The sequence below is a fragment of the Benincasa hispida genome, chromosome 7 (assembly GCF_027475165.1).
Source record: "Benincasa hispida cultivar pf3 chromosome 7, pf3_genome.v1.1, whole genome shotgun sequence".
NCBI classification, from domain to species: domain Eukaryota; kingdom Viridiplantae; phylum Streptophyta; class Magnoliopsida; order Cucurbitales; family Cucurbitaceae; genus Benincasa; species Benincasa hispida.
In genome coordinates, this window is record NC_143484.1 from 48,641,484 (window position 1) to 48,713,572 (window position 72,089).

The 72,089-nt window shown below is 34.1% G+C and overlaps 4 protein-coding genes across 7 annotated transcripts; 2 read left to right on the forward strand and 2 right to left on the reverse strand.

Moving 5' to 3' along the window:
- The first annotated feature begins 17,030 nt into the window (after positions 1-17,030).
- Positions 17,031-24,029, forward strand: LOC120080799 (uncharacterized). Of its 3 annotated transcripts, none has more exons than XM_090315685.1 (13): positions 17,031-17,421; positions 18,226-18,335; positions 18,416-18,526; positions 18,626-18,683; positions 19,752-19,841; positions 20,105-20,199; positions 20,321-20,374; positions 21,045-21,182; positions 22,101-22,158; positions 22,300-22,414; positions 23,045-23,114; positions 23,280-23,351; positions 23,546-24,029. In XM_090315685.1, the coding sequence occupies exons 1-13, from the start codon at positions 17,256-17,258 to the stop codon at positions 23,741-23,743; spliced, it is 1,335 nt and encodes a 444-aa protein (XP_090171811.1). In that variant the 5' UTR covers positions 17,031-17,255; the 3' UTR covers positions 23,744-24,029. The 3 variants fall into 3 exon arrangements, with proteins under 3 accessions (XP_090171811.1, XP_038891369.1, XP_090171812.1); XM_039035441.2 differs by having other exon boundaries at positions 23,565-24,029; XM_090315686.1 differs by lacking the exon at positions 17,031-17,421 and adding an exon at positions 17,938-18,078.
- Positions 24,030-25,064: 1,035 nt separating this feature from the next.
- On the forward strand, positions 25,065-27,707 carry LOC120081332 (FAM133-like protein). Of its 2 annotated transcripts, none has more exons than XM_039036086.2 (3): positions 25,065-25,300; positions 25,917-25,989; positions 26,545-27,707. In XM_039036086.2, exon 3 carries the CDS (start codon positions 26,604-26,606, stop codon positions 27,477-27,479), a length of 876 nt encoding a protein of 291 aa, XP_038892014.2. In that variant the 5' UTR covers positions 25,065-25,300; positions 25,917-25,989; positions 26,545-26,603; the 3' UTR covers positions 27,480-27,707. The 2 variants fall into 2 exon arrangements, with proteins under 2 accessions (XP_038892014.2, XP_038892015.2); XM_039036087.2 differs by having other exon boundaries at positions 25,101-25,300; positions 26,579-27,707.
- Positions 27,708-28,403: 696 nt separating this feature from the next.
- Positions 28,404-32,501, reverse strand: LOC120081331 (FAD/NAD(P)-binding oxidoreductase). Its single transcript, XM_039036084.2, has 5 exons — positions 31,628-32,501; positions 29,782-29,881; positions 29,601-29,696; positions 29,405-29,485; positions 28,404-28,802 (listed from the first exon to the last, which is right to left on the reverse strand). Exons 1-5 carry the CDS (start codon positions 32,206-32,208, stop codon positions 28,740-28,742), a joined length of 921 nt encoding a protein of 306 aa, XP_038892012.1. The 5' UTR covers positions 32,209-32,501; the 3' UTR covers positions 28,404-28,739.
- A 6,210-nt stretch (positions 32,502-38,711) lies between these two features.
- LOC120081727 (ATP synthase subunit beta, mitochondrial) lies at positions 38,712-42,602 on the reverse strand. Its single transcript, XM_039036826.2, has 9 exons — positions 42,021-42,602; positions 41,245-41,320; positions 41,065-41,153; positions 40,847-40,964; positions 40,660-40,763; positions 40,388-40,546; positions 40,027-40,251; positions 39,641-39,952; positions 38,712-39,170 (listed from the first exon to the last, which is right to left on the reverse strand). The coding sequence occupies exons 1-9, from the start codon at positions 42,498-42,500 to the stop codon at positions 39,057-39,059; spliced, it is 1,677 nt and encodes a 558-aa protein (XP_038892754.2). The 5' UTR covers positions 42,501-42,602; the 3' UTR covers positions 38,712-39,056.
- Positions 42,603-72,089: the final 29,487 nt, after the last annotated feature.

Consider the following 72,089-nt stretch of genomic DNA (forward strand, 5'->3'; position numbering starts at 1 on the left):
ATTTCTAATTTTAAATAATTCAAAATTAACTAAAATCTTATTTAATTATTTCAAAATTAATTAAATTCAAAATTTCAAAAACCAATTTCTTAAATTGAATTAAAATAGAAAATTAATTTGATTTCAATTAATTAAATAATAATTTAATATCAAATATTAAATTAATCACACACCTAATTTTAAGCATGAATCATATTCATGTAATTAATATTTAAATATTATAAACTCTCCAATTTCGTTTAATTTCAATAAATTAAATGTTAATTAATTATATCAAATATAATTATACAAACCCTAATTTGAATTTGAACTATTCAAATTCAAACCCCAAATTCAATTTGAACACTTTAAATTGATATCATTTCAAATTCATTCAATTTACTAATTCAAGATGTTCATGTTTTACGAGTTAGTAGAGTGACCTTATGAACCTACAGATCATGAGCTCCAACGATTTAAGATTAATTGGCTAAAACTCTTTAGACCGAATTAATCAATATTTGTTAACTATCGAGTCACACCGCTATAGCTCGATAGTTGTACTCTTCTCACTGCAGATATATTTGTATCCACTTGATTTAACCATAATCAATAAGTCGACCCTTCACAGGTTGTTCGTAATAACGGCTGGGTCGAATGTTGTTTTACCCCAGAAATGACGTCTTGCTCCTTAAGTTCCATTGATCCTCTAATGAACAATTGGTTTGTGATCCAATCACTAAACTAGATCCCTCTCAGGTCAATGAGAAGGTGGGCCCACTTTTTCAAGACCTGAATTCAGCACTTAAAAGAATAACCTTCCTCCTATCCCTAAATCAGGTAGGCGTGAATTCTATTTTACACCCTATCCCCCCAGCTATCTACTCGGTCTTATCCCAAAATATGAGGTTTATTGAGCAGTGTTGTTGGAATATTCTTATCTATGCAGATCAAAGGATAATCCCAAATAAACAGGAGTTCATAGTTAGCTCAGGATTAAGATCTAGTTACTAAGGTTATCTAAGCGAAATAGTCAATCTTAAACAGTAAACAACATTATAATGTAAGAGTGACTTATTTCTTGGTCCGATCTTACGCAAACTCCTTGCATAGGATGCTCCACTCCTCATGTCAATACATGAACGAATCAAGATCACTTCGTTTGTAGCACCTTACAATAAATTGTAACAACTACAAAGTGGGCCACATCCAATAGTGTTACCAGAATAAGACACCCAATCTTATCTGTATACTATAGATCATTTTGACTATTTACTCAAACTTGATCCACTTTTATGTCTCCCATAAAGTTTAAGTACTCATATAATAGTCATGAATCTTTTATTTTATTTGATTTATTGTAAAACAAAATAAGCAATTCATAAATACAATAACAACTTTATTGAATCAAACTTCAACAATAACTTTACTGAATTTCAGAATAAGTTTATTGTTTACAGACCACGAGTTTTAGGATATAAAACCCAACAGATTTGTTACTTGCATGCAAGTTTGATTAAATTTTATCAAAGAGTTTAATAGACCTCAATAAAAAACGTTTAACTATCCATATACAAATGTTGTTTTTGGGAAAATTAAACAAGCACTTAGTTAAAATCAATAGCTAGATTTTCCTAAGTTAATTAACCCTAGGTAAAATACTCAATAGGAGGAAATGGGATATATGATACTTCATTTTATCCTTTTGACCTTTCTCCTTAAAATTCACACCGTGAAATCTATACTCGACCTTGAGGCACCATGGGTGTCCCCCTATGAGTGGCATTTGTATAGATCAATGTCAAGGTGAATGGAGAAAGTGTTTATAGTAAGTGGGAGTAGGACGTGTGACAATACATCCCTCGGTCTCTCTCATTAGGTTGAAATAAAGTTTCGTGTATGGCCTCGTGGCACCGTGGGTGTCCCCTTAAAGGATGGCATTTTTGCATGACGTTTACGATCTCCAAAAATGGATAGGGTTGTGTTAGTTTCATTCCAAAACTGTTTTTCCTTACGGTTGGCTCATTGAGGCGGAACTCTAGAACCTAAAAATGAGAGGTTACACTTACAAGAATTGTTAAGTAAGTTAACAAATTCTGGACCAAATAATGGTGACTGTTAGTTACAGTGACAAGGTATTGTTTTTGTCTAATGGTTGAGAATGTCTCATTTCAGTGAAGGGGCACTTCTTCACCCTACGGTGACTTTTGTCCTGCCTCACTGAAACATCATTGCAAATTAGATGTCATTTAGGGTACATTCGACTGTTTTGCTAAAACAGATTGGTTGTCTTAGTGGTTTAATGCAAACAAACTAGTTATAAATAATTTGTATGTTTTAGCAATTTTGTTTCAATGGCTACCACGACTTTGAATTTGCTCGCTGCTGATAAATTAACTGACGAAAATTACATATCATGGAAAACATGATCAACACAATTTTAATAATTGATGACCTTCGTTTCGTCCTGATGGAGGACTCTCCTCCCATTCCAACTCCCAAGCTCGAAACGTTTGAGAAGCATACGAGCGATGGACACAGGCAAACAAAAAGGCCCAAGCGTACATCTTGGCTAGTCTTTCTGAAGTCTTGGCCAAAAAGTATGAGCCCATGCTCATAACCGTGAGATCATGGAGTTCCTGAAGGGAATGTTTGGACAACCATCCGCACACTCAGGTATGACGCTCTCAAACACATCTTCAATGCTTATATGCAAGAATGGGCATCTGTTCGAGAACATGTTCTCAACATGATGGTCCACTTCAACGTGGCAGAGATGAATGAGTAATAAAAAGTAGTAGAAGAAGAAATGTGGAAAGGGGAAAGCTAACACACCAGTCACTGCTTAAAAGAAAGCCAAGGCTGCAAAAGGAATAAGTTTCCATTGTAACTAAGATGGGCATTGGAAGATGAACTACCCCAAATACTTGGCATAAAAGAAGAAAGACAAACAAGGTAAATTTGATTTGCTTATACTGGAAACATGTTTAGTGAAGAATGATGATTTAGCCTGGATTATAGATTTTGGCGCCACTAACCACGTTTGTTCTTCATTTCAGGGAATTAGTTCCTGACGGAAACTAAATGCTGGTGAGATGACGATACGGGTTGGAACTGGACACGTCGTCTCGACTGTGGCAGTGGAAGGTCTCCAGTTGACTTTACAGAATAAATTCATTTTACTAGAAAATGTATATGTAGTTCTTGGTTTAAAGAGGAACTTAATTTTTGTAATGTGTTTGCTAGAACAATCGTATTGTACTAATTTTCTTGTCAATAAAATGCTTATTTCTAAGAATGGTGTCAATATTTGTTCACTTAAACTGGAAAATAATTTATATGTGCTAAGGCCATTATCTATTAAAGCCCCTATAACACTGAGATGTTTAAAATTGTGGTAACTAAACATAAAAGACTTAAAATTTCTCTTAAAGAAAATACCCAACTTTGGCACCTAAGACTAGGACACATCAATCTCAATAGAATTGAGAGGTTGGTGAAGAATAGGCTTCTAAGCGAGTTAAAAGAAATTTTTTTACTTGTGCAATTCATGCCTTGAAGGCAAAATGACCAAAAGACCCTTTACTGGAAAAGGTCACAGGGCTAAAGAACCTCTGGAGCTGGTACATTTAGACCTTTGTGATCCGATGAATGTAAAAGCTAGGGGAGATTATGAATATTTCATCACTTTTACTGATGATTATTCAAGATGTAGGTACGTTTATTTAATGCAACATAAGTTTGGATCTTTTGAAAAGTTCAAAGAATTCAAGACTGAAGTTGAAAATGCATTGAGTAAGACAATAAAGACATTTCGATCTATGTCTAATGAGGTGGAGAGTTTATGGACCTGACATTCCAAAACTATTTGATAAAACATGGAATTGTCTTCCAACTCTCAGCACCTGGTACACCTCAAGAGAATGGTGTATCAGAAAGGAGAAATCGAACCTTGTTGGACATGGTTCGGTCTATGATGAGATATGCTTCCTTACCTGACTCATTTTGGGGTTATGTAGTATAGACTACAACATATATTTTGAACTATGTTACTAGAACATCTTTGGAGTTATGAAATAGTCATAAAACTAGTTTATACCATTTCAGAATCTAAGGTTGCCTAACACATGTTCTTGAGGCTAATCATAAGAAATTGTAATCTCGTTAAAAATTGTGCCTATTTGTAGGTTACACCAAAGGAACAAAAGGTGGTTACTTCTTTGATCTAAAATAAAACAAAGTATTTGTATCGACAAATGCTACTTTTCTTGAATAAGACCACATAAGGGCACACAAACCTCGCAGTAAGATTATGTTGAACAAACTTTCCAAAAAAAAACTATTGAATCTTCAACAAGAGTTGTTGAAGAATCCAACGCCTCAACAAAAGTTGTTGAAGTTGGATCGTCTAGTAGTTCAAATCCACCTCAAATGTTGATGGAACCTCGACGCAATGGGAGAGTTGAGAACCCACCTGTTCATTACATGGGTTTAACTGAAATCCTTACTATGGTAGCTGATGGAGATGTGGAGGATCCACTATCTTACAAAAAGGCAAGGAGGATGTTGACAAAGATGAGTGGATCAAAGTTATGGATCCCAAAATGGAGTCAATGTACTTCAATTCAGTATGGGATCTTATGGATCGACCAAATGGGGTAAGACCTATAGGTTGCAAATGGATCTACAGGAGAAAACGGGGTGTTGAAGGGAATGTGTAAACCTTCAATGCTAGATTGATGGCAAAGGTTATACCCAAGTTGAGAGAGTCGACTATGAGGAGACTTTCTCAACTGTTGCCATGCTGAAGTCTATCCGGATCCTCCTATCCATTGCCTTATATTATGACTATGAGATTTGGTAATGGACGTCAAGACTACCTTTCTGAATAGTAATCTTGAGGAGACCATTTATATGGAGCAGCCCGATGGATTCATAACCTAAGGCCAAAAGCAAAAGGTTTGCAGGCTTAATCGGTCCATTTATGGACTGAAAGAGCTTTTCGATCTTGGAACATAAGGTTTGATACTGCGATCAAATCTTATATGGCTTTGATAAAAATGTTGATGAACCTTGTGTATACAAGAGGATTATCAACAGTTCAGTAGCTTTCTCAGTATTATATGTAGATGATATCCTACTCATTGGGAATGACTGACTGAAGTTAAGAACTGACTAGCGACCTAATTCCAAATGAAAGATTTGGAAGAGACTCAGTTTGTTCTAGGAATTCAGATCTTTATAGATCAAAAGAACAAAACACTAGCTCTATCTCAAGCATTGTATATTGACAAGATGTTTGTCAAGTATTTGATGCAAAACTCCAAGAGAGGTTTACTGCCTTTCATGCATGGAGTGATATTGTCTAAGGAACAGTGTCCTAAGATATCTCAAGAGGTTGAGGAAATGAGATGGATCCCCTATGCATCAGCTGTTAGCAGCTTGATGTATGTGATGTTATGTACTATACCTGACATCTGCTATGCAGCAGAGAAAGTTAGTAGATATCAATCTAATCTAGAATTTGATCACTGAACTGCCGTTAAGAATATCCTCAACTATCTACGGAGAACGAAGGACTACATACTCGTGTATGGTTCTAAGGATTTAATCCTTACTAGATACACGGACTCTGACTTTTAGACTGATAAGGTTCTAGAAAATCTACATTAGGATCAATATTCACTCTTAATGGAGGGGCAGTAGTCTAGAGTGAAGAAACTCTTATCAAAGAGTACCTATGAGCAGAAGCAAGATCGTTCCAAATTCATTGTGACAGAAATACCGCATTCACAATCAAACATACAAGTTATGCAGTTAACAACAAATAAAAACATGCTTTGAAACTTAAACAACAAAGGACGAGAGATATACCAGTTGAAGAACTTTTCTTCTTTGAATTCTCGCTCTTGACAATCTAGTAAACCTCGCTGTCGCTAAGATCGTCAAGGTTGTCATCCACCAAATCTCGTTGTCGTCTACCATCGAACAGACTTCTCACGAACAGGTAGAAGAAGAACACAACCAATCGAAACCTTGTTATTCTCGGAGTGAGAATCCAGGAGGTGTGGGCTCTGTTGGATTTGGTAGAGGGAAGGAGGAAGGAACGATCTGTCGCAACCCCTTCCTAGATTACCCTTTTAATCTGGAAGAGGATATGACGGTGGTAGTTACTAGCCCTACTGCCAGCACTGCCACCTTAGCCTTCTAGCCTAAATACCTACCTGTTAAACATTATTAATGTACACATACAACATGCCTTCATAAGGTTCTACATAAGATTATATAATCACATGCAAACAGTCATGACATAACATCTACGGGTAAAATATTTACAATTGGGCCCAAACATCACTAACAAAGCCCTAGTCCCTCTCAACATGTGTACATAGACAGACTATCAACCTAAGTTCTTCTTATCAAGCCGGGCCTTTCAGTGGCAAGCAGCAGCAGGATCAACCTTGAGGAATCTGACCGCTACCTAGAAAAGGAAAACATAGAAAATCTGTGAGCTAGTAGCCCAGTGAGTGACTATAGAATCATATTACACCATGCATTATAACACTATAAACATGTAAATATACCGATGAGCATCTCAAGCAACTTCCTCTAAACATAAACATTGATAACCATTCTTAAACATCATTAAACATTATTATTCCTTAGTTGAGAACGAGCCTACATCGCTCTAGCTCCCAACATCTGTTACTTGCCAAGCGGCCCATACTTCGGCCTCCCTTTACTGATATATGGACTAGGAGACCCACACTTTAGCCTCTCATTCAGAACTACCTACGTGTACGTGGAGTTTTCTAAGTACTGTCAACACCTTAGGTACTATTACCCAGATACCTTCTCCGTGTCCTTCAGTACCGGGTTATTTCCTAGCGTCAAATTAAGTTTCATTGCATGCCATTTACACAAAGACTCATTCTATCGTAGCCTTCCTCCAGAACACATGCTTTAACATAGGAACTTAACTTTTGTAATGAATTCACAACATACCTTGGCATGCGTTAAAACATATACAAGCTAGAGGAGGTATGCTAAGCTATTCATTAAACATTTGTTGCTTGAGGAAATATAAATTCATCATCAACATCACTGTAACTTACATGGTCTTTTATGCATAAGTATTGAAAGCATTAAGTTCATTTTAGTCACTTACAGGTCCTTCAAGTTTACTTCCTTAAGGCTTGATAAGATTTTCCGGTGGGAGTTGAACCTACACATATAAGCATACTACTTAGTGTTTACATTAGTCTTCCTTTTAGTCTACTAAATAAATCATGCTCACATGCCAAACCATCACATTGTGCCTCCTACTATTCACCTTGAGGGTCGGACACTTAGCCAATTTGGAGGGATTGAATGTCAAAAGAATGCACCCTTTGATCGCCCACACTTCCCACACTTAGAAAAATTTTGGAGCTTCATACTGCAGATTCAATTCCAACAATTCATAACTAAATTTCTAGAATTGATCTCAAGGAAATTCCTTCTACAAACTTGCTTAGAATCAAGTTAGAAACATTACCTTAAAATTTCAGCTTGAAATTCCTCGTTGTTTTATCTGGAGATTCAAAAATTCATCATTGGCCCCAATTCAAGCAGCTGTCTGCTTGTTCAACAATTTACAGTTCAAATTTCATAAATATATAACTCGATTTCCAGGCCTCATCTTAAAAAATTTCATTCTACAAAGTTATTTATAACTGAGTAACAATATTACCTCAGAAGTTTAGCTCAAAAATTTTCTTGATTCGTCCTTGAGCTTCAATTCTTCACCGATGGCCTAGATTCACCCGAGAAACAAACCCTTCGACTTTATTTTGTTCCTTCGGCCTTATTCCGGTGAGTATTCCTTCCAGCAGCACAGCCACAGAGAATAGACACACAGAGCTTTCGAATGCCCCTGGAATTACACGAGCAATTTATTACTTACCCCTGCATTGGGGAAGAAGTGAATCCCGTCTTGTGAAGTTGAGTTTCCAGCTCCCCAATCAGACGAATCCCCAAAATGGTAGGTTTGTTGAGTTGAAAATTTGGCCACTCTCACCCATACAAATCAAAGGATCGTCTTCATGAGCAGGAGTTCACAACTCACTCAGGATTCAGGTCATGTCACCTATGGTCATCCTAGTGAAATGTAAGTCTCTATTATAAACAGTGTTGATGGAATACACAAGCATGAAACAGAAGCAAACAAAATTAATAAGCACTCTAATTACATTTAATTTGAATTCTAAAAGCATGCTTTTGCAAGAAAAACACAAGAGGGTTTCTATTCACATACCTTTGATGAATTCTCCCTTATCTAAACTGCTTTTCACGTTAATTCAGCTCCAAATCGATAGTGAACCACCAAGAGATCTTCTCTACTATTCTCAACCTTGAATTTGAGTGGTGGAATTTGAGTAAATTAGGTGAAGGTATTTCTGGATTTGAGAGGGAGAAGAAGATGAACCAGTAAAACTAATTTTTCCAACTCTATCCCTCTCTTCTTCTTTATCATTCAGTGTTCTTAATCATTGAATACATGTAAGCAACTTCAGCAACTTCATTGCCAGCAACTGCTTCAATAATTGAAGTGGGATTTTTGAATGCTTGTAGAAAGAATACCTCCTACTTGAGGTGTTTGTGGGAAAAACCCACTTAATCCAATTTTTCCCATTTTTCATTAATTCAAAAATTAATTAAAAATGATTTAATTAATTCATAATTAATCAAATCCAAAATATCAAAATTCAATTTCTTAAATTGAATTTAAAATTGAAATTTAATTTGATTTTTAATTAATTAAATATATTTAATTTAATATCAAATTAATCACACACTTAATTTTAAACATGAATCCTATTCATGCAATTAATATTTAAATCAATATTTAAATATTATAAACTTTCCATTTTCGTTTAATTTCAATAAATTAAACGTTAATTATATCTAATATAATTAAACAAACCCTAATTAGATTTTGAACTTATTCAAATTCAAACCCTAATTTAATTTGAACAATTCAAATTGATATCATTCCAAATTCACTCATTTTAATAATTCAAGGTGTTCATGTTTTATGAGCTAGTAGAGGGACCTTATGGACCTACAGATCATGAGCTCCAACGATTAAGGTTAATTGGCTAAACTCTTTAGACCGAATTAATCAGTACTCGTTAACGATCAAGTCATACCACTATAGATCGATAGTTGCACTCTCTTCACTGTAGATATATTTGTGTCCACATGATATAACATAATCAATAAGTCGACCCTTCACAGGTTGTTTATAATATCTTGGGTCAATATGTTGTTTTACCCCCAATATTACGTCTTGCTCCTTAAGATCCTATAGATCATCTAATGAACAATTGGTTTATGATTCAATCATTAAATCAGATCCCTCTCGAGCTAGTGAGAGGGTAGGGCCCCTTGGTCAAGACCTGGATTCAGTACTTAAGAGAACAATCTTTTTCCTATCCCTAAATCGGGTAAGCGTGAATTCCATCTTGCACCCTATGTCCCCAGCTATCTACCCAGTCTTACCCCTAAAATGGGAGGCTTATTGAGCCGACGCTGTTGAGCCAACCCTCACCCATGCAAATCTAAGGATAATCCCAAATAAACAGGAGTTCATAGTTAACTCATGATTAAGATCGAGCTACTAGGTCATCTAAGCAAAATAGTCAGTCTTTAAATAGTAAACAACGTTATAAAGTAAGAGTGACTTATTTCTTGGTCCAATCTTATGCAAACTCATTGCATAGGATACCCTCACTCCTCGTGTCAATACATGAACGAATCTGGATCACTTCGTTTGTAGTATCTTTACCAACAACTTGTAACAGCTACATAGTAGGTCGCATCCAATAGTGTTACCAGAATAAGGTACCTAATCTTAATCATATACTATAGACTGTTTTGGCTATTTACTCGTACTTAATCCATTTTGATGTCTCTACATAAATTTCAAGTATTTATATAATAGTCATGGATCTTAGTTTATTGGATTTAGACTTTATGAATGCAATTATTAGATTCAATAACAACTTTATTGAAGAAATGTTAAATAACATCTTTATTGATAAGGGAATATGTTCAACTTCACAAACTGCGAGTTTTAAGACATACAACCCAACAAGTGTTATATAAAGAGACTAATCATTTCGTGGTCCAGTCTTATACAAACTCTTTGTATAGGATACCTCCACTCGCATGTCTCTACATGAATGATCAGGATCAGATCATTTATAGCACTTTACAACACTTGTAATATCTACAAAGCGGGTCGTATCCGTAGTGCCACCAGGATAAGGTACCCAACCTTATCCATCTTCTATAGACCATTTAGGTTATTATTTAAACAATATCCACATGTATGTCTCTACATACTTGTTTAAATTGACATAAAATAACCTCGGATCTTAGTTTACTGGATTGAGTAAATGCTTATAAAATAACACTTATTTTATTAATAACAATATGTTTATACAGAGTTTACAAACTACGAGATTACAAGGAGATTTAGGACACCATTCCCAATTGTAGTGGCTTGTGAAGCTACTAAGGAAGTTGTTTGGCTCAAGAAATTCTTGACGGATTTAGAAGTTGTTCCAGAAATGTCAAAGGCCATCACACTTTATTGTGATAATAGTGGTGTTGTGGCTAATTCCAGAGAGCTTAGGAGTCATAAGCGCGACAAACACATCGAGCGAAAGTATCATCTCATCCGAGAGATTGTGCATCAAGGAGACATGATCGTCACGCAGATAGCTTCGGAGCATAACGTAGCTTATCCGTTTTCAAAGGCCCCTTACAACTAAGGTGTTTGAGGGTCACCTGCAGAGTATGGGTCTATGGGATAGACCACATATAGACTAGGGCAAATAAGAGATTTGTACTGGGCACATGTTATGCCCTAGTTTATTACTTTGTGTACTTTGTATTATAGTTTGACTTTTACACTATATACCCCACTCTCTTTAGGACAAGTGAGAGATTATTGGGGTTGATGCCTTAAATCTCGTAGGGTTCTATAATTTGTAATTGTAATGTACAAACATTTTATTTATGTAATAAAATATTTGATGTTTTATTTCAAAATTAGTTACATTAACCACGAACTAATAAATTAACATCTAAGGTTATCTTATAGCTTAAACATGTATGTAGAGACACGGATGGATCATGTTCTAAGTGATAACCTAAATGGTCTGTAGTAGATGGATAAGACTGGATACCTTACCCTGGTGACACTACGAGTATGGCCCGCTTTATAGGTGTTACAATTGTTGTAAGGTGCTATAAATGATCTGATCCTGATCATTCATGTGGAGACATGTGAGCGGGGATATTCAATATAAAGGAGTTTGTATAAAACCGGACTACGAAATGTTTAGTCTCATTATATAACATCGTTCATAATAGAGACTTAAATTTCACCAAGATGATCATAGGTAACACGACCTGAATCCTGAGTGGTTGTGAACTCTTGCCTATGAAAGGCGGTTCTTTGATTTATATGGGTGAGAGTGACCAGATCGTCGACTCAACAAGCTTACCATTTTGGGGATTCGTCTTATTGGGAAGTTGGGAACACAGCTACATAAGAAGGAATTCACTCCTTTCCCAATGTTGGGACAAGTAGATAAATTACTCTCTTAAAGGCTAATTCTGGGGCTTAAACAATGTTGCGCCACACCTTCTCCTAGCCAGATAGGGATTTGATCATAGTTGGACTATGATTTATTATTCATTAGAGAGATCAGTGGTACACAAGAAGTTAGATATAATTGTAGGGGAAAAACGATAATTTTGGTCCAACTGTACTTACGAGCAATTTGTGAAGTGTCTTCATACTATTGATTGGTTATATCCAATGGACACATAAATATATATGTAGCGTGAAGAGTGCAACTGTCAATCTAGTGCCCGAAAGTTAACGGATGATGAATAATTTAATTAAAGAGTTTCATTAATTATTCACATACTGTTGGAGCTTCAAGCTACAGGTTCATGAGGTCCCCTCGGTAGCTCAACGAGATTTAATGAGACTCAATTTTTGGATTTGAATTATTCAAATTAATTAAGGGAATTGATTAGATATGATATAATTAAGCTGAATTAATTATATATGATATAATTGTTATAATGTATTTGATACATTATAATATAAAGTTTATTTTGAGAGGAAATAAATATTTGAATATGATTCGAATATTAACTATATGAATTGAATTCATATTATTAACTTTAATATAAATGTGATTTATATTAAATGTCATTAGTGAGAGAAAATAAACTATAGGTTATATTGTATATGATATAATATTAAAACTATAGGTTATATGTTATATTTGATATAACATATAGTTTAATATATATTATATTTTAAGGTGGCTATCATATTGATATATATTAAATTATTTATTTAATCAAATTAAGTTAATTAATGGGAGTTCAACTCTCTCCCCCTTTTTTCTCTCCATTTTCACGTAAGTGGGAATTGGGTTTTCTAATTTAGTTAATCTTCCTCCTGCAAGAACGTAAAAAAGAATATACAGTGGCGTGTTCAAGATTTTTCAAGCTTTTGTATTCCTCTCAATTATTCCTCTCCATCCCTTAAACCTCCAAAATAGCCAAAGTATTCACTCCTCCTGGGTTCTCTACCTAAGGATACTAAGGTCGTCATTCGTGGTGGTGTTTGAAGGATTCATTGAAGTTCATCTTCAAAGGTAAGGGTTTATAAAACCTTATACTTTTTATTTATTTTTATAGCATGTTGTATATTTGTCATTTAAATGCATAATTTTTCTTTTTCTTTGTAAAAATTGTGATTTTGTGAAGAATTGGGATTTGGGAGATCCGTTTTTGCTAAAGGGTCCCTTTAATGTGAATCCTTCACAGTCAATAGTGCGATGACCCTTCATAGATTGCTCGTAAGTATAGCTAGGCCAAAATTATTATTTTGTCCTTGTAGTTACATCTAACTCCTTAAGTATTACTGATCATTCTAATGAACAATAAGTCATAGTTCCATTATAAGTAAACCCCTTTCGAGCCAAGAGAGAGTGTGGCACCATATTGTTCAAGCCTTGGAATTAGCACTTAAGGGGGCAATTTATTTACTTACCCAGACATTAAGGAATGAGTGAATTCCGTCTTATGTAGTCTTGTTCTCAGCTCTCCTATTAGATGAATCTCCAAAATGGTAGGTTTATTGAGTTGGCGATCTGGCTATTCTCACCTATAAAAATCAAAGAACCGCCTTCATAGGCAAGAGTTCATAATTCACTTAGAATTCAGGTCATGTCACATATGGTTATCATGGTGAAATGTAAGTCTCTATTATTAACGACGTTATGTAACGAGACTAGTCATTTCGTGATCCGATCTTATACAAACTCCTTTGTATAAAACACCCCCGCTCACATGTCTCTACATGAATGATCAGAATCAGATCATTTATAGCACTTTGCAATAATTGTAACATCTACAAAGCGGGTCGTATTCATAGTGTCACCAGGATAAAGTACCCATCCGTATCCATTTACTACAGACCATTTAGATTATCACTTAAACATGATCTACCTATATGTTTTTACTTACATGTTTAAGCTATAGATGATAATTAGTTTATTGGTTTGTGGGTTAATACTACTAAATGTCAAATAAAACACCTCATATTAAGATGTTTGTACATTACAATTACAAACTACAGAACCCACGAGATTTAGGGCATCAACCCCAATAATTTTCCACTTGTTCTAAATCTAATGGGGTGTACAACACAAAAGTCACACTAATATAAAAATACACATAAAACAATAAACTATGGTATAATACGCACCCAATACAAAATCTTTCACTTGCCCTAGACTAGATGTGGTCTGTCCCATAGGTCCATGCTCTACAGGTGACCCTCAAACACCTTAACCATGAGGGCCTTTGTAAATGAATCAGCAACGTTAAGCTTCGAAGCTATCTACGTAACGATCACATCCTCTCGATGCACAATCTCTCGGATAAGAAGATAGTTTCGCTCTATGTGATTCTCACGCTTGTGACTCCTAGGCTTTCGGGAATTAGCCACAATACTACTATTATCACAATAAAGGGTGATGGTATTAGACATGTCTGGAACCACTTCCAGATTAGTCAGAAATTTCTTGAGTCACATAGCTTCCTTAGTTGCTTCACAAGCTGCGACGTACTTAGCCTCCATAGTAGAGTTAGCAATACACCCCTATTTGGTGCTCCTCCAGACTACTTCCCCTCTATTAAGAGTGAACATTGATCCTGGTGTGGATTTCTTAGAATCCTTATCAATCTGAAAATCAGAGTTCGTGTAACTTGTAAAGATCATATCCTTAAAACCATACACGAGCATGTAGCCCCTTGTTCTCCTTAGATACCTAAGGATGTTCTTAACGACGGTCTAGTGATCAAATCCTGGATTGGACTGACATCTACTGATTATCCCCACTGCATAGCAGATGTCAGGTCTAATACATAACATTGCATACATCACACTACCAACAGCTGAGGCATAGAGGATCCATCTTATTTCCTCAATTTCTTGAGGTGTTTTAGGACACTATTCCTTAAACAATATAACTCTATGCCTAAAAGGGAGTAAACCTCTCTTGGAGTTCTGCATCGAAAACGTGACAAGCATCTTGAATGCCCAAAACAAATTGCTCCTCTCCTAAATCTTTCATTTGGAATTAGATCGCTAGCCAGTTCTTAATTTCAATTAGCAGGCCTACATCATTCCCAATGAGTATGATATCGTCTACATACAACACTGGAAAAACTACTAAACTATCAATGATTCTCTTGTAAACACAAGGCTCATCAACATTTTGATCAAAGCCATAAGATTTGATTGCAGTATCAAATCTTATATTCCAAGATCGAGAAGCTTGCTTCAATCTATAAATGGAGCGATTAAGCTTGCAAACCTTTTGCTCTTGACCTTGGGTTATGGATCCCTCAGGTTGCTCCATATAAATGGTCTCTTCAAGATTGCCATTCAGAAAAGCAGGCTTGATGTCTATTTGTCAAATCTCATAGTCATATTATGAGGCAATGGACATAAATATCCGGATAGACTTCAACATGGTAACAGGTGAGAAAGTCTTCTCATAGTCGACTTCCTCAACTTGATTATAACCCTTTGCCACAAGCCTAGCCTTAAAGGTTTGCACCTTCCCATTAGTACATGTTTTCTCTTGTAGATCTATTTACAACCTATAAGTTTAACCCCATTAGGTTGATCTACAAGATTCCAAACTGAATTGAAAGTACATAGAATCCATCTCGAGATCCATAACTTTGATCCACTCATCTTTGTCAACATCCTCCATCACTTTATTGTAAAACAATGGATCCTTAACATCTCTATCAGCTACGATAGCTAGAGTTTCTATTAAACCCATATAACGAATAGGTGGGTTCACAATCCTCCTACTATGTTGAGGCTCCCTCAACACTTGAGGTAGATTTGACCTACTAGATGATTCAACTTCAATAACTCTTGTTGAAGTATTGAGTTCTTCAACAACTCTTTTTGAAGGTTCAGTAGTTTCATTGGAAAGTTCACTCAACACAATCTTACTGTGGGGTTTATGCTCCCTTATGTGATCCTCTTCTAAAAAGGTAGCCTTTGTTGACACAAACACCTTATTATCCTTATTTGGGTTGGGTTGAGTTCAAATAAATATTTTTTTTATTAGGCTAGTTCAAGGGTTCACCTAAAATAACTCAAACTCATTATTTACTTTAATATATATATATATATATATATATATATATATATATTACTTATGATACAATTATACATACATATACATATTTATTTTTGTTTTGTTTAATTTTATTATTTTTTAGATAATTTATTCTCTAACTCATAAAAATAGTTTCATAGCATTTTGGAAAGAAAAATATGCATTATATAAACTGAAATGAAGTTGCTATTCTTAATTCAATATATAAAAATAATTAAATCAAATTCCTACGTATTAATATTCTACTAATTTTTAGAACAAAAAGTTAAATAAATTATCCGAGCAACCTGAACCAACCCAACCCAAATATTTCATGATTGGGTTGAGTTGAATTCATTTTTTAATAAGGATTATTTGGGTTGAAGAAATTTACAATCCGAATAATTGGGTTGAATCTAAAAGTTCTTCAGCCCAACCCAACCCAACCCACGAACACCCTAATTTAGATATATTTTTGCAAACTTGATCATTAATGAATACTTGTATATATGTTGTCCAAGCTACACACGTCTTTTGCAGCCCACTTGCATATTTAGAAAAAAGAGAGAAATTTATCATGTGATAAATTGTGGTTGAGACGCAGAAGTTGTATATAGGACGAGTGTAATTCAAATAAAAATTAAAATATCAATGCCAATATTGATATCGAGATCTTAATTTTATGAATATGTCGATATTAATGGTATTTCAGTAAATTAATAAATCTACACAAATTATTTAAATTAATAATTGAGTTGTTTTTTTTTACAAAATTTGATACGTTTCTATGTGTATGTATAAGAAGTATAATTGTAGATATCGATTGATCGTTAATATTAATATCAACCCATCCAATTTATGAATATTTGACTTATGGACGATATATCAAAGCTTTAGTTAAAAAGATAAATTCTTTAGGTTAAAAAAAATATTTTCAATCCCTAAACTTTCATGAAAATATCAATTTGATCCTTGAACTTTAATTGATAAAAATTCAGTCCTTGTACTTTCAAATTTGTAGCAATTTAGTTAAAAAACTTTAATAAGTAACAATTTAGTTAATGTATTTTATGATTTGTAACGATTTAGTCCCCATCTAAAAAATATTAGTATGTTTTAAAGAAATTTTTACACAACAGATTGATAAATGAATCAGAAATTGAATCTATTTATATATTATAGAGACTAAGTAGCTATATAATAAAAATTCATACTTAATCTTGATGAAAAATTTCATGATAGTGACTAAATCGTTATAATAAACTAAATTGTTAATCGTTAAAGTTCATGGATAGAATATTTACAAATTCAATTGTGTAGGGACTAAATCCTGATTAAAATTCAGGACTAAATCGTTTATTTTCACATAACATATATTTTTTTAAACCCATTCTTCATAATAAAAGTGGCGTCGTTTTGTTGCTTAACGATCTGCCAACACTGTATTTGCCTGCCTCCCATCTGGTGGGCTCTGCTCCGAGAGTTGTAGCCGTCGGCCGATTGACGGAGGAGATGTGCAGCGAAGCTAAGGAAGACACATTTGACAAAGCCACAGCGGCGGTCGAAGAGCTATACCATATCAGAGACACCTTTTTTCCTGTAAATCCCGATGACAAAACCTCCAAATTTCGGGAGCTATCGGATCTTGCTCTCAAGATCCTCGATTCCATTCCTCCAGGTCGATTCTGCTTCCATTTCTCTTACGACGTTCATTTCAACTTCTTCGAATTTGCTTATTGCAATAGCTCGGCTTGGGTTTTTATCCTTCTCTTTTGGTATTGGAGAAAAATGGTGGGAAAAAGAGTAATAACGGAAATGAAACTTGGGACTGCGCTTGCTTTGATGTTTGGTTTCTGAATATCTTGGATTTTTAGATGATTCTTTATGTATAATAGGCTTTCATTAGCTATTGAAGTTATTACGCTGTTGCTTGGTGTCTAGTGTTTGGTAATAACGTGAGTGCGTCTTTAAGTAACCTGAAGTTATATTGCTGTTGATGGTAACTGTAACATATACAATTATCAAAACGGTGTCATTTCTTAAAAGTTCTGTGGAACGTGAAAGTGAACGGGGTATTATGAGATCTGGCCTTTGTGCTTGTCTTTATTTCTTTACTATTCTGAAATAGACAGAATTGGCATTGATGATACATATGGAGGCAGACAAGTATTTATGATACTAGTTCCTAATGAACTGCTTTCCATGAAATTTAGGTGGTTTATTTCTGTAACGTTGAAGTTGTGAATTCGATGGATAAAAACATGGACTTGTTATTTTTCATTTTCCACAATGGTTCAACACCTTAAGCTGTGGAGGGCATCGAAAACTTCCTTACGTATTTTTTTGTTTCTGTACCACATATGCTTTCAATTCTGAGACTAGTTATTTTATTTTATGCTCTTTTTTACCAGGGTTTTATTTTACATTATCTTGGATCTAGCTAGAAATTATGGTTCTTACTAGTTAAGTTTTCTTGGGGCAGAACAAAGGAAACCACCTTTGCAGCGTGCTATGTATGAATACCTAAGAGGAAAAGTTTTAGATGTATTTCCAGAATATAGAAAAGAAGCAGAGGATCATCTCTCCAAAGCTGTAAGCGTCTTAAATTATCAAGATTTTGTAGTTTGTTTACTTTCGTTTGGAGTAGTTGATTTGACTGTTTCAAGCTCCAGGTTAAGTTGAATCCCTCTCTCGCCGATGCCTGGCTATGTTTAGGCAACTGCATTTGGAAAAAGGGAGATCTATCTTCAGCAAAGAACTGCTTTACTTTAGCATTAAACAAGGTTCCAACTGACAGTACATTTCCTTGGTTTCTTTTCATCATGTATCCCCATCTTTATTTGAGTCAATTACATTAATGTATGATACTTTAATTATTACAGCACCCTGAGAAAAAGTTACTTTGTCAGTTATCAATGCTTGAAAGGAAAATGGCTCAAGGCAAGTGTTGTGCTTCTTCATCATCTCCTTACATTGTAACCTTTAATCGTAGAGTACCCTGTCAATTTCTCGATAACTTTCCTAGAGAATTTTTTCCCCTGTAAAGGATTATTTCTGTATGGACAAAGAAAAATTACTCAGAAGTTCATTGTGATAGATTAGGGAAGGAAAAGATTTGATGTGCATGCTTTGATGCAGCTTATTTGTTGCTTTCAAGAGAGTATCAGTTAATTAGAAAATCTTACTAGAAACAGACAAGCATCATGACCAGTGAGGTCAGGTTAATTTTCATTTTTAAACTAATCAATTATTAAAGAATCTTAGATTTCTTTGATATTGGAAAGCCAAATAGAAGTACTGTGGCACTCTACCCCAAATGTTTTTGAACTCCTGATCTATATCCTCCAAAACTTTCCTACTTACATTTCAAGCTCCTCAAATACTTGCAAATGTTATGCACCAGCAAATGATATTGAACTGGTTTTATACACTAGTCTGGGTATTTAGACTTCTTTGGGGCTGGTTTTATATACTAGTCTGGGTATTTAAACTTCTTTGAGGCTGGTTTTATATACTAGTCTGGACAATTTAAAAGCAATTGTATGAGAGGAGAAAAGCCTTGTTTATACAAATGAGATATAATCTGCTTTCTTTATTTTTATTCTATTTGATCATCATCATCATCATTTGTGTTGATGAAAATATACTACCATCAAAATTGAGTTTTCTTTTTCTTTGATACTGAATGGTGTTAATTTGTTTAAATAAAATTTGAGCGAACTTTTCTGATGAACACTGATATTAGCTTGTCTTGGAAACAGTGCATCTCTCTCTCTCTCTCACTCTCACTCTGCATGTCATGATATATAGGTTAGCAAAACAAGCCATTTTTAGACTTTACAGTGTAGTAGACCCAGTTTTCTTCTGCCCTCCCAATGAATAGAATTTTTCATATCACTAACTTTTTTTTTTTTTGGTTACAATTTCTGAGTAACCATGATAATGAACATATGTATGTCACTGTCAGCTCATATCATTTGTTTATCCAAAATTTTGTTCCTTTTATAGGTACTGAGAATGAGGCAAAGCTTGTAGAGGAAAGCATTCAACATGCAAAAGAAGCAGTTACTTTGGATGTGAAGGATGGAAACTCTTGGTGTAAGATTGCACATCAAAGCTTGAGTAACATTATGTTTATTTGTAATTACGACTTGCATGGGTTTGTTATGCCATAGTTTTGCTAAGTGCCAAACTTACTCAACTTGTTTGTAGGTTCTATAATAATTTGGATAACTTTCTTATAATATGCTCAGAACTGAAATGTTTTTTGATGTGCATGTTCATTCCGAATACTGTCTTCCTATACCTTCTAGCTCACTCCTGCAATTTTCGTAACATATCCACGCTAATTTGTCTTGCAGATAACCTAGGAAATGCATGCCTTACAAGTTTTTTTGTTACTGGAGCGTGGGATCATAGTAAGCTTCTGCAATCTTTGAAGGCATATCAAAATGCGGTGGGTGTCTATAGTAATAGCAGTGTCTCGTTTCATTCTAAATCCCATAACTTGATAAATTAACTCTTTAATTGAGTTTTAGGTTTATTTTAAAGTTTTAAAATTTGCTGATCTTTTACAGGAAAAAGATGAAAAAATGTTGTCAAATCCAGACTTGTATTTTAATTGTGCAACTGTAAGTTAAATTTATCTTTCCTTTTCAGTTTGATTTGGCCTCTAATGTGATTGCTTGCTTTCTATAAGTTTATGAAGTAGTTATATTTAAAACCATCTTAAAATGTATAATATTCTACCATTTTGGTTATTGTCATTCAGTCAACGAATGAAGTCTGTTTCAGCTTGACAAAGATTTCTTATGTAATGGACAAAAATTGGTCACAATAAGCTTTGTCAACTTGTTTAGTCAATTGATGAATGGCAATTCAGTGTCTTGTCAATCAGTGTAGGAAGAGATTTGTGAGGGTTGATAAGGATAGTTACAGAGTAGAATGTGGTTGCACACGTACTGACATACAGTATTTGAGAATGTGCTAAATTCTTTCTATGCACTAGTTGAGGTGAACACTGATATTTGGTTGTCCCATGAGTTTAGTCGAGTGCGTGTAAGCTGGCCCAAACACATACTGATACAAAAAAAATGGTGGCAATCAGAGGAAAGACTGACCTAATTTTGTGGTAGAGGTAGAGAGCTTTTGTTTATGAGTCGACAAATCAAATAATATTAGAGGAATTTTTACTTTATTCCTTTACATGTTACTACCTTTTGTATATCTTGTTGTTGTGGAGAGTCAAACTCATTCAGTAATTTCTCTTAAACGTTCACATTTTCTGACTCATTCTTTTAGGTTAACAAATATCTGGAGAACTATGACAGGGCCCTAAGTGGATTTGAGGCTGCTGCTTTGAAGGATCCTAGTCTTAGTGCAATTAGGGAGGTCCAGAAGATGGTGAATCTTCTTGACAAATTGGACAACATGTTGAAGGTATACTCACATCTTTGCGGATCAATAAGATAAAACATTGCACTTCTATTGACTAGGTGTTCACTTTTCCCCCCTTCACAACGTCTCGTTGTTTTCGAGTACATTCATACGTGCATATAGTTGTTTATCTTCTCTGTGTTTGATTTGCGGCCTGGTTCTTAAATGTGACTTCCATGTGATTAGTGGTCGTGGCAATAAGAAGTGAAAAACCTTATTTTTGTAGTTTATTTATATATTTTAAATTTTTTTAGTGGTCTTAGAAGAGCAAGGAAAGGTTTGAAATGGTTGGATAAGTATGGCAGAGGTACCATCGAAATACCAAGTTATAAAAAATTCTCTCCAATCGATTGGATATTTAGGGAAAAAAAAAAAAAAAAAGAGAGAGAGAGATTACAAATCTCTTCTGGTAAAAGAGCTCCAACTAGACATAAGAAAGGAGTGCAAACCAAGAAAGCTCTCTTTGCGAAAAATTTGCCTACTTCTTTCCATCCAAAGCTTCTCATGAAGTAGCAAGTTGCATCCTTAGTCCTCGACTCTGAAAGCCACTGAAATATTTAGCAAGAAGTCTTCAATTGAATGAGGAAGAGGCATGTGCAAATGAAACCTATTGCAAAATCTCAAACCAGAATCTCCTGGAGTAAGCACAGGCCAAAGTGAGATGATTCCATCTTCCCTACTGTCCTTGCAGTGAGTGAACTAAGAAAGGAGAAAGACCTTGAATCGTAGTTTCTCATTAGGTTCATGCATTTCTTTCATTTCCAAAATACAAAATACGTATGTTAAACAGACCTCATATCCAATCTCTGCTTCATTAATTTGTAGAAAAATAGGAAAATGATAACATGACTGAGTAAATGTATGAAGATTTTCCTAAGGCGCGTAGTATACGGATGATGTTCATATTATTTTGTCTTCTAGGCACATACTAAGACACGAAGAGGTGCGTCTTTGCCGTCATCAGTGGATGCCCTTAGTTGTAAGTTACCAGACCTTTTGCATATTAATCTCTTCTGCAATGATATGCAATTTACTAAGCATCAAAATTTGGCATGTTTTTTTAACCTCCTTTTTAATTCAATATTTACTGATTGTTACATGTTTGTTTTAACTTTTTAAGCAAACTTCTCATACAAGAGAGCCACTGTAGACCTTCTGTCAGAGGGTCTGAACAAAACAGTTGCAGTAACTGGGAAGGTGTTGTTCTTCATTAAGCATGATAGCCTTGCCCCACTGTAAGTTCCCCCATGTGAATCAACTCTGATGAAACTAATTTCCTTGTTAGCTAGTTATTCCAGACACTTCTTTCATTTGTCCTTATGAAAGTTTGGTTTCTATCGACAAAAGCCAGGCACTTCTTAAGCATGTTTTAGCTATTACAGCAGCTATCCTATATTGTTTCTCTTCTTCTCCTCTAAGGTCCTGGAATTTTTGTTTATGTACTTTTATGCTGTACTTACATTATTTCAAATGGGGCAAGAGTTTGAAGGAGAGAGGAAAGGAAGAGGTCGATCATATTCTACAAGTTTCTTATGTCCCATTTGAGAACCATTTGGTTTTTGAAAATTGTCCTTGTTTTCTTACACATTTTCCATGCTTTTCATCTTTCTAAGTAAACATTTGTATTTTTAGCGAAATTCAAAAACAATACAAGTTTATTATTTTTTTTAATTTCAAGATTTTGCTTGGCTTTTGAAAATACTTCTAAAAATAGATAACAAAACAAAGAAATCAATAAGTGGAAGTAGTGCTTATAAGCTTAATTTTTAAAAATAAAAAATCAAAAGAACCTTAGAGTTCTTAATTTTTGCATTTGTGTCTATTTCCTAGATAACATCACATAACTTAATCATTTGGTTTTGCAGATATTATTTGGTGTGTGATTCAAACCAAACATGCTTTATTTTATCGTTGTATGGTATGCGGAATGATACGGTAAGATACGGCAATATTATAGGTTCTATGTTTCAATGTTATTGATTGTCGATACTGATCTATTAATGCACTCTGCAACAAAATTCCAACGTTATTGATTGTCAATATGATCTCATGTTTAGATTGCTTGTCTATTAATGCACTCTGCAACAAAATTCCTCCCAGGTTAAGGAAGGAGATCAGATAACACTACTGGAACCGTATTATCGCAACCTTGATTTCTCTTGGAAGGGAAAGGTATCTATCTCAAATATTTAAACTTTTATCTTTCTGTCCAAATTAACTCAAATGCTTCATTGTCAAGTTATCGTATCAGTTGTTTTACAAGGTCTCGTGATATGTTTAATAAGCACATTACTGAACTAAAAGTAACATATAATTTGTACATTTATCCACAAAATAACATGGAAATAAATGTCTTATGAGATTAGTTTGAATATGTTGAACCAGCATTACCAGTTCAAATCAACCCGTGTCGATTTCTTAGAACAACTTATTGTCAATGGAAAAGCTCCCTCTGCTCAGCAGGCAGTCCAGGCATCAATATATGCCCAACACAAACCGTGAAAAGCTGTTGCAAATGGAATTTTTTTAAAGCTGTTGGAGCTGTATATTCCATGTCTTTTTGATGGTCGTCTGTGTGTTCGCTGTAAATAGATTTGGAATGTGAATGAAAGATGTGTGGAAATTTTGAAAAATCAACATCAAGAGGAAGTTTGCATTTTGTTGGTTGTGAGTTGTAGTTGCTGGCTGTTGTGATTTGAATTGAATCTTTTTACTGAGTGATGTATTTAATATTGTTTTTTACCCCTACATATAACTTACACTCCTAGAATTGTAAATTTCTCACCAAAATGGCTTTGTATAGAGTGCGAATCTTGTTAATGATCATCAACAGTTGATTTTATTGTACTCTATGGACCTTCCATTTACAGTTCTATTTAAATTCAAGTTTGCTAACTTTTAATGTAAATTCCAGAAGTAGAGTGAACAGCATCCTTTCAGAAGTATCATGATTCAAATCTTCATTCATACTCATACATGCGTGTATTTTAGTCTTCATCTTAATTTTTCTGTCAAATTATAAGTTTAGTTCTTGAGCTTCAAAATTTTTATCTATTTGGTCCTTGAATTTTAAAAAATATCTTATAAATTTTTTAACTTTCAATTTTATACAATAGATTTGTGAACTTTAAAAAGAAAGCCTCAACTTTTAATTTTGGGGTTATTGACATTATTGAATATATAATTGAATTTTATGTCTAATAGAATTCAGATTTGTGAAATTTAAAAAAAAAAATTACATAAATTAAAAATTTATAAGACATCAAATTAAAAATTCAAGTATCTTTTGGAAACATAAATTAAAAATTTTGATAATGTTTGGTAATTATTTGGTTTTTGATTTTTGAAGATTAAATTTATAAACATTTAGCTAAGAATTGACTCTTTTACTTTCGAGAAGAAATACACTTAATTTTCAAAAACCCAAAACTAATCTATAAGACAATTTTTAGAATTTTTTTAAAATTTAGGGACTCAAAAATACTTTTTTTTCCCTTTTATTTTTCTTTTTAAAATAAGTATACTTTTAATTCAATTTCCCCAAATTATAATGTCTACCTTTATCATTTTTCGCGTCCTGAAATTAATTTAGAATAAAACAAATCAATTTACCATTAAACTCCCGATTCAAATGTTTGTAATCCTACAAACAAGGTTAAAAAAATTTATTAAAATTCTAGAGACTAATATAAATATTCTAATTTTTTAGAACAAAACTTAACATCTAAGGACTAAAACTATATTTCAAATAAATAATCATCACAATGAAACATTATCTAAATTTAAAATTTGTTCGAAAACCCTCATACAAAAAAGGAAAAGAAAAAAAAAAGAAAAAGAAAAAAAGGGAAAAAGGAAAAAGCAAAGCACGAGGTTGATGGAGGCAGTAAAATGCATACATAAAAGACGCATTTGCTCCCCAATTTGGCCATCCACCACTGGAACTTTCTGAAAAGGTTGAAGTCGGAGTCGACACAAAGTCAAAGAAAAGCCCAAACCACTTTCTTCTTCTTCTTCTTCTTCTTCTTCTTCTTCTTCTTCTTCTTCTAGGGCTTCTTACTCCCATTCTTCCATCTTCCTTCTTTTCTCGCAATCTTGTTTCCCCTCTCCTTCAGATTCAGGTATGTATTGTTTTCAATCCCCTAATCAGGCCATTTGATCATGAGACCTAGCGATTCTATTTTGTTTTTCCCTTATTTCTTGGATAGATCTGAGTTCTATGGTTGGTTAATTTATGTAGCGGTGGTTGATTTTTTTACTTGTTTAGAGCTCTTCTGAAACAGAACCCCTTTTGTCTACGGTTCTGGGTTTCTTTTGTTTTGTGGGTTTGTGTGAATTTTGCTGCTTACGTTTTTAACGTAAGTGTTTTTGTCTAATATAGAACAGTTTTTGTAATTTCATAAGGATTACCGCAGAAGTTTCTTTCTTGTCAGAATAATACGAGGTTATGTTATGATGAGATTTGGGTATCAACTTGGTCTTGTTTCAACTTAGTACATCAATGATCGTAGTGGCTGGGTTGTAGGGTTTGTTTAAATCATGGGGTAGATTAGTTGAAGATTCATTATAATAGAACCAAGTTTTAATCTGGGTAATTTGTAGCTTTGCGTTACAGTTTTTCTAACCCCATCGACGTTGGGTTGTGTCTGAAATCTGAGGTACTTAAAGCATTTTAAATTTTATCTTCTTCATAGTCAATGATCTGTGGATTTTTCTGTGCATGTGTTTTGTTTTTAGTGAGGAGGCCTGAAGTTGGCTGTGGGGAGCTAAATCTTTGTCCAGAAAGCTGAACTTATTTGCTGCAGATAAGGTAAGAAAATGAACTACTTTTGGATGAATTTTTCTTCTAGTGAATTATTGAGGCTCGTCATGTTTTGTAGTTTTATCTCTCTGTAGTGGTGTGTGCATCCTTGATCACATTTGGGTCTATGTTCATGGTTTGTCTATGTTAACGAACGTGCCTTTTGAGGGGAAGGGTCGTTTTCAATGGCTTGTGGAGGTCTGAGCAATTGGAATGGTAGGGTGTTCAGGAGAGTGGAAATGTATCTCAGGAGATTTGGCCCCTCGTTTACTTTCGATTCTTTGTGGGCTTTGATTTCGAAGATTTTTTTGCAATTATTCTATAGGCACCATTTCACATAGTTGGAGCCCCTTTTCTGTAGAGGGAGAGTTTTGTCTACCTCAATCATTTCCGATCTTCCTTGTTATGTGTGTCTTTAATGGAAGAATGAGAAAGCAGTATCCCGTATGATCTTTATTTATTTATTTATTTTGTGGAATTGGATATAGTTTCAGTTTAGCATATGCTATTCAAGTGGGTGTACTTTGATGGGAAGAACTAACAGTGTTTTTTCTCTTTTGTGAGATGCACTTCCGGTCATCATCATGCCAAAATGCAGATATTGAGCTGGTTTTTATATCTGAATGGACACCAAGAAGTTCATCCAATTGGTTGAGGAGAAGAAGAAGAGGGCTTTGGAGAAGAAAGAAGCCCCATTGAAATGGGAACAGAAACTTGAAGCTGCTGCCAAGGCAAAGGCTGATGCTGAAGCCAAAGCCAGGAAGATCAAGGCTTCCAAGCATAAAAGAAGATCACTATCAGACTCTGATACTGATTCCGAAAGTGATAGCCATGAGGGAGGAAGGAAAGCAGGTAAGAGAAGTCATAAGAAGCACAGGAAACATAGCTACTCTGATTCAGGTGACAGTGAGAAGAGAAAAGAGAGAAAATCTAAGCAAAAACTGAAACGACGTCGCTCATCTCACGATGACAGCAGTGATGAATCCGATGACCACTCTGGTGAAGATAGGAGGAAGAAGAGAAGCCATAGAAGACATGCACATGACAACTCAAGTTCTGATGAAAGTTACTCCAGTTCTAGTGATGATGATGTTGAGAGAACAAAACGAAGTCATTCCAGGCGTCATAGACATCATAGGCGAATTGACTGTTCATCATCTGATGATTCTAACAGTGAGGATAATAGTTCTTTGCAAAGGAAAAAACGTGTCAGACACCACAAGTCCCACCATCGACACGGGCGGTCCCATCGATCATGTAGTATTGATTCATTAAACCGTAATTACTGGATGCGTGATGCTAGAAGCCAGTCCTCAGGGAAGTCATCTGACGATAATCATGAAGAATCAGCGTTATTACAATCTAGGCATAAGAGTAGCCACCATAACAAATACCGGCACCATCATTCAGGTGTCGATGGTTCGACCCAGATCGATGAAAAACATGCTGACAAGAACTCTGATGAAAATGACCATGATCGTGCTAAGGATTCTCATTAACCAACCCCAAATACTACTACTAGATGGGGGATACTACTTGTGATTCTTACGGATATTGGTTTATTGTTCCTGCTACGTGTTCGTTTTATGTGGAGGATTGCTTATGTATCATTGTTAAGACACTTTTGGGATTTAGGGTTTACATCTGTATCACTTTATCCAGGCCGCATGACTTTTGGCTGTAATTCTGATACTATTATATTATTATAACTATAGCCTTCTGCTCAAGTTTTATTAGCCAAAGTTGGATGTGGTTGAATACTTTAAGATGCAAACAAATCGTTTTCTTCATCCCTGCCTAACTCATGATAGTGAATTTATTTTTCCCTTTAGATAAATGGATTTGAATCTACACAACATAAAGAACACTAATGTCTCTGCAAATGTTGCAAGTAGTAGCTGAAATGTGGCTTATTTAATGTTCAAATTTGACATCATTTGTCAATTACAATGAATATGATGTGTTCTACCATTTCTCGTGTTTCTCTACTAGTTGCTTTACAAGCATTATTGACACACCGGCTGATTTTAGTGTAGAAAACATTCAAAAAATAAAAACATCCTCTCGAACTTCTCAAGCATTTAAGAATATATCATACGTGTCAAAACCGTTCCTCGTGAGAATTTTTAATACTATGATAATATGGAAAAAATTTCATACTACATTCATTACTGGCTAAAAAATAATATTTCTTAAATGTTCATAAAATAAAAGAATAATAAATTTATAAATCATTTAATGTCAAATAATGAATAGGAATAGTATGAACTACTACGATGATAATAGAATTTCCTCATTTTCAATCTTCAAATATCCTCTATGCCTACTGGTGTCCTATAACCTGTGCCTATTTAATGAGTTTCAGATGTTTGGCAAACAAATATCATAAAAACGTAGCAATATGACCAGAAAAATCATGCAAATTTGATCATCAACATGAAGCGTTTTCTGACTGTATTCTAAATTTATAGGGTTCATCAAATATGAAAGTTTTCAATTTGCCAATATATAAAGTTCCAAGAAATTTCTAAACGTACATGTGAACCAGACCTCCAGATTAGAACAGATGGGAGGTAGGAGTCCTATAACTTAGCCGCGTCAGTCCTGAAAAATTTGGACAAAAATAGTGTTTTCTAGTCTCCAAAATACATTTATTGTGTTGTCCGAGCTGAGGTGCTTACCCTCAGCAGTAGGATGAAAAAATGATTATAAACATCTCTGACCAAATTGATGATACAACAATACTATTCTCTGTTTGTTCAAAAATTCTTTAGTATCTTCTCACTAGAGACTCCATCTGCTACAAGAATCGACGTAATTTCCTGCAAAACAGATATGGAAAATGAAACATTTGATTTACAGATAATCGTTTTAGTCAGGATATAACACAAAACTACTCATCAATTATTTTCTCAACTAAATGATTTCACTAGGGTGTTCATTAACAACCAATAGCAGATGCAGTTACCATGAAAATATAACATACAAGCAGAACAAATGGTGATTTCAAGAATCTAGTGCTCGAGTAATCAAATCATATAGTAGCACTACAGCTAGCATGTTAGCATGTCCAAATTTTCAGATTTCGATAAGCATCAAAGGTTGAAATTTGTGGATAAATGATGCGGGTATGAGTTTCTAGCATGATTCACAAATAACATCAAATTTTTAGAGAGGGTTGAGACGTAGGTAGGTTTAATGCTTCCCTTTCGGACTTCAGTAGCTAGGTTTGCAATTATGATATTGGTTTTGTTCTTTTGGATTGGAGTTCACTTTTATAATTTGTTTTGGGCTCCTTTTATTCAGAATTGTTTTATGTATGACTGTATTCTTCTAATTTTCAATCTAACCAAAACAATAATAATAATAATAAAATAACAGCGAACTAAGAAATTAGTTATAATAACCATGGCATAGAGAGTACCTCGGTCATCTGTTTCTGACCACAGAGTATAGCACCTGTCGAAAGAGGGTCAAAAGCTTTCTTTGCTTTACTGAAGGTAGCCTATAAGAGAGAGCAAAAAAAAAAAAAAAAAAAAAATGCCGGGTCTATTAACTCAAATTCCTACAATTTCAACAAAATTAGATAAGGGGAGAGAGACGTCTAAGATCAGACCTACCTGGACATAGCCACTTTCACCAGTCCAATCACTCCCAGGTTGTGACAATACTGGCACAACCTCAACACCAGATGATTCCCACTCATCAAATCTATCCTATAAAAGGAATAAACAAATGAATTTCACAGTTCTTGTTCTGTAGATGGCAAGCCACAATGCAACAAGCAAAGACTAACTAGACCTGATAAGCCATTCTTTTGAGGTTTCTTGCCCCATAATATAGCCTCACATCAGACCTCTTACTGGCACCAAAGCCTGACTCAATCAGAGATCGTATCGGACTACACAAAAAAAGGCAAATAAACAGTCAGACCAGCAAATCAAACGGACAGTGAAAAGACTGAAAGTTATTTCTACTGTGTATGGCCAATTTGGTTCACAATGAAGTATACCAAGTTCTTTGACCTTGGGACAACTGGACACATTGAGCAGCAAAGTAGCAACACTCTAATGTATAATTGTGTGGCTGTGTACTTGAAAACATTCAAATAAATTATGAAATAAGAGAAGTAGATTTTAGAGGCAGGAGAGAGAACAGTTCAATATGAATCTGTTACAAATCAAATCAAATCAAACGCTACAATTGTAACACTTCCATATCCTATGGCTAAGGAATACCCAGAATCAAACACTTCATTGATAAAAAGTTCTCATCATCACACGCCAGCATACTATCCATTTTTTTTTTTCAAGGCAAATACCCAGAATACAGAGCCTATAAAGCAAATGAAAAACAAGACCTATAACTAACACATCCTACACATAAGGAGAGCAAAGGGTAAAATATGTTCCATATAATAAGCCAATGACCAATTATGAACAACAAAAATATCAAATGTTAAGCTAATATTAACCATTTGAACAACAAAAATAAGGTTATGAACTGACACAAACTCCTCCTAGGGGATTGGAGGGGCAGACAGGTATCAACCCACATTTCATTACACTTATCGCACTATCTATTGATACACAACCAACTGGGAACAACGCCCCAGGGGAGGGGGGCCTTATTTAAGACTGATATACAACCAACCACGAACCACAAAAATATAAAATGCTTTGAACTTCAAAAGGAAACATATTCTAACTTAAAACATTTTAATGAAGATTCAATTGTTAATCACAAATGTAGAAAATGCTCTAAGCAACTAGCAACTACCAACTAATCAAACCTGCATTCTAAATGAAAAACGTGAAGTTCAATTTTCACCTGATTGTGAATTGAAGTAGCAACTTTGAATCGAGTTACAAAAAAAGGGAAGAAAAAAAAAAGGCTTAACAACTTTGGACTTGAGCAAGCACACTTTAGCAAAAAATTCTCGAAATTTCAGAGAACAGAGACGATGATTTAATATTCGGTTGAGTGAACTCTGCACAGAAGCTAAGTTCAGACACGTCAAAACTATTTAATTTGAATAATTCCTCAGACAATATTGGTTTCAACAACTTTCTGTTTGCTCAGAAGTATGCTTGCAACGGTAGGATTACAATAATGATCTTGATATCATCTCAAACATATACTCCATTTTTCCAAAAAACTCTAATTGGCATTAATGTCTTTAGAGTTTATCCACTGTTTGGGCACTTCAGACATATAGAAGATGCAAAATGTGAACCAACACTTCCATTTTTGTGATAGTTTCTTCTAGGGACCTGATCAACATCTGAATTCCATGCAAAGAAAATCCAGTTACAAACTGTCTCAAAGGTGTCCAACTGAAAGCGCTCTGCCCTGACCTTAACAAGCAACTCAAAATTACCACTTTTTCCTTTCCATTTTCTACACAAGGAGCTAAAGCTAAAGAAAACCAGATCAATATGTAGCCTTGCGGAGCTTACAAATATTAACCACAAATCGAGGTTCAAAATCTTCTGATTTTAATTCGTTCTTTGATTGTTCGAGACGACAAATCCATGAGTCCGAAGAAAATTAACAAAGAACATAAAACTAGAAAACAAAGCATGCCGGGATACGTTAAGCTAAAGGAGAATGAACTTTTCTTCTAAAACGAGAAAGAGGGGCGCACCTGATTCCGGATCCAGTAGCAAAAATCAAAACGGTAGGGTAATCTTGAGGCGGCGCGATTTGATCGACATCGAATCCCCTCCCCATGACCTGACTGAGTTGCACGACATCTCCTTTCTTCAATCCACAGAGAAGCTCAGCGATTGAGCCCTCCACGCTCTTCACCAAGAACTGGAACACGCCTTCCGCAGACGCAAGTAACGGAGGAGACGCAATGGCAAGGAACGTCGGTTTCTCCACGTCGGGGACACGAAGCTGCAGGTACTGACCAGCACGCGTGTGAGAAGCAGCGAGGTCCGGCGCGTCGGACACGTCTATGGAAACGTGGAAGAGAGACTCGGCGGCAGGCTCGATTTCGGCGAGAGGAGCTTGAGTCCAAGCAGCGGTGTCCTGGCGTACGGCAGCAGCAGCAGCGGTAGCGAATCGGGGGGCGTGCTGTCGGAGGTTGAATCTAAGATGGCCGGGGCTCAGGCGGCGGAAGAGAGACATGGAAGAGGGAGGAGGGGGAAAGAGGGCATGGGGATGGGGAGGGGGAGGGGGAAGGGAGAGAGAAGAATTAGGGAAGGAAATGGAGATAGACATGGAGATGGGAGCTCTGTTATATTTCGGAGTTTTGTGTTGATGGTGGAGAAAGGAACGAAATGCGGCCGGCGGCTTCGGCGAGAAGGTAGGTTGCGATTTGATAGGACGCGCCGCTAAAACCAAATAATCGGAGCAAGTTTAATTGGATCTCCACGTGGCGTTCTTACAGACGATTCTTGGATGCTGGGGATAACTGGATCGATCGCCTTTGTTTGGAGCATTCTCACGAAAAATGATCAGTAGTAGCACGATTAAGTTTTCAATTTACAAAATTAGCATTTTTTTTTTAATGTTTTGAGTATATAATCTTTTCAAATCTTATATTATTTTCAAATGTTCTCCAAATTTAGTTATACTTATTAAATATTATATCAAATTATTACGTAATTTTTTAAATTTTTAACATAATTTATGTTTTCACAAGGGTGAGATATGAATTTCTAAAATTTCAAATGGATCTTCTAGTTATCAAAATAGATTTTTTCAAATTGATTCAACATTTTAAAATTTTGGAAAGATCAAATTTTACAAAAAAAATTGGATAAGATTTGGGATATACCTAGAATCTCGATGTTAATCTTACCTAGGATTCCATCGAGAAAGCTCAAATATATGAATTTTGATGCTACTTATGTCTGACATTTAACCAAGAAAGCTCAAATATATAGAATCTTGGTGTTACTTTATCAAGGATTAACGAGATGCACATAATCTCGACGTATAATCTGGTTAAATCTATTGAGAAAACTCCAAACAATCAAAAAGTTGAAAATTTTTTATTTTTTAACTAAAATTTCATGGTCGATCTCACCTGAGATAGACCAAGAAAAACTAATTTTACGAGTTTTTTTTTAAAAAAAATGCTAGTTTGTAAGGTAAAAAACTTAAATGTATTGTTTTTGACAATTTTCCATTCTCATTCGTTAGATTTTATTTTTTTTTTTTAATCGCAGGGTTCATTTGAAATTCGACTGTAGAATTTTTGTAGAGGATTTTAAAAATAGATTTAAAAAAAAAAAAGGAAAATATTTACACGAAATAATCAAATTTAATCATCTTCTCACTTCTCCCTCTTCCACCTTCTCTGTCTTCCTTGCCTCTCCATCTCCTTTGGATTCAAAGCCTCCATTCCTCCCTCCAAAACTTGCAAACTAGTCCTCACCTCAACTTGTTTCAGACTCTCCATTCCTCTCTCCAAAACCTTTATAGCCACATTTCTTCATTTATCCCCAATTTCTTTAATCCATTTCAACTCCTCATCAATGACATAAATGCCTGCAAGGTCAAACTCATTGCAAAGGCTCAAGATCTCGCAATGCACCTGGGCGGCCTTAGCAAGATCTAGCTGCTCCGGCTCATCAGCAGATGCAAAATCAAGGTCCCTAAGCTTTTTCGACAAACAAAGGGCACAGATCGTATGCTGAAGAAACTCAGTTTGATGAAGATTGGAGAATTGAATAGTCTTGGTAGAAACAACATTTCTAGGTTTAGAAAGCTCGATCGAACATGACGAACGATGAATTGGAGGGAGGAGACAACAGATCGAACAGAGTGGAGAGGGCATTCTTAGTGTGCTTGAGAAATGAGGGTTGAGAAAGTAGATCATTGTGGTAGGAGAAGACCTCACTACAAAGCTGATTTGAGGAGACAGATGACCTTCTGAAGCTTATCGGCAGTGGAGGTTAGTGAGCTAGAAAAGAGAGTAGCGAAGGAGAATGAATGGATAGAAGTCTATCAGTGTCTATCAGTAATAGAAAACTGATAGAAGTCTATCATTGATAGACACTGATAAAAGTCTATCAGTATCTATCAATGATCAAAACTAATAGAAGTCTATCATTGATACTACCAGTAATATAAACTAATATAAGTTTATTATTGCTAGAGGTTGATAGAAGTCTATCAGTGTCTATCAATGATAGAAACTGACAAAAATCTATCACTGATAGAAATCGATACAAGTCTATCATTGATAGAGGCTGTAGAAGTCTATCAATGTCTATCTGTGATTGAAATTGACAAAAATCTATCATTGATAGAAATTGATACAAGTCTATCATTGATAAACGTTGGTAAAAATCTATCAGTGTCTACCAGTGATAGAAACTTATAGAAGTCCATCACTGATAAACGTTGGTAAAAATCTATCAGTGTCTACCAGTGATAGAAACTAATAGAAGTCTATCATAGATATTATCAGCGATTGAAATTGATATAAGTCTGATAAACGCTGATAAAAATCTATCAGAGTCTATCAGTTTTTTTTTTTTTTCTTATTTCTGTAAATAGTTTGACATTTTTCTAAATTGATACAATTATTAATTAGGATTTAAACTGATAGAACCTCCAAAGTCCAAGGGTATAAATTGATATTTCTTCAAAAAGAAAAAATATTTAGTTTAACGACAAAGAATTGTGCAAATTACATTTTTTTTCTCTAAGGTTTAATGTTGAATTATATTGGGTCATTGAGGTCTTAAAAGTTACGTTTTTTGTTCCAAGGTTTGAAAAATAATTCTAATTTGTCACTTAGTACAAATTGACCGTTAGTTGACTAACTTCTAAGCACATTTTAAGTACATTTTCTAGTATATATATATGAGAGTGTTCTCTTAAAAATTTGTTATAACTACAATGAATCCTTAAAATAGGTGGAAATTTTCTAATCAATATTGTTAGTGCCTTTTGAAAAAGTCAAAAACGGCATAATTCAACTGACATAAAGAACGTACTATCAACTTCAACGTTAAATATTTTATCTCCCTTTCTATATTGTAAAAACTAAACGTATGTTTAAAAGAGTTGGCTTGAGTTTATAAGTAAAAATGTCCATGAAAATATTTGTATTTTAAGTTTCTAGTAGTCATTATTAAGTGATATTTTAAAGTAAACATTGTGATTTGAACAAATTCTTTAATATCCATGCGTGGAGCATGAAGATAAAAGTCAGATTAAAAAAATATGATAAATTATGACATTAAATAGCAATTATGAATCAATTTGAGCATATAAAGTATTGATTATTATTTTAAAAGGTCTCTGAATCAATCCTCCATCATATAATAATTATTTTTTTAGTACACACCATATAATTATTGAACTTAAGAAAAAGATAGCATTTATGTTTCCTCGAAGTACAAATAGGGATTAAATTTCGTTTTGGGATTTTTCTTTTCCAAACAAATATACTAATCAAATTCAAAATATTAGTAGATAAAATATAATATAAAAAACTTACCAATATGATAAATAGAGATGTCCATTTATTAGACCCAAAAAAAGACGAAAAATACCCAATTGAACGAAAAATTGGAGAAAGAGTAAGGAGTATTTTCTCTCCGTTCTAAACGAAGATGGGAACAGAGAATACATTCTCCGTCCCGCTCCACTATTTTTTTCTTATATATAGTATATACATATATATTATTTTTTATATACGTATTTTCTTCTTGTAATAATATATATATATATATATGAACTTGCATTACGTGAGTTTAAACTCAGTGAATTTATTTTTATTAGTTTTTTCTAATAGTTTTAATGAGTTACTTTTAAATACTTCAATAATTATGTCTAATTTGCATCTCAATGTTTTGTTTATATACTTCAATATATATATATATGTATATATATTGGTGGAGTCAGAAATTCTATATAGGAGGCACTATATGTACAAATCTAACGGAAAAAAACTCTAAATGAATATAAAAAAAAAGCGTTCATAACTCTACAAATTAACTAATTTGATACATTACAATTGTCATGTACGAGTTTTCATGTTTTGAAATCGATCCATGATAACTTCAGTATCTAACTTATCAAATAAATCCTTTTCAATATAGGTCATAAGACAATCATTCATCCATTGACCTCCCATTCATTACGCAATCAAGTCTTCACAATATGCATAGCAGAAAATGTTCTCTCTACAATAGTTATGGCAACATGTAAAATCAACGTCAATGCGAGTAATTTGTAAACTAATGGATAAACCTTGTCTTATTTGTCATGACCATTTTTACTGCAAGATCATATATGTTTTTTAGCTCAACAAACTCAATATTCGAACGCATATCAATAATTTTGAAGTTTATCCTCAAGCATAAAGAGTTCAATAGCTGAAAAGCTTTTTTGAGTAAAATTGAGTAAGTTAACTAAGTTTTTTTTTCATCTAAAGAAACAAATGAATTACTCAGATTTAGACATATTACATAAAGAAGTAATTCGGTATTTGTTTCAATAAAATGATTATGCAACTCTTGAAGTTGCATATCAATGATGGCATAGAAAACTTCAACACGATACGTCCTTGAATTAGAAACAGGTCATCCATTTTAAGGACTTCAATATCATGACTATAAAAGAAATAAAAAACCATACTCAATAACGAATTGCAATCAGATTCTCTTGTTTTATGCAGTATTTTTTTTATATAAAACTTGACTAAATTTATTTCATTTATAATATCTTAGACCAAGATCTACTAGTAGTTCTTCTAGATTTATTTATGTATAAGATTGATAAGAATCTAAAACATTTTTCTTCTTTGAAGGTGATACCTCTACCGTCTCTATTGTTGTTTTTCTTTTATAATATCTCTCCAATTTTGAATTAAATCTACAAAAGTATTAATAATAAGAATATTACATTCTATTATATAGATTTAAAATAATAAAAACTTAAAATCTAAGAATATTTTAAAACTTACAAGTAATGTGAATGTAAGAATAACATAGAAACAAACAAAAATATATATAACGTAATGTGAATATAAAAATTATGTAAAAAAATGAACGAAACCATTTTAATAGAATGTTCTTGAGAGTTGAGATTGAAAAAGTGAATTTTGAAAAGAAGAAAAAAGTTTATAAACTGCCCAACTTTATTATCGATAAAAATAATATTGTTTGACTATTTATTTATTAAAAAAAAAAAACACATTATATTTTAAAACACACATTTTTTATTAACTTTCCTTTATTAGGATTTACATGAGTTGTACTTTAAAAGCCCATTAGAGAAAAAATCTGGGTAAAAAGTCATTTAAAAATCAAAATAAAAAATTGATATGCTATAGGATTTGAACCCTTGTGATTTACAAAAACATACAACACTTCACACTAACAAACTAGCACCAATAACATTATTTAAATTGAACTTTTATATATATATATATCACTTTATAATTTATATAAATTGAGGGGAGACACGTGCTCCTACGTAGTTCCACCCATGTATGTTATATATATATATATAAACTTTATTATTTTAAGACCTAAATGTTGTAATATTTAAGTGGAAGTTTTTTGACAAAATATTTAAAATCCAAGGTTGAGAATATATAAGTTTTGATTTATAATATTTAAAATGACTCATTTAATATATAAATTTTTCTAAGGTTGAGAATAATAATTTACAAAATAAATAATTTAAAAATCCAAATGGGTAAATTTTTTCCCACAAGGAACCCAATTCTCCATGGGAATCCTCAGGAATTTCGGGGGAATGAGAATTGAAATAGGAGGGCAAAGATAGGGACGGGAAAACCTTCTCCGTTTCCACCCCGTGGACATCTCTAATTACAAGGTTTAGATAGTTTATCATCATATCGATAGTAAGAGTCTATTAGCGTAGTTCATATCACTCGAGTTTATCATCAATGATAGAAGTCCATCGCTAGAAGACTTTGCTACATTTATAAATTTTTTTAAAGTGTTGTTATACACTTGGTTTTTATCCCTACATATACTACCAATTGCAATTACACTTTCAAGCCTTCGTCCCCTCTATAATATAATGACTTTTCTTGATCTTGCATATCTTCTTGAGCTAAAAAAAAAAAAACTATTTATTATTAAGATAAAATACTTTTTGATCCCTAGGTTTTGAGTGTAATTTCTACTTGATCCCTACCTTTTCAAATGTTACATATTTGATTTTTAAATTCAGTTTTATTTTAACTTAATCCCTAAATTTCAAAACCTTTAAGATATAGGTTTCGTTTCAAATTGGTCCAAGTTTCAAGATTCTATATTTTTAACCTCAAATTTTCATTGAATATTCACTTCCAATCATTAAAGTTCATTTCTATTCATTAATTAAATTTTAAATTTAATTTTAAAAATGATAAAAAATAGTAAAACTTAATTAATCATAATTCTTTTAATGATTTTAAATTTATTAAAATATAGTAATACTAAAATCGAAAAATGAAAAACCTAAGGACTATATTAAAATCAAACTCAAAACTTAAAAGACTAAATATGTAACATTTTAAAACTTAAAAATTAAATAGAAACGATACCCAAAAACTAGAGACCAAAAGATATTTTTCCCTTGAAAGAAATTCCAAAACCTATATTCCACACCAGTAAACGACATGATAACAAATTTAAAAATTTTAAAAGATCTAACAAGTCTACTTTCTAAAGTTCATGAGAGAAAAACAAAGGAATCAATTTTCTCTACTTAGAAAAAGAAAAATAAAATGAGGAATTTCATCATTATAATAACAAGGGTTTTGATTATGTGGGTAAAAAAGTTCTCAAAAGGGAAAAATTGTACAAGTCCGACCTGCTGTTTCCTCCCCTTATTAAAAGAAGAAAGACAAGAAGAAAAGGCCTAAAGGAGCAGAAGAGGGAGAAGCCGAAGGCGGGTGAAAAACTCTCTTTCAGATTCTGCAAAATAAACTAAAACAAAGCAGAAGGATCTCTGGTTCCGTTGCATCTGAAAAAAATAATTATGAAAAGCCTGTTGCTGGCATCGCCAGCACATCACCTAAAATTATTAATTTTCATAATTATCAAGATGATGAACAAGAAATGAAAAAGGAAAAAAAAAAGAGTAAACTATGCAGCAGATTCCTTGGCGATCTTCTCTGCCTTGGCAATCACTTCCTCAATACCTCCGACCATGTAAAATGATTGTTCTGGAAGATCATCGTACTTCCCATCCAACACCCCCTATTCATACAACAAAACAAGAACAAACCCATTAGTTTGAGGCTTCGTTAGATAACTCTTTGATTTTTAGTTTTGAGTTTTTAAAATTAAGGTTTATACACACACACTCTTCTACAAAAGTCAAGTAGATTTTTTTTTTGGTATGTGACTATGAATTCAAATGTTTTTAAGAAAGATGAAATCCGATGTAAAGGATGGTGAAGAAACAAGTACAATTTTCAAAAACCAAACTATTATCGAGGCCTGCAACAATTTATAATCTGTCTTTCGAGGCATCTACACAAGCATGTTGGTCGCATCGGGCATATCCCCAACTAAAGTGTTTTAGTGTGTCTAAGAGGTTTTAGGGACGTTTCTTGTTCATACTATGGAAAAATTAAATGAAAATTGCCACCTACAAGAAAACTAAATTGACATATGAGTCTAAGACAGACAATATATATCTGCATGTAAATGATTCTAAAAAATACCTGGAAGCTGGTAATGCTCTCTTTCAACTCGACGTATTTTCCGGGAGCACCCGTGAACACTTCTGCGACATGGAAAGGCTGACTCAAGAACCTTTGGATCTTACGAGCACGTGCAACCGTCAACTTGTCATCTTCACTAAGCTCATCCATACCCAAAATGGCAATAATATCTTGCAAGTTCTTGTAATTTTGAAGGACCTTCTGTACCCCACGAGCAGTATTATAGTGATCCTCTCCCAAAATATGAGGAGAAAGCATTCGAGATGTAGAGTCCAATGGATCGACAGCAGGATAGATACCAAGCTCAGAGATCTGTTTACAGTAAAAGAATCAGATAGAGTAGAATATAACATATGCAACCATCTCAGAAATAAAACTGATTGCACCTGTCGAGACAACACAGTTGTTGCATCCAAGTGAGCAAATGTGGTAGCAGGGGCAGGATCTGTCAAGTCATCAGCAGGCACGTAGATAGCTTGAACTGAAGTGATAGAACCTTTCTTTGTGGTTGTGATACGCTCTTGAAGGCCTCCAAGATCAGTAGCAAGGGTTGGTTGGTAACCGACAGCAGATGGGATACGACCAAGCAAAGCAGACACTTCTGAGTTAGCCTGCGAGTCAAATGAAGATGATAAGTTGTAATAACACAAGCTGTTAATCGGGATCTCAACACGACATTGCCACACCAAGATCTTTGACAAAACAACGCATTTATAACTTATAAGAACCTCAGAGCACAAGTTTTACCTGGGTAAAACGGAAAATGTTGTCAATGAAGAGAAGCACATCTTGCCCTTCAGCATCACGGAAGTGCTCAGCCACAGTTAGTCCAGTAAGACCAACACGAGCACGAGCACCCGGGGGCTCATTCATTTGACCATAGACAAGGGCACATTTGCTATCAGCCTAATAAAGAAAAAGCACAGTAACTCACTTTGGTAAGAAATGGAGATGAAATAGAATTTCATTATATAAAGCCAGAGGTATTAAAGAAGAAAAAAGAAAAATGTTTCTGGTACCTGTTTGTCACCTAGCTTGATGACACCACTTTCAATCATTTCCCTGTACAAGTCATTGCCTTCGCGCGTCCGTTCCCCAACACCAGCAAACACGGAAAATCCACCTGTTAAAGGGAGAAAGTTAAGATTTAAATACAGTAATAATTGTAGCAGAAAACCCCTTTTAGAATTATTTCATAAAACCCACCATGAGCTTTGGCTACATTGTTAATAAGTTCCATAATCAGAACAGTCTTTCCTACACCAGCACCACCAAACAGCCCAATCTTTCCTCCTCTTTGGTATGGTGCAAGAAGGTCAACAACCTATAGCCAAAAAAGCAGTATGTGTGACTTACATTACACATGTGCCACAGTTCATCTCATCTGAGTATAAAACAGAGTCATTCTGGATTCCTTATTGTACCTTGATACCAGTGACAAGAATTTGCTGTTCCGTTGCCTGCTCAACAAATGCTGGAGCTTCTCTATGAATTGGTAGGAAGTGGTCCGTCTCTGTTAAACACGACATAGTTATAAATCATCTATGCCAAACCCAAATTAACAGTTAAAATTGCATTGCTTGCGGGATTTCAAGATTTCTTACTAAGATCGCCTCTCTCATCAATGGGTTCTCCAATAACATTTATGATACGGCCAAGTGTAGCCCTACCGACAGGCACCTGTCAATTTTTAAAAAAATTAAACAACTCTCATGAAATATGCTAAATAAGGTTGGGTAAAAAGATAGATAACCAAGAAACAAATTGTCCAAAAGGCAAATCAAACGTAATATATGATAAAGAAATAGGAGCTAAACATAATAAAACGCATGATGTCTTAATCAGTGGAAGAACCAATCAAGCTCAAAAACGTGCATCAGCTGCAGCAGTCAACAGGGACATACAGGAGTAGATGATCACACTACACAATACCAATTCACCATTTAATAAAAGATGGTAAACGGGAGCACGAGATTTAGTATAAACTAACCAATATTCAAATCTCATCTATTAAGCATTAGCCTGTTTTAAAACTAAAATATTTCACGCAGGAACAGGTCAAGAGAAGACTTCCTTTATACTGACGTTATCATAACAAGGGGAAATCAGCCGATCACATATTAGTCATAAGTTAATTACTAATTTTATAACTCCCTAAAACAGACGCCCACATCCATTCATCCTGCTAAAATTTCCCGCATAAATCTTACACTGCGTATAAAATTAAAGGCAACAAAAGTAACAATAACAAAGGGATCTAAGGATATCACTGATCACCATCTTCACGACAACACAACCAAAAGCCAAAACGTAAATAAACAACAAAAAAATCATTTGACCTAATCAAATCGATAGTGAGAAAGCAAATACGAAAACTTACAGTGATAGGAGAACCAGTATTGAGCACACGCTGTCCTCTAACAAGCCCTTCAGTCCCATCCATAGCAATAGTCCTAACCATGTTCTCCCCCAAATGCTGAGCAACCTCGAGCACTAAACGGATCGAATGGTCAAGCACCTCAAGAGCCGTCAAGATAGGCGGCAATCCTTCATCGAATCTCACATCGACAACAGCACCGATCACCTGACAGACCTGTCCGACCGCACCAGCACCAGTAAACTCATCAGTGATCTTCCCTCCTTTTCCAGCGTCCTTGGCCGGAGGCGGTGGTGATGGAGGCGCAGCCGCCGCAGCAGAAGTCGCATACTCAGCTACGCGAGAGAGAATATACCCATAAGGAGAAGCGCGTGAGGTTGTAGTGGGAGAAATCCTTGGATTGGGATTGGAAAGAGGAGATCTGGAGGAAGCTCTTCGGGCGGAGGATCTGAGAAGAGAGTAGAGAAGTCTACGTGAAGCCATCGCTAGGGCTTCAGAGAGTTGAGGAGTGAGAAAGGAAAACGGGAGAGAAAGAGAGTTCCAAAGGCTTTGATCGACTCCCTGGCTTTATGCTATTACGCTACAATAGGGAATATTAATTATTATTTATTATTTAGTTTTTTTTCAATTATTTTTTTACTTTTTACTTTTTCTTTTTCGCGTTAAAATTGCCTCTTTACATGAATCAGCCTTTTACCAGGAAAATTGTGACAATATATAAAACGGTGTCGTTTCAGCTGTTCTGTGTGTTTTTTTTTCCTTTTTATTATTATTTTTTTCCATCTTTCCTTTTATTTCGCTTTTTCCCTTTTGAATTGGGTTTACGTTTACAGGATGGCTTCGTTGGTCGCTCCACTTAACTAGGAAACAAAAGTCAAAATTCTTACTGGACTGCATTTTTAGCCCAATGGGCTATGGATTTACTCTTTTGCCCCAGTCGGCTTTGGTTTTTACCCAAATATAGAACCACTTTCATGGTCAAAACTAACGTGGGCTTTTATTTGTTGGGATTTCTACATAGAAAATCTAAAAATAAGGACTAATCAATGTCTATACATTTCATTTTTTTTATAAGTAATGCCCATTGAACTTTATTTTTTCACTAATATTAGTAGTTATTTATAATTTTGGCATTACCCTACACACACTTATATATATAATTCTCTCTTTTATATATAATTCTCTCTCCCCTTTGCATATATTCTCTCTCCCTAATAATACATGTCATATATTATTTCCCTCATGATTCATGCTCATTTCTTCCTCATTGATCTCTCTCCTTCTTCCCCTCCTTCTCTTTTCTCCTTCTGACAGTGGAGTTTCAGATGAAAAACGATGGTGTGGGGCGAGCAAATTCGATGACGAGAGACAACCGACGTGGGGCGAATTGACGACGCAACACGAGACGACACGAACAACTTTGGACGAATTGACGACACAGACGATGTGGGACGAATCGACCACGACGAAGTGAGCATATTTGGTCAACGGCACGACGAGGCGCACAAATTCGATCAACGACATCTCATCCTTTCAATTTTCAATTGCATGGCCTAATTTCAACTAAATGAGCTTGATTTTGATCTCTTCTTTCATGCAATCCCAATTAACCAGCAAAAGACACCACCTACTTGGAGAATCTTAGTGAATTTGAAGGTGTTTTGCAAGTGGAATTATCCCACTTAGTGGGTTTTTCCAAAAACAATTTTCCTATTTTAATTTTGAAATTATTTTCAAAATTAATGTCAAATTTCAATGTTTAATTATATAATTAAACTGAAATTTTATTAATTTTACAAAAATTAATTCAATTAATTAATTTTTTAAATAAAAGTAATAATTAACTAAATAATTTTATTAATTTAATATCAAATATCAAATTAATTAAACATCAATTCAACTACCGTGAATCCCTATTCATGTAATTTGATATTTAAATCAAATTTAAATATCAACTAGTTCTCCAATTTCATTTAATTCAGTAATTAAACGTGTGATTATATCGCATATAATTGCAAATTTTTTTAATTCGTATTTTAATGTTTCAAATTCACTCATCACACTATTCTAAGGTTTGTTCTATTTACGAGCTAGTAAGGGGACCTATTGGACATACAGATCATGAGCTCCAACGATCCAAGATTAACAGGCTAAACTCTTTAACCTAATTAACCAACATTCATTAGTTACCGGGTCACTCCACTAAAGTCCACTAGTTGCACTCCTCTCACTGTAGATATATTGTGTCTACTCGATATAACCATTATTAGTAAGTTAACCATTCACAGATTGTTCATAATAACGGCTGGATCAATAACTATTTTACCCCTAAGATTACTTCTTGATTCTTAAGTCCTACTTATCCTTTAATGAACTATTGGTTTGAGATCCAATCATCAAATCGCGTCCTTCTCGGGCCAATGAGAGGGTAGGGCCCCTTGTTCAAGACCCGGAGTCAGCTCTTAAGGGAACAACCTCTCACTATCCCTAAAAGTGAGTAAGAGTGAATTCCATCTTGCACCTTATGTCCCCAACTATCTACCCGGTCTTACCCCTTAAATGGTAGGCTTATTGAGCCAGTGCTGTTGAGCCAACCCTCACCCATGTAAATATAAAGATAATCCTGAATAAACAGGAGTTCATAGTTAGCTCAAGATTAAGGTTAAGTTACCTAGGTCATCACTTTGAAATAATCAGTCTTAAATAATAAACAACGTTATAAAGTAAGAGTGTGTTATTTCTTAGTCTGATCTTATGCAGACTCTTTACATATGATCCCCCCATCCTTCGTGTCTCCACATGAATGAATCAGGATCACTTTGTTTATAGCACTTTACAACATTTGTCACATCTACAAAATGGACCACATTTGTTAGTGTCCCCATAATAAGGTACCCGACCTAATCCGTATACTATAGACCACTTTGGCTACTTACTCAAACTTGATCTATTTTTATGTCTCCACATAAAGTTCAAGATTCATGTGTTAGCCATAGATCTTTAATTTATTGGATTTATTTACAAAACGAAATGAGCAATTCATATATTCAATAACTACTTTATTGAATCAAGCTTCAATAACTTTTTTTTATTAATTAACAGAATAAGTTTATTGTTTACAAACTATGAGTTTTAAGACATAACACCCAACAAAGGGAACATTGTTCAAAATGTGAACTATAGTCTCTATTGCATACCCCTAAAACGAGTTAGGTAATTGAACATAACTCATCATAGAACGAACCATATCTAATAAGGTTCTATTTATCCTCTTTGATACACCATTCTGCTGAGGTGTACCAGATGTTGAAAGCTGTGATTGAATTCCATGTTCTATCATATAGTTTTGGAATTCTAAATTCATGTACCCTCCACTCGATCAGATCGAAGTGTTTTAATCGTTTTACCTAATAGGTTTCAACTTTAGCCTTATACTTTTTGAACTTTTCATAGGCTTCATATTCAAATCCCATTAGGTATAAGTAACCATACCTTGAATAATCATCTATGAAAAATGAAGTATTCATATCCTCATCTAGCCTTTACATTCATTGGACCACAAATATCTGAATGTATGAGCTCTAGGACTCTTTGGCTCTATAACTTTTTTCACTAAAATGTCTTTTAGTCATTTTTCCTTCAAGATAGGATTCATACGGAGGTAATGAATCATCTTCTAACTTGTTTAGAAGTCTATTCTTTACCAGTCTCCCGATCTTATCGAGATTTACGTGACCTAATCTCAAATGCCAAAGATACGTATCATTGTTACTTGGGAAAATTCTTTGCCTTTTTGTTTGATTTCGCAATTTTAACATTTCATGATTTAAAAGTGCTTTTGATTCATTTGATTTTAACACATACAAGTTGTCTTCTAGTTTAGCTGAACAGATAGTCACACCATTTTTCACAATGAATGCTTCATTAGATAAAAAAAGAAACAAAGTACGATTGTTCAATTAAACAGGAAATAGAAACAAGGTTCCTCTTCATTTTAGGAACAATGCATAAATTTTCTAAAAACAAAAATCTATTTCCAAAAAACAACTTAGCAGCTCCCATTACACTGAAGGAACTCTTAACAAAGAGCATCCATGAGCGCATTCAAATCTTTCCGATTTCATTGTGACTAAAATACAACACATACATTCTAACAGATAGTTATGCAAATTAACACTAATTAATGACATGCTATGGTAAATAAAATACAAGGGAAATAGTTCTCATACCAGTTGAAGACCCTCTTTAAAAATCAAACTCAATGCAGCGGAAGAACCTCTACACGTTCTATCGGCCAACAAATCAGTCGGTTGCGGCAGCACGATCATCTACACGAATGGCAGCAACACGAACAAGCACGAACAATTAAGAAGCAGGGACGACACCACTAGTTCGAGCCCTTGGAATTCTTGGAGTGAGAATCCAAAGTGTGGTCTTTGGTGAATTTGGTAAAGGTAGGAGAAAAGACAGATCGTGTAGACAATAAGCAAGTGGGAGAGAAAGAGTTATCGTATAGCAGGGATGCTTATCGTTTAGACAAAGCTACACGATCGTGTAGGTTTTACTAAGCGATCGTCTAGTAAAAGGTATACGATCGTTTAGAAAATGCGGCACGCAAGGCGATCGTTTAGGAAAGCTAAGCGATCGTTTAGGGAAAGGTGTGCGATCGTTTAGACAATGAGACTCTATCGTACAGGCTCTCAAGCTAGGCGATCGTTTACGTTTCTACACCGATTGCGAATTTTCGAACTTTTTGCAATGAAAATAATTTTCATTTTATTCATCAATTACCATAACCGAATGCGGCTGCTCCCACTAACGCACGATTGAGGAGAATAATACAGCCATTTATCTCATAATTAACCAATTTAATAATAAATGAATATAATCATATATATTCCTACCCTATAGGGTGATATCACATATCTACTATAGTAATTTTTCCTCCACTAGATATAAATCATATTTATATCTAATTTCCTCCAAAATAATGTACCTCATACATTTAGCCAATTATATCATATATAATTAACCAGTTCAATTATATCATATATAATCGATATAATTGAACATTTAAAACTGACCAAAATACTGATTCTCGACTTTATCCAAGCTACCTAGGGGACGTAGTGAATCTGTGGCTCGAAGCTCCAACAGTCCGTGAATAGCTGACTAAACGCTTTAGCCACAAGATCCACCATCCGTTAATTGCTAGACATTCCACTAAAGACCAACAACTGAACTCTTCTTACCACAGATATATTTCTGTGTCCATCGGATATAATCAATCATGAGTACTATGACCCTTCACAAATGCTCGTAAGTACAGCTGGTCCAATTTATTGTTTTGCCCCTGTAGTTACATCTCACTTCTTAAGTATCACTGATTCCTCTAATGAATAATACAACATAGTCAAACTATATGTGAACACCTCTCGGGCCAAGAGAAGGTGTGTGGTGCCACATCGTTTAAGCCCTGGAATCAGCCCTTAAGAGAGTTATCTATCTACTTGCCCCTGCTTCGGGGAATGAGTGAATTCCATCTTGCGTAGCTAAGTTCCCAGCTCCTAAATTAGACGAATCCCCAAAATGGTAGGTTTGAATCGGCGACTTGTCACTCACACCCATACAAATCAAAGAACCACCCTCAATGGCAAGAGTTCCCAACTCATTTAGGATTGAGGTCATGTTACCTATGGTCATCCTAATGAAGTGAAGTCTCTGTCATGAACGGTGTTATATAATAAGACGTTAACACTTCGTGGTTAGGTCTTATACAAACTATTTGTATAGGATGCCCCCGCTCGCATGTCCCCTACACGAATGATCAAGATCAGACCATCTGTGACAAGTCACAACACTTATGACCATTCCACAAAGCGGACCGCCTCCGTAGTGTTACCAGGATAGGGTTTCTCTCCTATATTCATATACTACAGACCATTTTGGTCATCATTTAAGACATGATCCACTTGTATGTCACCACATACATGCTTAAGTTACATACAGATAACCATGGATTTTACATTTATTGGTTTGTGGTAAAGCAAATAAAACATACAACTGAATAAAATCAAGATGTGAAGTAAATATCATATATTATACAATACAAGCATTCGTACAAACTGTTTACGAACTACAGGACACGAGACTTTAGGGCATCAACCTCAACATACACGAGCTAAAATGGCATCTCATGTTCCAACTTTGAGCGTTATTTCACCCTCATCGAGTTGCTAAAAGAAACTAATTCCCTATAAAAAAGAACAAACATGATTAGTGGCTCTCGAATCAAGTATCCACTAAACAAGTTTCCAAAACCAGTAAATCATATTTACCTTCCTTCTCTTTCTCTTCTTAACAATGTACTTGGGGCAATTACATTTCCAGTGACCATCCATATTACAGTGAAAACACTTGCCCTTGTTAGTCACTTGGCCCTAACTTTGCCTTTTCCAGTAGTGAGGGTCTTTCTTGTGTTTTATACCGTAAAACTCGTAGATAGTAAATGTTATTGATTGATCGTCATCAATAAAGAGTTATAGATGTTAATTCAATAAATGTTATTATTTGTGTTGTTTGTCTATTTTTGTCTTAATAACCCTAAATCCAATAAACTAACATCCAAAGTTGCCTTATGAGCCTGAACTGTATGTGGAGACATACAGAGATTAATGTTCAAGATACAGCCTAAAGGGTTTATAGTATAAGGATAAGGTTGGGTACCTTATCTTGGTAACACTATGGATACAACCCATTTTGTATTTAATATAAACACAATGATCCAACACATTCGTGTAGTTGACATGTGAATGAGGATATCTTACGCAATGAGTTTGCATAAGACTGGACTGTGAAATAGTAACCACAAGTTGTAACATCGTTAACTAGTTAGGTTCTTATTTCAATAGGATGACTTAGGCTACTTAGTCTCAATCATGAGTATATTATGAACTCCTGTTCACGAAGGATTATCCTTTCATTTGTATGGGTGAGGGTGGCCAGTTCGCGAGACCTAATATGCCTACCATTTTTGGGACATGACCAAGTGGGGAGCTGGGAATATAATAATACAAGATGGAATTCACTCATTTCCACCTTAAGGGTAAGTAGATGAGTGTTCCTTTAAATGGTGTCTCTGGGACTTTGAACAAAGGTTCGTACCCTCTCATTAGCCCAAGAGGGGTTTCTGTTTATTGGTTGGACCATAAACAGGTTGTTCATTAGAGGAGCACCGGTACTTAATGAGTCAGACGTAACCCAAGGGAAAAATGGTAATTTGACCCAATTGGAGATACGAACACTCGTAAATGACTAACTTGTTGTTATTGGTCTACATCCTTGGACACAAAAATATATTTGTAGCGAGAAGAGTGCAATTGTGGGTCCTTAGTGGAGTGTACCTACAATTAACGAATATTAATTAACTTGGTTAATGAGTTTAGTCAGTTAATCTTATATCGTTGGAGTTTCTGATCTACAGGTCCACCAGGTCTCTTTGTTAGCTCATTAGAGGATATTTAATAGGGTTGATTTGAATTGTTCAAATTAATTTGAAGAAATCGTACATTAATGTGATTAATATATAATTGATTATGGATATGATCTATAATTCAAATTAAATTGGAAAGTAATATTTGAATAAGATTCAATTAATTAATTAAAGTGAATTATATTCATAGAGAATTAATTAATAGAGAGGTATTGCACACATATATATACGATGTTTATGATAATTAAACATATATATATTAAATTAGATTTAATGTATAAATAGTTATTTAATTAATGTGCAAATTAAATTAAATAAGTGTTATTTGATTGTGCTAATTGATTAAATAAGCGTTATTTAATTCATTTGGCTAATTAATTAAATAAGTGTTATTTAATTACTTAATTGTGGAAAAGGAAGACAAGAAAATGATCAGGAAAAGGGTTTGACCCTTCTTTATACAAAGACCTCCCAATGGCCCCTTTGGGATACACAGACACTAACAAAACAGAACACACAAGTGTTTAGTGAAAAAATTTCCCTAAGCCACAGAGAAAATCCTCTTTACTCTCCAAAACCTTTTTCTCCTCTCTCTTTCCCAATAGTTGGATACCAACTATCCCTATATTGGAATCCTAGAGAATAACGAGGTTAATCTCGTGGTAGTGTTCAAGATTGTTCAAGAAATCATTCGTGTTAAGATTGTTGGAGGATTCGTTCGTTGGAACTTAAAGAGGATTCGTTCATTGGAACTTAAAGAGGATTGTTCGTGAAGCTTGGGAATCTATAAAGGTGAGAATGGTTCTAATCTTTTTCCCTAAACCATGCTATATTACATGTTTATATTATGTTTTAATATACCAAATTTGTTTATGCAAAACTCGAATATCGGAATGCAAGGCGTTCTTATGAAACGCTTCTACTGTAGGATCTAATCCCTTTAGCATTCCCCTTCCCTCATTTTTTTTTCTGGATCTTCTTAGAATTAGAGGATGAAGGAACATACTTGGTTCCCAAGGATGAACCCTTGTAGAACTTATTGGAATGGGCAATATTTGCCTCTCATTCTATTGGTCCCTTACCTTTCATAAGGGGCTGATAAGTCTATAACTCAATAAGAAGGGTAGTTATGATGTACTATATTTTGTTCATAACCCATTGCTACAGAATTGAAGGAAACTCTTCGGAAGAGATTTCAATATAAATGACACCTGACTCTACTCGTTGATAACCGCACCATTTGTTTCGACAACATTGAACTGGATCATCAGGTCGAGAACATGTTCTCTCACTGATTGTTCTTCCTTCATGCGCAAATTACAAACGTATTTAAGGGCCTCGTATCGAATCTGAATGGACGGTTGTCTAAACATCTCATGGTGGGACTTCCATGATCTGACGCGCAAACATCATGGCCTCATGCTTCTTGATAAGAACATCAGACGGATTTGCCAAGATGTAGACACAGACCTTGTCATTGGCCTTGGTTCAACGATCATAAGCATTCTTCAATGCTTGGGATGCATTGCGAGCGGGGACTGGAGAACATTCCTCTATCAAGACGAATGACAGATCATCAATAACTAGAATCATATTCAGGTTAGATTTTCACGCGACATAGTTTTCATTGGTTAATTTTTCATTTTTAAGCAAGGAAATGATCGTGAAAGACATGTTGAAACGAATAACAAACAATTGACCATATTAGTTATATTTATCTTAACCTATTACTTACTTGTTCAATCAATTTAGCAAAATCACATGTAATAGAACCCTAATTAAACTAATGATTTAGTTTTTGCAACGATACTTCAAAGGTTTAGAGCAACAGCCACCGAAGGGTGATCAACTACTCCTCCATCGAATTGAAACAATCTCAGGCAATCACTAATACTAGAAAAAATCTCATTCTTATGGTTTTTAGTTATCATTGTTTTGGTCAAGGATTCATTAACTAGCTTAATTCATCTTGTAAGTGTGCCTCTCCCATTTTCGGATATCAGAAGTACGCTTCAACAGACTGTCGAAAGGAAAGACAACTATTTAAGATTAACCTAAGAAACCCTATCCATTGCTAGAGTTTGCGTTGTTCTGACTCTTACGATCAGGCCCACCGGAGGGATGGTCGCTCCAGGACGACACGCAGGTGGACCCTAGGAATCTCATGGTGTAACCTAATGGAGGAGACCGTAGGATACGTTGACACGCATCTCTCTCCCACTTACAATGAACACTTTCCCTATTCACCTTGCTATTGATCCATGCAAACACTTTCCGAAAGGAGGCCGCGTCCAGGGTGACATGAAGCCGAGCATGGATCTCACGGTGTGAACTTTTAGGGACGTGAGAGCTAAAATTTGATATATCTAATATACCAATTTATCTAACTAAAGTATTCTAATATTTTTAGGGTTTCATTATACTTAGTCAAAAACCGGCTAATGAGTTTATCTAAGTCATTTCAATTTACTCAATATAACATTTATATTGAATGATTTAACAATACTTGATTTCATTTATTATTACTTGGTTTCATTTATTAAACTCTTTAATAAAATAATCCTTTATTGCATGCTTATAAAATATTTGCCTAATTCACCTTCCAGGTCGGTTCTTTGGTGGAGGTGTTCCGTTTCCGTTAACTTTTGCCTAGACAGAACGTTCCTTAGACAAAGGTCTTTTATAGACAATTATTTTCTTAATTTAATCTGTTGACGGAATTCATTGTAATCATATTAAAACAAATTAAAAGATTAACCTATTTCTAATCTCATTAGAAATACTTCCAACATAAGTCTAGGTGAATTAATTTTAAACCATGTAAAATTAATTTGAACTTATGTTTGCATGCAACTCTTGATTATAGATTTTAATCTATCTCATTAAAAACACAACATTTATATTTTAATGCTTTATTAAAACCTATAAATTTGCATCTAATGATATTGAATAAATACAACAATTATATTTATCTAAGTAATGTCATGCTCAATGCAAATTAAATTTTCATTTGATAAATATAACACTTATATTAATCATACATGAAACCAGGCATTCACATACATCATTCCACCATTCATTACAACAATTATAACATAACATGATGCATGAACATGCTTGATGTGATCATACATCCTTATAATATAACACTTATATTATGATACATGAACATGCTAATTTAATCAAGCATCCATAAAATATAACCCTTATATTTAATTATATGATGCACAAACATATTTATCCTAAGGTGAGAATTTTTGAATCAATATGACATACAATATGTAATATGAATTCAAACATTATTTCGTTTCTTTATCAGAGAGGGGCCCTTTCTTTCGCTTTAGGGAGCGGGGCCAAACATACATCCAATGCATAATTAGATTAATTTAAACAGCAAAAATTGGACCAATTTTGGCACCATAAAACAAAATTAATTAATTAAATCAATATAACTTTTATATGAATTTAATTAATTAATCCTAAAAATAACAAAAAAAAAAAGGTAAAAAAAACTCAACCCTTCAGCAGCTTCCTTATCGTGCTTGTCGCCAGGGTCCGTCACATACTAGGGGCAGTGTCACGACGCTACAAATTAGTTTGTGTATCTCCTCGCCTCGCAGCGTTGCAACGCTGAAAGGCAAAATGCCCCTCTTTTGTGCGTTTTCTGCTCCGAACTTGCCCTGAACACCTTCATTTTTCCTTACCTCTTCAGCAACACTTGCTCTTTCGATCGACACGGACTTACAAACTCGAAGAAAAAAAATTAAATGTCCAAAAAATACGACAGACCCTTACATTTTAATCACATTCAAAGTAATCTAAGTGCCAAAATCGAAAACATCCAATCTTGCAAACCTTCATTCAAAATGCAGAATTAAAAACCCACCTCTAAACTGATTTTTATTTAAAAAAATATGAAGAACGAAGATGTAAGAAATTGTTTCTGATACTAATTAAAAGAATTGAATCCCGAGCGAAGCGTGTGAACGCCTTGCATCTCAAAAATCGATTTTCAAATAAACAAAAACAGTGTTCTAAAACAAAACATATGAAGGATAGACATATGAAATAACATGCTTTGAAGAAGAGAAGCTAAAAGAGAACCATTCTTACTTTTGAAGATTCTTGAGCTCCACGAAAAATCCTCTCGATCTTGGCACGAATTTCTTATAAATCAAACTTGAACACGACCACGAGAATAATCTTGTTATTCTCAAAGATTCCAATAGAATGATAGATGGCATCCAACTAATTGAAAGAGGAAGAGGTAAAGAGATTTCTATTAGGGAGTGTTTGACACGAGATAAAAGCAGAGAGTTTAGTTGAGTTGGTAATTATTATTTGAGGAGTTAAATTATCTGGAGAGTTACATTATTTGTGTTTGGTGTGCAGAGTTAAGTTGAGTTGGTAATTATTGTCTGTAATTAGGGGCATAGTTGAGTTGAGTTGAGTTGGGATATGTAGTGCTGTTTTTGTAAATGAAATTTATTTTGTCTTCTTTTTTCTATCTTTTTTTTTTTATTATTATGGTTGATTTTAGTTTTCAAATGTACACATTTTTTTCTAACTTTTCTATGATAAAAAAAAAAACTCTGAATTCTTTTTCATTCTCAAAACCTAACAAATTCTACAAAGTATTCATATACAGAACACAAAATTTTGGATTCAATTTTTTAAACAAAATAGAAGTGATTATTCCATTCAATAACCCAACTTAATCATTAATTACCGTAAAAGTTAAAAAGATCCGAATGGATTAGTGCCATCAAATGAAATTATTAACATTGTTTTAGATAAAAGGGGTGACACTTAAAATGTTAATCTTAAAAAAACCAAAATCTTACAATTTAAATCATAAAACCAACTATTGGATAGTCTTTTTTGACCAATTTTGTGGAATATGGATTTAGAAATATTGATGTCCATTTTTTCTAGTATTATAGTGTATAAACTATATATTTTTTTTTTTTAAAAAAAACTTAGCCATAATTTTAAATTTCATTATTTCATTAGAATTATATAATATTTGAAAACATCAAAGGATAGGTTGTTTAAACATATCGTTAAACTTTTGTTTAGTGAAACAATAATAGGGCGTCGTATGTAATAGTTTTTAGATCTAAGAAAAAATGAAATAGAAGAAGAATAATTAGATCTAAAAGAACAGTCATAGAAATAAAATAAAAAAAGAGAAATGAGGAGTTGAGAAAGAAAAGGAAAAATAAAACTCATACGAGTTAGATAGAGAAAGAAGAGAGAAAATGAGAAAGACGGACCAGAAGGCAAAAGAACATAGAAGATGAGAGAAGAGGAGTAAATGTGAAGAGACGCATGAAAGAGAGAGAAATGACAGTAATTAAGGGAGTTGGGAGAGTAATGAAAACGTGTGGAAAAATGGGGGAGAGTGAGAGCGATAAAATGGTGGATAATTAAACCCACCATTTTATTTTTATCAGTGGTTGTCGAAGTTGTGCACACGAAGGTGGTAGTTAGAGTATGTCGCCAAACTTGCTTGTGCGAAGGTAGTTGTTGGAGTTAGTCGTTAGAGTTGTCGTCGGAGCTGGTTGGTGGAGCCCAGAGTTCTTCATCAAAGTTGGTCGTGCGAATGTGAAAGTCGGGGTTGTTTTGTACCAAGGTGGTTATTGGAATTGATTGCCAGAGTGTCACTGAAGGTAGTTGCCGGAGCTCGGAGTTGGTCATCGGAGATGGCCATCCGAAGGTGGTCATTAGAGTATGTCACCGAAGTGTGGTAGTGGTAATCGCCAACGAATACCGATGGGTGGAACCATTAAAAACATTAGAGAATGTGAGAATTAAGGAAGGTTAGGGTGAGTTGGTAAAATAACCAACTCAACCCCATCAACTTTTAAAGCTGGTTGTTAAACATTGAGTTAGTAAAGAATACCAACTCAATCCAAGGGTTGTCAAACACTCCCTTAGAGAGTAAAGAGAGGTTTTGTGTTTTGGAGGCTAGGGTAAATATCACAAAAATTCAATTCTTTCTCTAAAAAGGCCCTAAGGAATAATTTATATGGAAAATGATTAACCCCTTCTCCAAGTTCTTTCATAATTTACCCTTGTGTTCAGTTAATTAAATAACGTTTATTCAATTAATTAGCACATTTATTAAATAACCATCTATACATTAAATCCAATTTAACGTATATATTTAATTAACATAAATAAGTATTATATGTTTATGTGTATCACCTCTCTATTAATTTAGTTAATTAATTTTTTATAAATCTAATTCACTAGAATTAAATATTTGAATCTCATTCAAATATTTCTCTCTTAATTTAAATTATAGATCACATCCATAATCAATTAAATATTAATCACGTTATATACAATTTCCTCAAATTGATTTGAACAATTCAAATAATTCATTTTTAATATTATTTAGTGAGCTAACAAGGGGATCTAGTGGACTCCAACAATATGAGATTAATTGGCTAAACCGTTATTGTTTGATCCTAAGAGTAATGGTAATAGTTAACGGTAAAGATAACTATAAATGTGACAAATTCACAATTTTCATATTATTATAATAACAATATTTATAACGGTAACAATAATAATAACGGTAAATGTAGTGAGTCTCACGTAATTTTCAACTGTAATCAAAGTGAACATCTTTTATTCCTCGATCATATTACACAATTTGATTACAAATTTTAAGACGGATCTCACATCTCATTACGATTACGGAAAACAGATAAACGATAACAAAAGTAATTAATTGAAATCCATTTTTACATTACCATCGATGAATTACTTATCAATCAATCTAAATATGACCTAATTTTTATTATAAAATGATAAACGTGACCTTAAATGATTATCAAATATCAAGCGTAACGGTGCATAAATCAGTCGCTCACATTTAGCAGAAATTAAACACGCGTATCATGCGATGCGACAAAAGAAAACTATAAAGCTGCCGCATCGCATTCATCCATCTTGGCAATGAAGTTTCCAGCGAGTCGTGTTCACTTTTTATTTGCATTTTTTCCGTAATTACAAAAATGACAACTATTTCACAACTATCATATATTGGTTTTTGCTTTTAACTATTATTTTGTCCCTCGATTCTCAAAATTATTCTATTCTAGTTATTTAACTTGTGTGCCTTTTACTTCGTTGACATTATTAAAATGTATATCTTTCTCATCAACTTTTAAAAACAATCATTTTAATCGTTTTTATACTATTATTATTTTCATCCATAATCAACCTATCGAATATTTATCTTTAATTTATATGACATGACAGGAAAGTAGGCTAGTATACTCAAAATTATGTCTCTAAATTATAAATTTATCGAAGTATATATATATATATTTGAAATGACATGCTAAAAGTTCATAATTAAACTATAATAAAATGAAAGTTTAAAAACTAAAATGAAAATTGTAAAAGTTTAGGAACTAAGATAGAATGGACCAAAATGAGGTTTAAACTCTAGTTTTAGGTTGTGATTTTATATGTTTAGTCATTGGAATCAAAATTTTAAAGTATTTTTTTTTATTTTTTAATTTTATATCTAATAAATCTATGTATGATATTATTGATTTAAATGTATTATATATCGATTAGTATAAAAAAGAAAACAATTTGATACTATGCAGCACGAAAAAGTTAATGAGCTTGATAAAACTCTAAATGTAACAATTATCAAAATAATTTCTAATTCTTCTCATGGAATAGAAATTATAGTTAACCAAAGGTTAAAAAGATTACTTTGGTTTATGCACTTTCAAATTTAGTTAATATACTTTCAAAATATTTATTTTGATTTATGTATTTTAAATTTGGTTCATTTTAGTTTATATGCTTTCAAAAGAGCTACATATGTAGTTGAAAGTATGAATGTCATTGATTGATCGACATCAATTTTGGAGAAAAACCAATGTCGCAAATTGAGGTGTTTTGTGGGTTGGATTGAAACACTTTTTAACCCAACCCAATTGTTAGTGACAGTTCTATAAATAAGTAGAATGTTAATATGTAAAAATATTATTTAATTATATTAAGTTGAATTAAGATATATTATCCACTCAATTTCAATTTATATTATGAAAATTTTCTTTCGAAAATACTAAAAAAATATTTTAAAGAGTGGATGGAAAATAAATTATAAAAAAACCATAAAATTAAATTAAAACAAATAAATATATTATATAATTATGTCATAAGTTAAATAAAAAAAAGAAAAACATACTTTTTAAAATTAATAATAAATTCGGGTTGGCTCCATCGATTTTGGTAATTTTAGGCGAACTCATAACCAACTCAACCAATAAAATTTCCATTTATTTGAATTCAACTCAATATAAAATTAATTGGTAAGCCAACTCAAATCATACGGATTGGATTGGATTTGATTGATCTGATTTTTCTAGTCATAAGGTTTTATGAACATGTCGCAAATGGGACGATATTTGGAGATTATTTGTCGTGGTCCGTTTTTATTTATTTATTAATAAAATATTTTATTGGCTAGTGAGATGAGAGAGGGTCGCAGTGACGTACGATAGATCGAAGATAGGGACGAATCTATGAAAGGGTCAACAATATCCCTCACATCCCGTCGTTTTACAAATATGTATATTGTTTTTATTAAATATACAAAATATTAATATATGTACTGAATATAAAAAATGCGTGCCTCCATGACATAAAATAACATCTTGCTTCAGCGGTAGAGATGGAATTTAGTAATTTTTTTATTTTAACCAATTTTTATTCCTTAAGATTTCATATATATATATACACACACACACATAGCTTACAAAACTTTACTCAATTTCTTTTTTCACATATGTGTTCATGTTTATATATAAATATTTTTAAAATTTTAAACTCGTTTGATAACTATTTAGTTATTTAAAAATTAAGGCACATGAACATCATTTTCACATATAAAATTTTTACTTTAATTATTAGTTTTAAAAATTATGACTAATAAATATTTAAATTTTAATTTAAACTCTAATAAGTCCCTTAAAAATGTCTAAAAATATATATAAATTTTCAATTTAGTATCTAAAAATCTCGTAAAATATTAGAAATGTTTATTGTATTAGACAAAAAAAAATTATTTCCAATTGAATCTCATAATTTCAATTTTGTAGCAAGTAGGTACAATATTTTTTTAAAAAAATATCTGGTACTAAATATTAAATACACTAATCAAGTTGTTAGTGATCTAGTATATATTTTTTAAAGTTCAAGAATTATATATATATACACAAATGTTGACGTTGATGGGCTAAAATTTTAACCTTATACAAATTTGGGCCCCCTAATATGAAATTTTGGACCTGCCACGGTTAGTATGTTAGTTAGTTATGATCGTTTTGGCGATATTATATGCTTTGAATATTATATGGATGCATCTAAAATTATATTTATATGAATTTGTGTCCTCTTTGCATAAAGCACTGGATCCGCCATTGATTGAAGAGAAAAAAAATAAGACAGCGAAGATACAAGAGAGAAGAGGATAATAAGGAAAAGGAAGAAGAAAAAAGAAGTGACCATGGTAGTCGGAGGTGGGAGAAGGAAAATGAAAAGATATTTAAAGAATGAAATTAAACACTTTAAAATATAGATAATGAGTGAAGTGGTTTTCAAATATAGAAAAAAGAGTCAACTTATTAACAAATATAGTAAAGTATTAGTGTCTATTAGTGATATCGGTGATAAATACTAATAGGCTACTATCATCTATCACAGTCTATCAGTGTTGTGCTATCACTGTCTATTAATGATAGTAATAATATTTTACTATATTTTGAAAATATTTTTAGAAATTTTATCATTTAAAATAATTATCTTAATGGTTACGTATTTAAAATAAGTAATCAATAACTATTAAAACGAATCGTTGAATTTGAGAAACCATCAATAATTTATGGAGATTTTTCTTCACATTTGTGCAAGCATGTGTGTGTTTTTTAATTTCCCTCCCAAATATAGAACTTCGGTTGTCCATTAATTTTGAGTCTTTTTGAGCTTGCCATTAACTCGTCATGAACAAAATTTTTTTATTGAAAATTTCAATAAGAATAAATCGGCCACGATTAGATTTGTCTTATCCATTTTCTTTTCTTTTTCTTTTTTTTTTTTTGCCTTTTATCGCATGTAATTTAAGATTAGAATGAACCAAAATCGTAATACATAGAGATTAAAATAAACATTTTGAAAATATAAAAATTAGAATGAATCAAAGTAAAAAATATAGATAAGAAAGTCATATTTAAATTTTAACTAAATCTAAATTAGAAGTGTCTTTTACACATGTAAACTTACAATTAACCATAAAAATGCGTATATATTAAATATGCAACTTTTTAGTATATATAATGAGAGGCGGAAATTCGAATCTCATATCTATTGACCGTTAACAAGAGAGGCATATCTAGGAATTTGGATCATGGAAGCACAATTTTATATAAGGACAAAAATATAGTGCATAAATTTTTAGATTTGTGTCTATATATAGTGCAACTTAAAAAAGCTCTATTAAATTATGAATTCTTGATTTCTGTAACTAATAGATTCTTAAAATATAAATTTCGTATTTGAATAAATTCGCTTACATGCATATTCAAGAGGTTAAAAGCTAATTTTTTTAATTACACATTAGATTTAACTTTGTATCTAATAAATATGATTGAAGATTTTTTGAAAATTTACGTATCTATTAATTATAAATTTTGAAACTTTAAGGTTGAATTATATACCAACAATTTTTTCCCCTAATAAAATGGTTAATTTTTAAACATTTTTAACATTTTTTTAGATTTATTAGATTTAGGATTGAAAATTTATAATTATTGGATATTTTTAAGTGATTTGTGAGAATCAAAATTGAAAGTTTAAAAATTTATTAGTCACAAGTTTTAAAACTTATAATTTATCCTTTACCTAAATGAATGCAGTGATATATGATATCGAGATTAGTTAATATTAATTAAAAACTACTATAAACTTTTACAATATTATTCACTACATAATACATATATAAATAAACAATTAAACTTATATATTTATAGTTATTTTTCTCAAAGTAGAACTAAGTTTTTTCATTCAATCAAGTTTTCAGAAGCCCTTAAAGAAACACGCCTATCATGTTATTTAGTAGAAAATTAATATAACTAAAGCTAATTTTAACAACAAATTTTTATATTTAATAGAAAAGTAATATATATTTATTTTAAACCGAACCAATTGAATGAGGGACATGTTGTCACACTTCCTCCCAGATTACCTTCTTAATCTAGAAGGAGATGTGAAGAAGTACATGTCAACCTTCTTATGACATCTATCGTCCACTTGTTTCCTGCTTAACCTGTTCATCTGTTCATGCTTGACCTGATAAACGATAATATATGTGTATGCATCCATCTCATAACTTATAGTCTTATAGGCATCCAAAAACTTCAGATAAATTATACAGGGTCCAATATACAATATTATTTACAAACTTATACAACCAAATATTTTCTCTCATCTATTGCTAAGATGTTACATGACACTCAGACAAAACAATGTACATACACAAAACCTAAGAGGACTTTGAACTATTTGACAGCTTGAGGTCGTGGCAGACTGGACTATGGTAGGCTAGCAGCCACACTCCCTCCTAGATTACGTCCTCAACCCAGGAGGAGATGCAACGACAACAAGTGCCAACCCTCTTATGAAATCCATTTTCCCTTAGCTCTTAAATACCCGTACTCTTAAATAGATCAGTGATAGAATAGGAAATATTTTCCAACAATTCTCACAGCGATCTTAAAGCAAGATTTGTTTATATACAAAAGCCAAAAGAGTTCATATTACAAGTTTTCCCTCTAAAGTTTACCCTCATCTCTAATATACACATGTTATTATACAAACTCATCCACCTAACTATCGAACTTTGGATGCCCTTATAGTTCCGGATATTTGAGTAGTAGACTGGCAGATCAACAAGGCCCCGGGGTGTAGACCGCCATCTGGGAAGAAAATGTAAACATGGAAAAGAGTGAGCTAATGCCCAGTGAGTGACAATTAAAACATGTTTCCAAATATAATCACATTTAATCATCCTTTTTGTGAGCCTCAGGGTTTTAACCTGGAACATCAAGTACAACATTTAAGATAATGTTATGAAAAAACCGTGGCAACATCGAATACATTCGTTAGTTTGGAAATCATTATTCTCCAGCCTTAGTTGAGGGAGAACCCTTTTGCTCAATCGCTCCACATTGAGTCCTTAGTTGGTGAGGAGTAATCTTAATATAGTCAACGTCTAATGATACCCACGTGCACGTGGTTAAGCTCTAGGTACCAGAGGACCCAGATACCTTCTTATAGTTCTTCAGTATCATGTTTTCTCAGTAACCGACCCAGACACCTTCTCATAGTCCTTCAGTATCGGGTTCAAACATCAAATTCATTTAAGTACTCAGTTTTAAGTCATCAAGCATTCCAGTAACATAAATATCATAAATATAGAATTATTGAGAAGCATCTCAACTCAAGGAATGGTTTATGAAATATGCTTCCAAGCATATAAATCTCAAGTATGCTTAAGAAATTTATTTAGAAAAGCATACTTAAAACTCATTTAAAACTTCAAGAATAGCATGCTCGGGAAAACTCATAATTAAGTAAAAATCATGGAATCATTTATTTATTTGAAAAACATGTCACTCACTCTTAACCGGTAGTAGCTCTTTTCCTTATGTTCTCGATTAGTTTTCCAAATTCTCCCTCGAATCTCGATCCTTTACTGAGTCAAAGTAACTTTAGGATCTCGTGTTTAGGGCTAAATTAACTTTAGAACACCTTTAGGGCCCTAAACCTTGCATACCAACGCAACAGGCATGAAACAGGCTTCAAACTAACTCAGGACAGCTGTTGGACGCATGGTAGTCTTCCCCAGCACAATCTGGACGCATGAACTACCCTGACCAACACATGGTCACTAACCTTGGACGCATAACCTCCTCCTCTAACGCGTGGTCTCCCTCAAATCTCTCCAATCACTCTCTTTTTTAGTCTTCTAGCAAGGTTTAAGAGTTACATAGTGAGAAATGACCCCTTTGGAGGTATTTATAGGCAAACTCAATTGAATCTCATCATCCACTTAGGCCTCCAACGTATGCCACCTCCTACTTGAGGAAATCCAAGTGTCTTCTTCATGCTAAGCCAACATATAGCTAGTGCCACCTTCCATTTGCATGAGATTTTGAGGTGTCTTCTCTTAGAGGTGTCCAATGCATGGCTTCTACCTGAGGTGTCATTTTAGCCTTTTGCATGCTTCTATATGCATCCACCTCTTCCTTGGCTTAGCCAACGTTTCATTTAGTTGAGCCACGTACCTCTTCTTGTTTTTAATCCAACCTTACTCCCTAAGTTTCCAATACCAATGCAAGGTACTATCTTTTGAACGCATGGTTGCCTCCCAACCACCTCATATGCGTCCATAAGCTCTCTCAATGTATCCAGGTGATGTGATTAACACATGCCCCCCTTATTGGATCATTAACTTGTCCTCTAACTCATCCCATAGTCTCAAAATTAACGTATGTGTCCAAGGCATGCGTCCAACTTATTTTGGTATGCATTTACCTAGGGTTTTCTATCCTCTTTGGTGTATCTCTTTCCAAGGGTTCGTCTTATGCTCCCACCTTGCTCCTCGTTAGTCCAAGATGGAATTCACAAGGTCCCTCATACGTCCAACCCTAGCATCATGCGTTCAAGTTTCTTCCCATGCATCTAACTCTCTTACTTATACGTCCATCACCCTATTCTTTAGGGTTTCTACTAATTGTGTTCTATATTGCTCAACACTTAACCAATTTTCCTCTCTGATTGCCCCTTGCGTCCATACTATGTTCACAGCATAGTTTGAACACTTAGTCAAATTTTTTACTCCAACTACTATGCCTTCAACACTTATAACTTTTTCCTTCTTCTAAGGCATAGTTTAAGGACTTAACAAAATTTTTCCTTCTAAGGCTTTACCTCTGAATTCTCATCTTCCACCTAAAGAATCTTGCGAGGCTTGGGTGTTACAAAACCATTGTCCTTGAAAAAATTTGTCTTCATCTATTCCTCAGGTTCCCATGTAGCTTCTTCCACTTCATGATTCCTCCGTAATACCTTTATTATGTTAGGTTTTATGTCCTAAAACTTGCAGTTTATAAAATGATAAACATTTTCTATAATCAATATACATATTATTGATTTCATAAATTGTATGAAAGTCTAAATCTAATAAACTAAGACCCGTGACTATTGTATGAATAAGTGAACTTTATGTGGAGACATAAGAGTGGATCAGGTTCGAGTAAATAGTCAAAATGATCTATGGTACATGAATAAGGTTAGGTACCTTATTTTGGTAACACCATTGGATGCGGCCTACTCTATAGTTGTTACAAATAGTTGTAAAGTGCTACATACGATGTGATCCTAATTCATACATGTTATGACATGAGGAGTGAGGGTGTCCTATGCAATGAGTTTGCATAAGATCAGACTAATAAATAAGTCAGTCTTACTTTATAACGTTGTTTACTGTATAAGATTGACTATTTCACTTAGATGACCTATGTAACTCGATCTTAATCCTGAGCTAACTATGAACTCCTATTTATTCGGGATTACCCTTAGATTTTCATAGGTGAGGGTTGGCTCAACAGCGCCGGCTCGATAAGACTCCCATTTAAGGGGTAAGACCTAATAGATAGTTGGGGACATAGGGTGTAAGACAGAGTTCACGCCTACCTAATTTAGGGATAAGAGAAAGGTTGTTCTCTCAAGTATTGAATCCAGGTCTTGAACAAGAGGCCCCACCCTCTCACCAGGCTAAGATAGTTTGGTTTAATGATTGGATCACAAACAAATTTTTCATTAGGGGATCAGTGGGAACTTGAGGAATAAGACGTAATCTTGGGGGTAAAACAGATATTTGATCCAGCCGTTATTACGAGCAACCTGTGAATGGTCGACTTGCTGATTATGGTTAAATCATATGGACATAATATATCTACAGTGAGAGGAGTGTAACTATGGGCTTTAGTGGAATGACCCATTAGTTAAAAAATGGGAATTAATTTGGTCTAATGAGTTTAGCCAATTAATCTCGGATCGTTAGAGCCCATGATCTGTAGGTCCGCGAGGTCCCCCTACTAGCTCGTAACAGACTAGCTCTAGAATAGCATGATAAGTTAATTTGAAAAGTTCAAATAAGAATTAAGGGAATAAGTAATTATATGAGATATAATTACATATTTAATTTGAGAACTAAATGGAATAGGAGAATTTATATATTTAAATATGATTTAAATTTATAAAGATGGATATGTGTAAAAATTAATTTAATATTTGATATTAAATTAATTAATTTTTATTTAAAATTAATTTTATTTTCCAGTTTTTAAAATCAAAATGGATTTTGTAAAAAATCAAGTTTTGATTTTTGATAAAATTGGAAAATTGAAAAACAAAACACTAAAATGGAAAAATCATGTTGCCAATTATCCATATTTTTACTTGCTTATACAAAAGCCATCATTTTTGCCTTGTCGTACTCCAAACATGAGCTACAACTCATGCAACTCTCTCCCTTGCATGTTGATCTGCAATATAATGAAGAGTTTGGAATAAAATTCGGGCATGCAATCAATAGAGAATTTTAGAGAAAATTTGTGCTGAAGAAAGAGTTCTTTACCAAGATTGCTGCTGTGAGCTTTTCTTCATTATCCCTTGATTCTAACTTGTTTTGAGTTCCACAGCTCAATCTAGAGCACCAAGAAAATAGTGGGAAAGATCTTGAGGTGGTCTGCAATAAGATTTGGAGAAGATTGCAGCTGGAGAACAAGCTTTGAAGAAGTTCTACAAGAGGTTTGTCTTAAAACTCACTTGTTTTCTGCAAGAGCATGTTTTATATTTTGTCAAAATTAGTGAATTAAAGTGTTTAAATGATCCTTGTTGCTTCCGTTGTTGCTGATACATTCCTACATATTAATGGTATCGTTTTTTTCCTTAATACTTGTTCCTTCCTATTGAGATACTGTACAAGTTTTTGTTCCTAATTTAAATCTTCTTTCAATTGTATAGGTTGATCTTGTAGAATATGGGTAGGGTCTGGTTCATATTTCCTTAATAGTGATACATGGAAAATATCATGTATCTTGGATAGCTCTGTAGGTAAGGCTAGCATGTACGCTACTAGCCTAATTCGTTCAATTATCTCATAAGGTTCTATATACCTTGGGCTCAGTTTTCCCTTTCTACCAAATCCAAGTATTCCTTTCCACGGAGATAACCTTAGGAATACTCAGTCACCAACTGCAAATTCCATTTTTCTTCTTTATTTATTTGCATAGCTCTTTTGTCTGTCTTTAGCTATCTTCAGATTTTCTCTAATCAATCTAACACCGTCTGAGGTCATTTGTACTAATTCTGATCCAACTACTTTCCTTTCTCCAAATTTATTCCAACAGGCAAGAGTTCTGTATGGTCTTTCGTATAATGCTTTGTATTGGGCCATCTCAATACTGATAACTATTATTATAAGTGAATTCTATTAACGGAAAGTGTGTATCCCAACTACCCTTAAACTGCAATACATATGCCCCCAACATGTCTTCCAAAGTTTAAATTGTTCGTTCCAACTGTCCATCTGTCTGCGGATGAAATGTTGTACTAAAGTTTAACTTAGTACCCAGAGCCTTTTTACAAATTGGACCAAAATTTTGAGGTGAACCTTGAATCTCTATCGGATACAATTGACATCGGAGCTCCATACTGACTCACAATCTCATCTATATACAATCTAGCTAGTCGATCAAGGGTAAAAGCAACTTTAACTAGTAAGAGTTTAGTTGTCTTTGTAAGTCGATTAACTATCACCCAAATGCCATTATAATTGCTTGGAGTCCTAGGTAACCCAAACAAGAAATCCATTGTAACATGTTCTCATTTCCAATATGGTACTGGAAGTGGGTTAAACAATATTGCAGACTTTTGATGTTTAGGTTTAACTTGGTGACATATCAAATATTTATCTACAAACTCTGTTATGTCTCTTTTCATTCCAAGCCCCAATAAAACTTCTTTAGGGTTATGTACATCTTAGTACTGCTCGGATGCATAGCCTAAGCTGAACTATGGGCCTCCTCTAAAATAACTTCTTTTAGGTTTGCAACATTAGGCACACATATTTTGCCTTCCTTTATGAAGACCCCATCCTCTCTCAACTAATAGTCTAACCTTCGGTTCTTACTAACTTCTTCAGCTAATTTCCAAATTCTAGGGTCTCCTGGTTGTTCTCTAAGTATATCATTGGTCAGAGTAGGCTTTATCTGAAAATGTGCTATCAGACTTTCTACTCAGCCTATTATCAACATAGCGTTGACACTTTCTAATTCTCATAGCAGTATACCTTTCACTGAACCAAAAGTAGCCTTAGAATGTACCGCCTTTTACTTAATGCATCTACTACTATATTTTCTTTCTCGGGATGGTATTCGATGATATAGTCATAGTCCTTAATTAATTCCAACCACCTCCGTTGTCATAGGTTTAATTCTTTCTGATCAAAGATGTACCTTAAACTTTAAAGATCGGTAAATATGTGACATCGCTCACCAAATAGGTAATGCCTCCATATTTTAAAATCTAACACTACAACAACTAATTCTAAATCATGGTTAGCATAATTAAACTCATGCTTCTTTAGCTGTCTAAAAGCATAGGCAATCAGCTTCCTTTCCTGCATGAATACACATTCTAATCCTTGTTTAGAAGCATCACAGTAATTTCAAACTCTTTTCCTGGGATTGGAAGAGTTAGGATTGCTTCAAACACCAATCTTCACTTTAACTCCCAAAAACTTTCCTCGCACTTATCAATCCACTCGAATTTCACGTCCTTTTGGTCAAACTTATCAATGGAAGGGCTATCTTTGAGAAACCTTCCACAAACCTTCGATAATATCCTGCCAGGCGAAGGAAATTTCATACTTCTATCACTGAGGTAGGTTGCTCCCATTTTACTATTGCTTCTGTCTTTTGAGGATCTACACTTACTTCTGTGGCCGACATTACATGCTTTAAGAATATAACCTGGTCTAACTAGAACTCACACTTACTAAACTTCACATATAGTTGTTTTTCTCGTAGTGTTTGTAATACTATTCTTAGATGTTCGGTATGTTTCTTTTTGTCTCACAAATAAACTAGGATATCATCAATAAAGACAATTACAAACTGGTCTAAGTAAGGATGAAATATCCTATTCATCAAATCTATAAATACTGCTGGGGCATTTATCAAACCAAATTTCATGACTAAAAACTCATGCCCATATCTCATCCTAAAAGTAGTCTTAGAAACGTCAGTTTCTCTAACTTTTTAACTAATGATATCCTAATCTTAGGTCTATCTTAGAGAATACCGAGACTCCTCTTAGCTGATCAAACAGGTCATCGATACGGGGTAACAGATACTTATTCAATCATCTATAATCAATGCACAACCGAAGTCTACCATCATTCTTTTTTAACAAATAAGATTGGTGCTCCCCATCATGACACACTGGGCCTAATGTAGCCCTTGTCCACTAATTCCTATAGTTGGACCTTCAACTCTTTTAATTCAGTTGGTGTCATCCTATATAGGGCTTGTGAAATAAGGCATGTCCTGGGGATTAAGTCAATTGTAAACTCTATTTCTCTGTCAGAGGGTAGGTCTACTAATTCTTCGGGGAATACATCAATAAACTCCCTACCATCGGTATAACTTTTGGCTCTAACTTCTTATTTTGTGAAATTGTTACATGGGCCAGGTAGGCCATACATCCCTTCTCCATCAACTTTTTGGCCTTAATTGCTGAAATCAGACTACTAGGGAGTATTATTCTATTTCCTGTAAAAATGACCTCAATTCCTCTAAGTTTTCTAAGCATTACATCCTTTCTATAGCAATCTACTGAGGCATGATATTTACTTAGGAAGTCCATGCCTAAAATAGCATCAAACTCAAGCAATTCTAAAGGAATTAAATCAATAGGCATACTTTGTCCTATAATAACTACCTCGTAGTCTTTATAAAATTCCTTGGCTACTATTATCTCGCTAACAGGGGTAGAAATAAATAACTCATCAGGCATTTTCTCTAGCATTTTATCTAAATGCAATGCAAACATGTTGGAAACAAATGAATGAGTAGTGCCAGAATCTAACAATATGTATGTAGGGTGGTTACAAAGAGTTACCATAACAGTTATAACATTAGGTGCCTCTTCAGCCTCTTTGTGGGTCATCACATACACTCTACCCTATTGTCGAGGTCTACCTACAACTCATTTATGCTTAATTCTACTAGTGCCTTCTCCACCTATCTCAACCATTCTCGGTTGGTTTTGAGAGGTCGCTATTTGCTCAATTGATGCCTTTTGAATTAACTGAGGGCATTCTCTCTTACAATGACAAGTCAGACCACATTAATAACAAACACTTATGCCACCGTAACAAGGTCCTAAGTTGTTCTTACCATAATTCGAACATAGAGGTTTCCTAATAAAACTGGGGACAAGTTCACCCACACGTTTCGACCGAGACTAACTAGCTGGCTGATTAAGCCTTCTCAGATTCTGCCTCTGTTGGTTCCCTCCTCCACTTCCTCTAAAAAACGCTTGTCCACTAAAACGGGATTTGAAATTTCTACTCCATGATACTCTGAGAGTGAATTTTCATCGTTCTTCTCGGTCCTTCTGTATTTCCTTTTCTCCCGCCAAACTTCGTTCAACCCTTATGGCTACCTCGACTAACTGGAGAAAGTCTACCCAAATAGCGGTGGAAGTTACCAGGGTGCGAATTTCCTTCCTCAGTCCATCCTCAAATCTTCTACACCTATCTTTTTCTTCCGTAATAATAGGGAGCGCATATTGAGATAACTTAGTAAACTTCTGCTCGTACTTAGCTACTGTGATTGAGCCTTATACTAGTTTCAGTAACTCATTTCTCTTTGTTTCTTTAAATGAGCTGGGGTAGTATTTATCCTCGAATATCCTCCTAAACTCGCCCTAGGTCATTGTCTCCAATTTATTTCTCCTGGAATCTAAGATCTTCCACCACTTCTCTACCCCTTTATGGAGCAAGAACACCACTAGCTCAACCTTTCGGTCTTCGGGGCACCTCATCACATCAAAGCATTTTTCAATCAACTCAAGCCAAACCTCGACATCTACCAAATTCGCTGATCTCTCAAACGTCATGGCATCTAGTGCCTTTAGTCTTTTTATACTGTATTTCTTTTCTGAACTTGTGTGTATATATCTTACACTTGTTGCTAGATTTTAGACAGTTCTGTCAAACACTCTGTCCTCCATCTAAGGATCAATTCTCTCTTGAGGGGTACTCGATCCACCTTCGAATGTCTCTCCTATACTATTGGAGTAGTATAAGAACCCTTACCCCTCTTAGGATTTTTAACAGGATCTCTAACAGAATCTTGATCCCCTCTAACTACAGGATCTCTAGTAGGGTCACGATCCCCGTCTATACTGTTTACTTACTAAACTTGCTACTTCTTTTAGGCATCCTTCCTGTAGTAATGTGCAATTATTAGGGACATATATTGTTTACATACTTCTTAGGCTAATGCATGAATCTAACCCCAAAACCTTATGCTCTGATACCAAATCTGTCACAATCCCTCCTAGATTGATTACCTCTTCAACCTAAGAGGAGATGCGCCGACAGCAAGTGCTAATCCTTTTATAACATCCACTGTTCCTTAGATCTTAAATACTCATACTCTTGAACAAATCAGTGATAGAATAGGAAATATTTTCCAACAATTTACACAGCAATCTTAAAGCAAGATTTTTTTTATATACATAATCCAAAAGAGTTTATATTACAAGTATCCCCTCTAAAGTTTACCCTCGTCCCTAATATGCACATGTTATTATACAAACTCATCCACCTAACTATCAAACTCTAGATGCTCTTATAATTCTGGATCTTTGAGTAGCAGACTGGTAGATCAACTAGGCCCCAGGGTGTAAACCGCTATATGGGAAGAAAATGTAAACATGGAAAAGAGTGAGCTAACACCTAGTGAATGACAATTAAACCATGTTTCCAAATATAATCACATTCAGTCATCCTTTTTATGAACCTCAAGGTTTTAATTTGGAACATTAACTCAGGGTTTTAATCTAGAACATCAAGTATAACATTCAAGATAATGTTATAAAAAAAAAACCCTGGCAACATCGAATACATTTGTTAGTTTGGAAATCATCATTCTCCAGCCTTAGTTGAGGGGGAGCCTTTTTGCTCAATCACTCAATGTCGAGTCTTTTGTTGGTATGGAATAATCTCAACACAGCCAATATCGAATAATACCTACGTGTACGTGGTTAAGCATTAGGTACCGGCATACCTTATGTACCAGGGGATCCAAATACCTTCTCATAGTTCTTCAGTATCAGATTTTCTCAATAGCCGACCCAGATACCTTCTCATAGTCCTTCAGTATCGAGTTTATTCATTCAACCATCAAATTCATTTAAGTACTCAGTTTTAAGTCATCAATAATTCCAGTAACATAAACATCATAAATATAGAATTATTGAGAAGCATCTCAACTCAAGGAATGGTTTATGAAATACGCTTCCGAGCATGTAAATCTCAAGTATGCTTAAGAAATTTATTCAAAAAAGCATAATTAAAACTCATTCAAAACTTCAAGAATAGCATGCTCAGGAAAACTCGTAAATAAGCAAAAACCATGGAATCATTTATTTATTTGAAAAACATGTCACTCACTCTTAACCGGTAGTAGCTCTTTTCCCTAGGTTCTCACTTAGTTTTTCGAGTTCTCCCTTGAATCTCGAGTTTGTATTGCATCATAATAACTTTAGGATATCGTGTTTAGGGGTAAATTAACTTTAGAACACCTTTAGAGCCCTAAACCTTGCTTATCAATGCAATAGGCATGAAACAGGCTTCAAACTAACTCAGGACAGCTATTGGACGCATGACAGTTTTCAGCACAACCTGGACGCATGAACTACCCTGACCAACGCATGGTCACCACGTGATGGTCTCCCTCAATCTCTCTAATCACTTTATTTTTTAGTCCTCTAGAAAGGTTTGAGAGTTACATAATGAGAAATGACCCCTTTGGAGGTATTTATAAGCAAACTCAATTGAACCTCATCATCCCCTCAGGCCTCCAATGCATGCCACCTCCTACTTAAGAAAATACATATGTCTGCTACATGTTAAGCCAATTCAGAGCTAGTGTCGTCTCTTACTTACATGAGATTTTGAGGTGTCTTCTCCTAGAGGTGTCCAATGCATGGCTTCTCCCTGAGGTATCATTTCAGCATTTTTCATGCTTCTATATATGTTCATCTCCTCTTTGGCTTGGCCAATGTTTCACTTGGTTGAGCCACGTACCCTTTCTTGTTGTCAATCCAACCTTACTCCCTAAGTTTCCAAGACCAACGCAAGTTACTATCTTTTGGACACATGGTTGCCTCCCAACCACCTCATA

Bases quoted from the DNA above. Each gene is read 5' to 3' on its own strand.
- LOC120080799 (XM_090315685.1), top strand. From the start codon at position 17,256: ATGTGCAGCGAAGCTAAGGAAGACACATTTGACAAAGCCACAGCGGCG. The intron at 18,527-18,625 runs GTTCCAACTGAC...TAATTATTACAG, and splicing joins TTACTTTAGCATTAAACAAG to CACCCTGAGAAAAAGTTACT. The intron at 22,159-22,299 runs GTAAGTTACCAG...TAACTTTTTAAG, and splicing joins ATCAGTGGATGCCCTTAGTT to CAAACTTCTCATACAAGAGA.
- LOC120081332 (XM_039036086.2), top strand. From the start codon at position 26,604: ATGGACACCAAGAAGTTCATCCAATTGGTTGAGGAGAAGAAGAAGAGG.
- LOC120081331 (XM_039036084.2), bottom strand. From the start codon at position 32,208: ATGTCTATCTCCATTTCCTTCCCTAATTCTTCTCTCTCCCTTCCCCCT. The intron at 29,882-31,627 runs GTGCGCCCCTCT...TTTTTTGTGTAG, and splicing joins GCTACTGGATCCGGAATCAG to TCCGATACGATCTCTGATTG. The intron at 29,697-29,781 runs GTCTAGTTAGTC...TTCCTTTTATAG, and splicing joins TCAAAAGAATGGCTTATCAG to GATAGATTTGATGAGTGGGA.
- LOC120081727 (XM_039036826.2), bottom strand. From the start codon at position 42,500: ATGGCTTCACGTAGACTTCTCTACTCTCTTCTCAGATCCTCCGCCCGA. The intron at 41,154-41,244 runs GTAAGAAATCTT...CGTGTTTAACAG, and splicing joins TGATGAGAGAGGCGATCTTA to AGACGGACCACTTCCTACCA. The intron at 40,965-41,064 runs GTACAATAAGGA...TTTTGGCTATAG, and splicing joins TTCTTGTCACTGGTATCAAG to GTTGTTGACCTTCTTGCACC.